The following is a 72,089-nucleotide window of genomic DNA, read 5'->3' as shown; positions in this document are numbered from 1 at the left end:
GATTAGTCAACAACTCCATTATCGTCATATCATGTGACTACCAGGATGGGAGACGGTGAACGAGATGGACTTTGGTCTTTTTATCGTCTAGCGATTCCTATAATTAAATAAAGTTTGGATTTTCCCCAGCTTTGATCTTTTATCAGTTCCAAGGATTTCTTGGATCATTAAGGTTTATTTTCAGTCCAATGCTATCAAACAGGCCCAAAAATGTACCTCAGCTCCAACCACCTGTGACAATAGTAATTGTAAGTAGATTTGGCTTGATGGTTATTCCTTAAAATGTAGTCATAGTACACAAGGTATTTAAGAACCAGCTGCAGTTTGTACCAAACATAACTCAATATAATTGTTGCAAGTTTTGTTTGGTAGTTTGAAGAGGTTGAAGGAGGTGCCAAATACTTCAAAAAACACAAGCTGCACGATTTGTTCAGTTGTATGGATGACAGCCAGTCATTTTCAAATGTGATCAACAGTTATTCAAAATCCAGAAAGTCTCAGTCACTGTCTTTGGGGATATTCACGGTTCTGTAACACTTTGAATCTTGGAGCTCGCAAAAGAAAAGTCTAACCCACTCTCAGCTGCTGCAGTGCTAAGAAATACAGGAAAAGAAAAACTGCACAAATAAAAGTATTCCACAGAAATGTAGCTTAGCATTAGATGGCACTGGCTTTTATTGTTTTCTCGTTGAGGAATCATTTAGAACGATTTCTAGTATGTATAACACACGGTTAAAGGACAGAAAATACATAGTGGTGGTTAATGAATGTTTCTCAGACTGGAGGGATGTTTCTAGCGGGTCGCTGGACTCGGGTATAGGTGCACAATATCAAAATCAGGGAGTGTGGTAAACTGTGAAGAGGACAGTAAGTGACTTCAGGAGGATGGAGACACTTTAGAACATTGGGCAGATCAACGTCAGGCGAAATTTAAGGTGGAGAAATGAGAAGTGATACATTTTGGGAAGAAGAATCAGGAGGAAATATACAGTAAAAGGTAAAACTTTAAGAGGAGCAGAGGCTTAGGGGTTAATTTACATAAATCTTTAAAAGTGGGAGGACAAATTTAAAAGTCTGTAAAAAAAACATACTGGATCCTGGTTTATATAAATGGAGATCGAGTACAAAGACAGAGGGAGTGCTGAACCTGCACAAATCAATAGTTAGGCCACAGTTAGAGTAATCTGTCCTGTTTTGGGTCTGAGTCTGGATAATGAGTGTTTTCAGGCTATTCAGTTGTGGCTGATGCTCCAGCTGAGCACATTCTTTCTTTGCTGGATGTCTAGATATGAACATTCTCCAATGAGACCAATTAGAGCAGTCCTGCCCAGCTCAGATCAGCTAACTCAGTACAGACTGGGAATCAACATCTGGGATCTCTCGGATCAGCAGGGCTCAGTTCCACAAGCGGCACTGCATTTGCCAACTGGACCACTATTTAGGGGTCAATGTTTGGGAACACAGCTAGGACGAAGACATGCGATATAAAAGCAGACGGAAGGATCGGGTCATTTAGGTGCAGCACAGAACGCACTGTGAACGGAGTGGATTGTGAACCGAGTGGGAACTTGAGAGTTTGGTGAGAGGGTGAATTAGGTGTAGAGGGGGAAGGACAGTGAACAGAGAGCAGCTCTGAGAGACCCGGAGTAAAAGGATAGGTTAATCGGAGTAAACAAACAGTAAGTAAAATAATAATAATCAAGTATCTAAAGGGAGTTTAGAAAATAAAGGTATCCAGACTCATTTACTGGAATGATTCCAGGCATGAGGGACTTTAGTTACGTGGATAGACTGGAGAAGCTGGGATTGTTCTCCTTGGAACAGAGACGGTTACGAGGAGATTTGTTAGAGGTGTTCAAAATCATGAAGGGTCTAGACAGAGTAGATAGAGAGAAACTGTTCCCATTGGCGGAAGGGTCAAGAACCAGAGGGCATAGATTTAATGTGATTGGCAAAAGAACCAAAGGCGACATGAGGAAAATCTTTTTTACACAGCGAGTGGTTAGGATCTGGAATGCACTGCCCGAGGGGGTGGTGGAGGCAGATTCAATCATGGCCTTCAAAAGGGAACTGGATAAGTACTTGAAAGGAAAAAAATTGCAGGGCTACGGAGAAAGGGCGGGGGAGTGGGACTAGCTGGATTGCTCTTGCATAGAGCCGGCACAGACTCGATGGGCCAAATGGCCTCCTTCTGTGCTGTAACCTTTCTATGATTCTATGATTCTAAATCTAATGGACGGGCAGCTGAGACCCATTGCCTGCAATTCCTGCACCATGTGGGAACTTCAGGACGCTTCATGTTTCCTGGAGGGCCACGTGTGCAGGAAATGCCTCCAGTTACTCGAGCTCAAGCTGAGGGTTTCTGAGCTTGAGGGGCAGCTGGAGTCACTGCAAAGAATAAGGCTGAAGGTTTCCTGGATCGTCCGTTCCAGGAGGTGGTCACCCCGCAGCCACAGAGAGCTCAGGACAGCAAGAGGGTGGCCGTCCGAAAGGGTAGGAAGAGGCAGGCAGTGCAGGAATCTTCTGGGTGTGTGACACTCTCAAACCAGTATCAGCATTGAATACCAGGGAGGGTGACGACACATCAAAGGAGTGCAGTCCTGAGCATGGCACCATGGTGCAAAGGACTGCACAGGGGAGCAGAGTGAAGTGTAAAAATGCATTATCCATAGGGGATTCGATAGTCGGGGGGCAGACAGGCATTTCTGTCGGCGTGAGTCCCGCACGGTGTGTTACCTCCCTGGTGCCACGGTAAAGGACATCACAGAGAGGGTGCAGAACATTCTGCGGGGGAAAGAGGAACAGCCAGAAGTTGTGGTCCATGAGGGTACCAATGACATAGGAAAGAAAAGGGATGAGGTCCTGTGGTCAGAGTTTCAGGAGCGAGGGAGGAAGTTAAAAAGCAGGACCTCAAAGGTAGTAATCTCTGGATTACTCCCAGTGCTACGTGCTAGTGAGTGCAGAAATAGGAAGATAAGGCAGGTTAATGCGTGGCTGGAGACATGGTGCAAGAGGGAGGGCTTCAGATTCTTGGGGCATTGGGACCAGTTCTGGAGCAACAGAGCTGCAACCGATGTCCTCGCGGGGAGGTTCACCAGTGCTGTGAGGGAGGGTTTAAACTAATTTGGGGGGATGGGCACCTGGATGTAGCATTAGGAAGGAGAAACAAGGAGCACAAAGGATTGGGAGAGACAGATAACACTAGAATAACAAATAGTACAGTATCAGGTGGGATCAGACTAAGAGAGAGTACAAGGTCTAAGATAGGTTTACAGTGCATGTGTGTAAACGCACGAAGTGTGGTGAATAAGGTTGGTGAGCTGCAGGCGCAAATAGCCACATGGGAATATGATGCTGTGACGATAACGGAGACCTGGCTCATAAAAGGGCAGGATTGGGTACTAAATATTCCTGGATATAAGGTATTCAGGAAGGAAAAAAGTAGGGGCGGGGGGAGAGCTGTGGCAGTATTGATTAAGGAGAATATTGCAGTGCTGGAGAGAGAGGATGTCCTGGAGGGGTCAAGGGCAGAATCTATTTGGTTAGAGGTAAGAAACAATAGAGGTGCCATTACACTACTGGGTGTATTCTATAGGTCACCAATTAGTGGGAAGGATATAGAGGAGCAAATTTGCAGGGAAATTACAGAGAGGTGCAAGAACTATAGAGTAGTGATAATGGGGGACTTCAACTATCCTAATATAGACTGGGATAGTAATAGTGTAAAAGAGGAGGAATTTCTGAAATGTGTTCAGGAGAGCTTTCTTGATCAATATTTTTCCGGCCCAACGAGGAAGGAGGCATTGCTGGATCTGGTTCTGGGGAATGAGGTGGGTGAAGTGGAGCAAGTGTCAGTGGGGGAACATTTAGGGAACAGTGATCATAGTATCATAAGGTTTAGATGAGTTACGGAAAAGGACAAGGAGCAATCTAGAGTAAAAATACTTAATTGGAGGAGGGCCAATTTCAGTGGGTTGAGATCGGGTCTGGCCCGGGGAAATTGGAATCAAAGATTGGCCGGCAAAACTGTAATTGAACAATGGACGGCCTTTAAAGAGGAGATGGTTCGGGTACAGTTTGGGTACATTCCCACGAGGGAGAAAGGTAGGGCAACTAAAGCCAGAGCTCCCTGGATGATAAAAGAGATAGAGAGTAAGATGAAGCAGAAAAAGGGGGCATAAGACAGATGTCAGGTTGATAATACAAGTGAGAACCAGGCTGAATATAGAAAATACAGAGGAGAAGTGAAAAAGGAAATAAGAGGGGCAAAGAGAGAGTATGAGAATAGACTGGCGGTTAACATAAAAGGGAATCCAAAAGTCTTCTATTGGTATATAAATAGTAAACTGGTAGTAAGAGGAGGGGTGGGGCCGATTAGAGACCAAAAAGAAGATCTTCTTGTGGAGGCCGAGGACATGGCCGAGGTACTAAATGAGTACTTTGCATCTGTCTTTACCAAGGAAGAAGATGCTGCCAAAGTCATAGTAAAAGAAGATATAGTTGAGATACTGGATGGGTTAAAAATTGATAAAGAGGAGGTACTAGAAAGGCTGGTTGTACTTAATGTAGATAAGTTACCCAGTCCAGATAGGATGCATCCTAGGTTGCTGAGGGAAGTAAGGGTGGAAATTGCAGAGGTACTGGCCATAATCTTTCAAACATCCATAAATACTGGGGTGGTGTCAGAGAACTGGAGAACTGCAAATGTTACACCCTTGTTCCAAAAAGGGTGTAAGGATAAACCCAGCAACTACAGGCCAGTCAGTTTAACCTCGGTGGTGGGGAAGCTTTTAGAAATGATAATCCGGGACAAAATTAATAGTCACTTGGACGAGTGTGGATTAATAAAGGAAAGCCAGCATGGATTTGTTAAAGGCAAATCGTTTTTAACTAACTTGATTGAGTTTTTTGATGAGGTAACAGAGAGGGTTGATGAGGGCAATGTGGTTGATGTTGTGTATATGGACTTTCAAAAGGCGTTTGATAAAGTGCTGCATAATAGGCTGGTCAGAAAAGTTGAAGCCCATGGAATAAAAGGGGCAGTGGCAGCATGGATACGAAATTGGCTAAGTAACAGAAAACAAGAGAGTAGTGGTGTAGTGGTGAATGGTTGTTTTTCGGACTGGAGGGAGGTGTACAGTGGTGTTCCCCAGGGGTCAGTGCTGGGACCACTACTTTTTTTGATATATATTAATGACTTGGACTTGGGTGTACAGGGCATAATTTCAAAATTTGCGAATGACACAAAACTTAGAAATATAGTGAACAGTGAGGAAGATAGTGATAGACTTCAAGAGGACATAGACAGGCTGGTGGAATGGGCGGACACATGATAGATGAAATTTAACGCAGAGAAGTGAGATACATTTTGGTAGGAAGAATGAGGAGAGGCAATATAAACTAAAGGGTACAATTCTCAAGAGGGTTCTGGAACAGAGAGACCTGGGGGTATATGTGCACAAACCTTTGAAGGTGGCAGGACAGGTTGAGAAAGTGGTTAAAAAAAGCATACAGGATCCTGGGCTTTATAAATAGAGGCATAGAGTACAGAAGCAAGGAAGTCATGTTGAACCTTTATAAAACGCTGGTTCGGCCACAACTGGAGTATTGTGTCCAGTTCTGGGCACTGCACTTTAGGAAGGATGTGAAGGCCTTAGAGAGGGTGCAGAAAAGATTTATTAGAATGATTCCATGGATGAGGGACTTCAGTTCCATGGATAGACTGGAGAAGCTGGGGTTGTTCTCCTTTGAGCGGAGAAGGTTGAGAGGAGATTTGATCGAAGTGTTCAAAATCATGAAGGGTTTAGATAAAGCAAATAAAGAGAAACTGTTCCCATTGGCTGAAGGGTCAAGAACCAGAGGACACAGATTTAAGGTGATTGGCAAAAGAACCAAAGGCAACATGAGGAAAAACTTTGTTCCGCAGCGAGTAGTTATGATCTGGAATGCGCTGCCTGAAAGGGCGGTGGAAGCAGATTCAATCATGGCTTTCAAAAAGGAATTGAATAAATACTTGAAGGGAAAAAAATTGCAGGGTTACGGGGAAAGAGCGGGGGAATGGGACTAACTGAATTGCTCTTAGAAAGAGCCGGCACGGGCTTGATGGGCCAAATGGCCTCTTTCTGTGCTGTAACCATTCTATGATTCATTCAGAAGAGCAGCAAGCTATTGTTAGGGCTTAACTGAATGTCATTAATTATTTATAAACATACACTAGTCATTGATGCAGTGTTTGCTTGTTGAGAGTGTCCCACTTGTCACTGGGAATTTCATGTGAATGTTTAGTGTTGATTGCAGTTTACAATTACAAGTTTGGCCTGCACTTTCCTGGATGGCCAGAGGAATTACCAGCAGAAACACTATTTTTGGACTGCCGGTCGCACTACATGTAAAACCTGCAGTGTTTTCACATCTCTCCAGCTGCAGTAATACACTCCGAGTGAAACTCAGGTCGTTTGTTTTCCGAAGTGACACAGAAGGTGGTGACATTTATCTTCTTTCACCTTGGTTCTTAATATGAAACAAAGGATTCAACGTGGCACTCAATGGTTCACTGAATTAAAAAAGAATGATACTGGGTGCCTGACAATTGTGTTACTGCCAAATTGAATCAAGTATCCTATTGATACGCCTGTTTCTGGATTTTTATACTTTTTTTAATTGAAGACTTTATTGTATTATATCAGAAGATTTTACTATCACAGAACTCATCTGTATAATGTATTGTGAAGCAATCACAGGGCATTGGCTATTACAGCACAGAGGGGGGCCGAGTTATTACAGCACAGAGGGGGGCCGAGTTATTACAGCACAGAGGGGGGCCGAGTTATTACAGCACAGAAGGGGAAAGTTATTACAGCACAGAGGGGGCCGAGTTATTACAGCACAGAGGGGGAAAGTTATTACAGCACAGAGGGGGGCCGAGTTATTACAGCACAGAGGGGGGCCGAGTTATTACAGCACAGAAGGGGAAAGTTATTACAGCACAGAGGGGGCCGAGTTATTACAGCACTGAGGGGGGCTGAGTTATTACAGCACAGAGGGGGGCTGAGTTATTACAGCACAGAGGGGGGCCGAGTTATGACAGCACTGAGGGGGGGCGAGTTATTACAGCACAGAGGGGGCCGCGTTATTACAGCACAGAGGGGGCCGCGTTATTACAGCACTAAGGGGGGCCGAGTTATTACAGCACAGAGGGGGAAAGTTATTACAGCACAGAGGGGGGCCGAGTATATTACAGCACTGAGGGGGGCCAAGTTATTACAGCATAGAGGGGGAAAGTTATTGCAGCACAGAGGGGGGCCGAGTTATTACAGCACTGAGGGGGGCCCAGTTATTACAGCACAGAGGGGGAAAGTTATTACAGCACAGAGGGGGGCTGAGTTATTACAGCACAGAGGGGGTCCGAGTTATTACAGCACTGAGGGGGGCCCAGTTATTACAGCACAGAGGGGGAAAGTTATTACAGCACATAGGGGGGCTGAGTTATTACAGCACAGAGGGGGTCCGAGTTATTACAGCACAGAGGGGGAAAGTTATTACAGCACAGAAGGGGGCCGAGTATATTACAGCACTGAGGGGGGCCAAGTTATTACAGCACAGAGGGGGCCAAGTTATTACAGCACTGAGGGGGGCCCAGTTATTACAGCACTGAGGGGGAAAGTTATTACAGCACAGAGGGGGGCCGAGTTATTACAGCACTGAGGGGGAAAGTTATTACAGCACAGAGGGGGCCGAGTTATTACAGCACTGGGGGGGCCGAGTTATTACAGCACAGAGGGGGAAAGTTATTACAGCACAGAGGGGGAAAGTTGTTATAGCACAGAGGGGGGCCGAGTTATTACAGCACAGAGCGGGGCCGAGTTATTACAGCACAGAGGGGGGCCAAGTTATTACAGCACAGAGGGGGCCGAGTTATTACAGCACAGAGGGGGGTCAAGTTATTACAGCACTGAGGGGGGGACGAGTTATTACAGCACAGAGGGGGGGTCGAGTTATTACAGCACTGGGGGGGCGAGTTATTACAGCACAGAGGGGGGGCCGAGTTATTACAGCACTGAGGGGGGCCGAGTTATGACAGCACAGTGGGGGCCGAGTTATTACAGCACTGAGGGGGGCCGAGTTATTACAGCACTGAGGGGGGCCGAGTTATGACAGAATAGGAGAGGGAACGTTATTGCAGCACAAAGGGGGCCAAGGTATTATAGCACGAGGGGGGGCGAGGTTTTATAGCACGGGGGGGGGGGCGCGTTGTAACGTAGCACGGGGCGGGGGCGAGGTATTATAGCACAAGGGGGGTGAGGTATTATAGCACGGGGGGGGGGCGAGGTGTTGTAGCACAGAGTGGGGCCAAGGTATCATTGTGCCATGATTTCCGTATTGCAGCTATTGCAAAAGTTAGCATTGGCTGCGTAAAGAGCATAAAAATGCATGGGACAAAAAGAGCCCTTTGTACCACGAACCAGAAGTATACGGATGGATGAATCTTCTGATGTTTTGCTTTGCCTTTATAGTTATGGAGTTCCTATGTAGTGCTTTCTCTTGGGAGATTAAATAAATGGGTGCGGTTCATGCCTTGGCTCAGTTGGTAGCACTCTGAGTCAGAAGGTTGTCGGTTCAAGACCCACTCCAGAGATTTGAGCACAAAATCAAGGCTGACCCTCCAATGCAGTACTGAGGGAGTGCTATGCTGTTGGTGCTGTCTTTCGGATGAGACAATAAACTAAGTCATAGCTGCCCTTTCAGGTGAATGCAAAAGATCACCCGGCAATATATGAAGAAGAGCAGGGGAGTTGTCCTGGCCAACACTTATCCCTCAACCAACACCACTACGTTTAATTGATTGTTTATTGTTTATCTCATCGCTGTTTGTGGAATCTTGCTGTACGTAAATTGGCTGCCTCGTTTCCCTACGTCACAACAGTGACTTCACTTCAAAAGTACTTCACTGGCTATAAAGCGCTTTGGGGTGTCCTCAGGTTGTGAAAGGCGCCACAGAAATGCAAGTTCTTTCTTTCTTTCTCATGCTGGGGTTGAAGGCTGGACCAAATAGCCTTTCTTTGTTCCATTCTTTCTTACGTTTTCACAAGCTGTTGTTGATGTATATAAACAATTCGCCAGCTGTTGACACTGAGGGGTTGAAATTGGTCTTTGATGGTTGCACAAAACAGGAGATAGCGACTGGGCTGTGCATAGTACACCCGCCCGATTTAAAACCCGCCTGATTTACAGCTCACCCCAACCCCCCCACCCCGATTTACATCCCCCACTATCAACATCCTGGGGGTCACCATTGACCAGAAACTTAACTGGACCAGCCATATAAATACTGTGGCTACAAGAGCAGGTCAGAGGCTGGGTATTCTGTGGCGAGTGACTCACCTCCTGACTCCCCAAAGCCTTTCCACCATCTACAAGGCACAAGTCAGGAGTGTGATGGAATACTCTCCACTTGCCTGGATGAGTGCAGCTCCAACAACACTCAAGAAGCTCAACACCATCCAAGATAAAGCAGCCCGCTTGATTGGCACCCCATCCAGCACCCTAAACATTCACTCCCTTCACCACCGGCGCACTGTGGCTGCAGTGTGTACCATCCACAGGATGCACTGCAGCAACTCGCCAAGGCTTCTTCGACAGCACCTCCCAAACCCGCGACCTCTACCACCTAGAAGGACAAGAGCAGCAGGCACATGGGAACAACACCACCTGCACGTTCCCCTCCAAGTCACACACCATCCCGACTTGGAAATATATCGCCGTTCCTTCATCGTCGCTGGGTCAAAATCCTGGAACTCCCTTCCTAACAGCACTGTGGGAGAACCTTCACCACACGGACTGCAGCGGTTCAAGAAGGCGGCTCACCACCACCTTCTCAAGGGGCAACTAGGGATGGGCAATAAATGCTGGCCTCGCCAGCGACGCCCACATCCTGTGAACGAATATAAAAAAAACCCCCGCCCGATTTACACCCCGCCCGAATGACACCCTGCCCGATTTACAGGCCCCCCCAAATTACAGGCCCCCCCCGATTTACACCTCGCCCGATTTACACCCCGCCGGATTTACACCATGCCTGATTTACTCCCCGCCCTATTTACTCCCCGCCCTATTTACACCACGCCCGATTTACAGGCCCCCCCCCGATTTACAGCCCGCCAGATTTACAGCCCGCCAGATTTACAGCCCGCCAGATTTGCAGCCCGCCAGATTTGCAGCCCTCTCGATATATAGCCTCCCACGCGCCCCCCCCCCAATTTACAGCCCTTCCGATATACAGCCCCCCACCCCCCCCATGATTTACAGCCCTCCCAATATACAGCCCCTTCCCCCCACCCCCCACCCCATCCCGATTTACAGCCCTCCCCATTTTCTTTTCCATTGAAGTTAACTGAGAGGAAAACCGGCGGGGTATAAAACGGGCGGCCAGTTCACTATCGCCCATTTTGTGTCACCATCAAAGACCAATTTGATCCCAGGGATGTATGTTTGGAGACCTTCGCCATGCATTGTGTGAGTTAGTTTGATTTGATACACATTTATCCAGGCTCCCTGATCTGATTGGGTTTGAGTAGTGGAAGGATTCACAGGCTGATTAACAGTCTGACCGGCCATGACGTGAACACTCCTTCCATGACCGTAAACATCTTTATACCGGCCGACAGGGCTTTACGGTAGGAGGGTTTTATGGGCTCACATAATCCATAGGATAAAGCAAGGTCAGCCAGACCCACTGGACATGAGTATCCCGCTGGATGTCAATCCAGAAATCTGAGCTGGAGCTCCGGTGTCCACTCCCCGGGATTGTCTGGAGCTCCGGTCTCCACTCCCCAGGACTACCTGGAGGGGGGCCTGAACCTTGCACTTTCTGACACCTTCTCTGCGTCAGTATTTACAGTAGAAAAAGAGGATAGCATGCCGGAAATCCCAAGAAAACTAATATTGAATTGGGGACAGGGACTCAATAAAATTAACATAAGTAAAACAAATGTAATGAAGAAAATAATAGAACTAAAGAGTGACAAATCCCCAGGACCAGATGGTTTCCATCCCAGGGTTTTAAAGGAAGTAGGTGAGCACATTGCAGTTGCCCTAACTATAATCTTTCAAAGTTCTCTAGATTCAGGAACTGTCCCCGTAGATTGGAAAATTGCACGTTACTCCGCTTTTTAAGAAAGGAGAGGGAAACCAGGGAATTATAGACCAGTTAGCCTAACATCTGTTGTGGGGAAAATGCTGGAGTCTATAATTAAGGATAGGGTGACTGAACACCTCAAGAATTTTCAGTTAATCAGAGAGAGCCAGCATGGATTTGTGAAAGGTAGGTCGTGCCTGACAAACCTGAATGAATTTTTTGAAGAGGTGACTAAAGTAGTGGACAGGGGAATGTCAATGGATGTTATTTATATGGACTTCCAGAAGGCATTTGATAAAGTCCCACATAAGAGACTGTTAGCTAAGAGAGAACCCCGTGGAGTCGAGGGAAAAGTACGGACCTGGTTAGGAAGTTGGCTGAGCGGAAGGCGACAGAGAGTAGGGATAATGGGTAGGTACTCACATTGGCAGGATATAACTAGTGGAGTCCCGCAGGGATCTGCCTTGGGGCCTCAATTATTCACAATATCTATTAACGACTTAGATGAAGGCATATAAAGTCTCATATCTAAGTTTGCCGATGACACAAAGATTGGTGGCATTGTAAGCAGTGTAGATGAAAACATAAAATTACAAAGCGATATTGATAGATTAAGTGAATGGGCAAAACTGTGGCAAATGGAATTCAATGTAGGCAAATGTGAGGTCATCCACTTTGGATCAAAAAAGGATAGAACAGGGTACTTTCTAAATGATAAAAAGTTAAAAACAGTGGATGTCCAAAGGGACTTAGGGGTTCAGGTACATAGATCATTGAAGTGTCATGAACAGGTGCAGAAAATAATCAATAAGGCAAATGGAATGCTGGCCTTTATATCTAGAGGACTGGAGTACAAGGGGGCAGAAGTTATGCTGCAGTTATACAAAACCCGGGTTAGACCTCACCTGGAGTACTGTGAGCAGTTCTGGGCACCGCACCTTCGGAAGGACATACTGGCCTTGGAGGGAGTGCAGCGTAGGTTTACTAGAATGATACCCGCTCTTCAAGGGTTAAGTTACGAGGAAAGATTACACAAATTGGGGTTGTATTCTCTCGAGTTTCGAAGGTTAAGGGGTGATCTGATCGAAGTTTATAAGATATTAAGGCAAACGGATAGGGTGGATAGAGAGAAACTATTTCCGCTGGTTGGGGATTCTAGGAGTAGGGGGCACAGTCTAAAAATTAGAGCCAGGCCTTTCAGGAGTGAGATTAGAAAACATTTCTACACACAAAGGGTGGTAGAAGTTTGGAACTCTCTTCCGCAAACAGCAATTGATACTAGTTCAATTGCTAAATTTAAATCTGAGATAGATAGCTTTTTGCCAACCAAAGGTATTAAGGGATATGGGCTAAAGGCAGGTATATGGAGTTAGATCACAGATCAGTCATGATCTTATCAAATGGCGGAGCAGGCACGAGGGGCTGAATGGCCTACTCCTGTTCCTATATTCCTATGGTCCTATGTTCTGAGGGGATGATACTGCTTAACCAAATGCTTGCTCCAGTGTAATGATAATGTTGGTGTGATGGTGTGGTGATGTCAGTGTGATAATGACAGTGTATGTTGGTGTAATGATGTGCCTTTGTGTTAGTGATGTTTATGTGATCACTAACCTTCCATAAATGAATATTCCTTCACTGCTGATGCCATGCAATGTCACCTGTAGAAGGGCTAAATAATGGAGGCTTAAGGAAAGATAGATAATGTGGAGCTATCAGTTATTATCTTTGAGGATCAGGGTGAAATTTGTTCCTCTAAAGGTTGAATGAATGGGGTAGGGCCCACTATAGGTTGGATTGCACCTTGTCTATGGAAGGAAGATACTTTCTTCACTAAATAGCATTTTTTCAATCTCTGCTTTATCATTGCTGGGTCAAAATCCTGTAATTCCCGAACTAACAGCTCTGTGGGAGCACTTTCACCACACGCACTGCAGCGGTTCAAGAAGAAAGCCCACCACCACCTTCTCCAGGGCAACTCGGGGTGAGCAATAAATGCCGGTCTTGCCAGCCTGTGGTTCCTCTTGTTGGAAGACCTTTTGATTCTGCTCATATTTATTTTCAATCTCCAGGAGTGTAGTTACGTTCACTTTCAAAGTCTATCAAGAGATTTTCAATTTGAACATTGAGTGCTAAAACGAATATCCATTTTAGTTTCTGCTTTGCACCAACTGAACATCTGCTGCTTTCTGTGGTGTTTCTGTTTGTTTGTTCTGTTCTATTTAAAGGAAATTTGAGTCTTGTATAGAAGATGATAATAAGCTGTTGTGATGGGATGTTGCTCGGGTGCTGGGTAGCCCAAGAGCGCATTGTTTGTTATTGGGTGAGGGAGGGGAGTTTAAAAGGGCACCGTCTTCATATAAAAGTATTTGGAAAAGTTTGCTTCATTTATTTGTAATGGCATTATTCCTGCTGAAACTGTATTATTTCACATGTGCGTGACATCCTCCTAATGAAAGTGATAAGTTGATCTCTCTTGTCAAAAAATTCCTTGCACCATGAAGGCAATGCCATTTTATGCCTCAACTACCACTGGGTGCAGACCTGTATACATCACGCAAAGTGTTGGCAATCCGAGAACTTCAGAAACAAGGAACTACAAGTAAACCAGCAATATGGAACAAACACAAAAGGTAGGAAGGTGGATAACTTTGTAGAGAGAAGTACTTTCAAAGCAAATAACTTACTTTCATTAACTTTCTGGTGTATAACTCCTATTGTTCAGGGACTGCTTTGGTTTGAGCTAAGCACCATTCCCCAATGAAGATCCAACATTTGCTACTGGCCGGAAACACTAATTCCTGTTTCACTGACATCTCCAAATGACTGATCTGAAAGAATTAAGGTTGGTTTATTTCCAGGATGTTGATGAAGCCGAGAAAGCAAATTTATACCATAATAACCAGATGGTCCTACATTTATTTCAGATTCTGGGAGCGCAGGTCCAGGAGCCAGTTTCTGGTGCTTAAGCTGTTAAACCCGTTTTCCTTAGCCTGGTGGAAGATTCATAAACTTTGTTAGGTTTATGAGTCTGTCACAGAGTCTGGGTTACAGAAAATGGAATTAACAGCATAAACTCCAGGAGCAGGAGTCTGAATTAAAAGAATAAATTAAAGCTAGCTCTCTTTTGAAAGGCGTCAGTTGACCCCAAATTAACTTCCTTCCCTGGGAGTCTGTTCCATGTCTCCACTCTCCCTTGGGGGGGGGGAAACATTTTTTCTAATCTCTGACTTTTCCCTCTAGTTGTGTGTTCACTGTCCAAGTTAAATAACTTGCTTACTTCAATGATATCTTACCTGCCAACCTAAATTTTGAGAAAAAACAGAAGAAAGTAGCAATAGTTATTTTTTGTCTTATGTCCAAGATGATTTTATGTTGGTCAATGGCCATCCAGACATTTATAAACCCCAAACAGAGTAGTGGAAATCTGGAACTCTCTCCCCCAAAAAGCTGTAGAGGCTGGGGGTCAATTGAAAATTTCAAAACTGAGGTTGATAAATTTTTGTCAGAACCAAGGTGGGTAAATGGAGTTGAGATACAGATCAGCCATGATCTAATTGAATGGTGGAACAGGCTCGAGGGGCAGAATGGTCTACTCCTGTTCCTATGTTCCTACAATCGGGGATGGTGCTTTTCAGCTTGAAAAGCCACATTATCAAAATCATCTATGTGTTAGTATCATTATAATTGGGATTACAAATAAATATACGGGGAAGAAATGGTAATTTACCAGAGCAAGAGATACAGAACTACATGAAACAAAATTCTGGCATTGATTTTGAAGTGTAGGCCAGAGAAGACATTTTAAAGCAATATCTCAGAGGAGAGGAATTGGGAGAGATTTGGAAACATTTTCTTTCAACCTCTGCTTGCAGCAGAATAGACGAGAGTCAGTTCAAGATAAGGCAAGATGCTTCAGATCCCTCCCAGGCTCCACAACTTCCACCCATCGGGTGGCGGGACACACCTTCAATCTCCCAATCCCTTGAGTTCCCAATCTCATTTACGTTGCTGTGGGGAGACGTGGAAGAGTCAAAAACGGGAAGGAAAGTTGTCCCCAGGGACTTGTGTCAACATCCACTTCAGACTGGCATTCGTGGAACACTGGAAGCAGTTTCTTCAGTTGACCGCAACTGGTGCATGACAAAGGAAGATCAACTATCATATGTTACAATGCACTCATGTTGTTATTGTAGTTTCAGGGTTAGAAATCTCTCTTAATGCCAATTAGGCTGAGATATTTAGGATGAATATTCAAATGTTATCAAACCTTGGGCTATGTTATCCAGTGCCTGATTTTTCTAATCATTAAAAAAACAAACACTCTTTCGGTCTGTAATTAATTGAGTAACATGATTAACTAATTCCCCCATTATACATAGAGATTAATATGGATCTCTACCGCAATAAAAATTTCCATTTATATAGCACCTTTAATATAGCATGGTGTCTCAAGGAATTGCTCAGAGAAATGGATGCCAAGCAGCAGTGGGAGAGTTAGGAGAGGTGAATGAAAACATAGTCGAAAAGATAGGTTTAAGGAGACTTTTGAGAACATAGAAAGTAGCAGCAAAGGGGAAGGATTTAGTGGGGGAGTTCCAGAGTGAAGGGCTGAAGGTGACTGAGGGCTCTGCTACCAATTGAGCAAAGAAGTGTGGGAAGTCAGAGTTGGTTGGATCGACATAGGGCTAGAGGAAGTTGCAGAGATCAGGAAATGAGAAACCTTGAAGGGATTTGTAAATGAGGACAAGGATTTTTTAATGTAGTGTGTTGGGGGACAGAGAGTCAGCATAGACGAGGCATGGAGGAGTGGGACTTACATCAAGTTGCATCAAGTCTACAGCATAGGAACAGGCCAGTCTATGCCGGCGTTTATGCTCCACAAGAGCTTCCTCCCTCCCTACTTCATCGAACCCTATCAGCATAGTCTTGTAACCATTCTTTGATTCTATGATTCTATGGGCCTGATTTTAGCAGGCCTGCGGGTTTCCGGCGGGTTGGGTTTCGGGTGCGTGGCCTCCGCGCCCGGTGAAATTAGTGGGTTGCCCACGCGATCGTAGCAGGCAATCCACTAATTGGAATCATTTACCTGCTCCTCCGGGGTCCGCGCTGCTGGTCTGCGCGTCGGGCGGGCTGCGCATGCGCAGTACGATCTGTCAGCTGGAGGCTCTCTAGTTAAAGGGGCAGTCCTCCACTGACAGATGCTGCAACCAATGGAACAAATTACAGCATGGAGCAGCCCAGGGGGAAGGCTGCTCCCAGTTTAATGATGCCTCACCCCAGGTATCATCAGATGGGGTGAGGAGGAGGGGGAGGACAGAGATCTTCCACCCGGCCGGCGGGAGGAAGCGGCCTGCCTCTGCCACCAAGAAGGCCTGGCTCGAGGTGGCAGAGGGGGTCACCTGCACCACCAACATATCGCCCACCTGCATACAGTGCAGGAGGCGCTCCAATGACCGCAGTAGGTCAGCCACAGTGAGAACACTTACACTTTCCCCTACACTGCGTCTGCCACAACACTGCCCCCACCCCACATCTCCTTCGGCACCGCCAACACTACTCTGTCACATCACCCCTCATACCCACTCAAACCCCATCCTCGTCTTACCTGCACCTACTCACCTCGCCAGTACTCATCCTGCCACTAACACGCGACCCAATCCTCATACAATCTCATGGCTCTATCCCATACTCACCCTCCCGTGCATCTCCCTCACGGCCAGCCTCACTCAACCTGCCACCACCTGTGCTGCAGCCACAGGGCATGCATCGCATATGTGCAGTAGGCAGCGTACGGCAAACGTTTCATGAGCATGAAGGGGATGCACAAGGGTGTCTGAGGGTTTGCCATGGGTGTTACCTATATTGAATTTCAGAGCAACAAACATCACACATTATATTGACACCACCACTGCGATGTCTCCGCGAATCCTGTCCGTTGTGTCCAATAACGCCCGCTCCTGGGTATCACTATGAGGACCCACCACTGATGCCACCCATTGTGTTACTGCAGAGTAGGTGCAGGTGTATTTGCAGGGCTCTTCCGCGCAGACGACTGAGAGACATCGGCGGTGTACCCGGCTGCACCCTGGAAGGATGCGGTGGAGATGTTGTGGAGGGCAGTGGTGACTTTGGCAGCGACAGGTAAGCAGATGGTGCTGGGGCCAGCCAGGAGCAGCTCGGCATGAAAGAGCCTGCAGATCTCCACGACTACATGTCGAGTGAATCTGCGCCTCCGTGTGCACTGCTGCTCAGAGAGGTCCGGGGAGCTGCGCCTCGGTCTGTGGACCCTGTGGCGAGGGTAGTGCCCTCTGCGACGCGTCTCTCTCTGCGGTAGCCCTCCCTCCTGCTGTACAGGTGGATGTGTCACAGCACTCTGTTGTGGAGCTCCACGTGTCAGAGGTGGACGGCGTGGATGGCGAGGCTGGTGATGTTGTTCGCCCTCCGAGGGGGTCATGACTGCAGCTACGGCGGCCCCCATCCGCAATATGTACATCTGAGGGGGTCCGCAACGTAGGCACATGTCTCCGGACCCCGGGGTGAGTGTGCAGGTTGGTCACTTTGACCGTCCGGAGGGGGTGGTGGAGGCCACACTTTGTCCCAAGTGACAGAGCGGCCTCCTGCAATGGGTGAGGGTCTCCCCCCCTACCTGTCAAATGGACCTTTGCAGCTGCCACAGGCTGACGGCTGCAACACGTCCAGTTCAACTAGGACTGTTTCCCCCAGTGTGTGAAACAGTCCCATGTTTCCCCAAAATCACACAAAGTCCCTTAATCAGGTCAGTTAATGACCTGAACAAGCAAAATAAATAACCTCAAGTGGCATCCCGCTGGCTTTAATTGCCTGCGGGATTCCCACCAGCGGGGGCCACGCACGCACCCTCGCACGTCATCGGGGAACCCGGAAGTGGGCGGGATCGTGGCGCGATCCGGTCACGTGACTGGATATCGGGATTTTCGGGGCCCCCCCGCTGGAAACCCAAAAGAAACCCGACGGTAAAATTGAGCCCTATGTGTTTATCCAGCTTCCCCTTAAGTGCATCCATGCTATTTGCCTCAACTAGTCCTTGTGTACCACATTCTTACCACTCTTTGGGTAAAGAAGTTTCTCCTGAATTCCCTATTGGATTTATTAGTGATTATCTTATATTTATGACCTTTAGTTTTGGTCTCCCCACAAGTGGAAACATCTTCTCCACGTCTACCCTATCAAACCCCTTCATTATCTTAAAGACCTCTATCAGGTCACCCCTCAGTCTTCTCTTTTCTAGAGAAAAGAGCCCCAGCCTGTTCAGTTTCATCTGATCAGTCGATCCTCTCAGTTCTGGTATTATCCTTGTAAATCTTTTTTGCACCTTCTCCAGTGTCTCTATATCCTTTTAATAATATGGAGACCAGAACTGTGCACAGTACTCCAAGTGTGGTATAACCAAGATTCTATACAAGTTTAATCTAACAATTCAATTCTATTCCTCTAAAATGAACCCAGTGCTTGGTTTGCTTTTTTTTATTGCCTTATTAACCTGCGTAGCTACTTTTAGTGATTTGTGTATCTGTACCCCGAGATCCCTCTGCTCCTCTACTCCACTTAGACTCTTATTATCCAAGTTGTGGCCTCCTTACTCTTCCTACCAAAATGCACCACCTCATACTTATCTATATTGAAATTCATTTGCCAATTACACACCTGTTCTGCAAGTTTATTAATGTCCTCTTGCATTTTGATGCATTCTTCTTTTGTATTAACTACATCCCTTAATTTTGTGTTGTCCACAAATTTTGAAATTGCACTTCCAATTCCCGAGTCGAAATCATTGATTTTTTAAAATTCCTTCATGGGATGTGGGCGTCGCTGGCGAGGCCGGCATTTATTGCCCATCCCTAATTGCCCTTGAGAAGGTGGTGGTGAGCCGCTTTCTTGAACCGCTGCAGTCCGTGTGGTGAAGGTTCTCCCACAGTGCTGTTAGGAAGGGAGTTCCAGGATGGAAGTTGTGAACAACAGGGGGTCCCAGCACCAATCTCTGTGGAACACCACTTCCCACCTTTTGCCAGTCTGAGTAGCTACCCTTAACTCTTAGTCTCTGTTTTTTGTTTTGTAGCCAGCTTACTATCCATTCTGCTACCTGTCCCCTGACTCCACATGCTCTGACTTTAGTCATGAGTCTACCTTATCAAAGGCCTTTTGAAAATCCAAATATATTACATCTACTGCATTACCCTTGTCTACTCTTTCTGTTACTTCTTCAAAGAATTCAAGCATGACTTTCCCTTTTGAAATCCTTGCTGACTGCTCTTTATTGTATGTGGCGCAGGAAAGGATGCAGGTGGCAGATTTTTGGACCAGTTGGACTTTGTGTCAAGTAGAGCTTGAGTGGCCAGTGAGGAGACATTGGAGAAATATCAATACTGCTTTTACATTTAGGCTGATGTGGGACTGAGGTTAAAAATCAAAAACTGTACTTTGCAGATTACCCATTAACACCACCACTGGAGATTTACTAGTATATATATATTTATATAGATGACTTGTGTCCAGCACACATGTATCAAACCTCAAAGTATCAGACTGGAAAGTATCCTGCCTGCATAGCGATGGACTCAAATATCACAGCAACAAATCACGACTCAACAATCTCCTTACAGCTCCACAAAAAAACAATGTTGAAATTTTTTCTGGCCGCCCAGCAATAGGCTCCTGTGAAAGTTACAGTGGGCTGATCATCTGGGGTAATGGGGATATGGCTAACAACCCCATTTTTAGGCCTTTCCCAAGTGAAAATCGGCCTCCGGGGATTTACAAGCCATTTCCAATTTACAGTTACTACCTTCAACAACAGCGATTAGCTCCCCAAAAAAAGTAGTTCAGCAGTGACCTTAAAGAGACGGTCTAGTTTAAACACAGCTCTGCCCTATCAGCTAAACATTACAACCATTCTCCAGACCCCAGGTAATCTATGAATTAGTATATAGCGAAAAAAAATACCAAAGTAACAATTCACTTTCCATGTAATTAATGGAATCTTACTTACAATGAATTTACTACCAAGCCATAATGAAAATCTGAGCATTAATCTTCAATTGTTTAGACCATAAGGAGCAATAGATTGCACCTCACAGATCAATGGGAACTGTTCCTGCGGTCGTAAAACGTTTATTCTCTGTATGCATACTGATTGATTCTCTCAATTATACTTTCTGGTGTATTCTCTCCAGTTCCTCTACAGGAAATGTTAAGTATGCAGTTAATCAGTTTCAGGTCAAATGTACTATCTGAAGAAGCAATGCATATTCTCCAGATTTTCTCTGACTTTATCACCACTGAGGCAAGAAGGACCATATGGCACCTTCACATTAATCTTGACAGGCCAACACTACTTCAGTTCCTCCCGATCAACCGTCACCCTTTTATTCATTGTGTTCTCTGATAGTACTTTCCATTTTTTGGTGGTCAGTGAAGTGCTTGCGTTGGCAGTATGCTAGTTATCCTTTGGTACAAGTATTTAGAAGCCCTGAAGACTTTTTAAGTAAACATTTAATACGTGTTTTTATCAAGGCAAAAACTGATCCTCAATATTGATTTAATTCCCAGAATCCTTGAAACAAAGGAAAATTGTAGAAGGATTAATAATAAGTAAACTGAAGATCATGGAGCATTAACATCCAGATTCCCATGCAGTGAGTCCCCGAACTCACTGAAATCTATCTCGGGGAGCCACTGACCAGACGGAAGTAAGAAGGTTGGACAACTGGAGAAAGAGTCAACACAATCTTTCTGCCGTTTATTAGTTGTTTACAGAGTAGAACTGTCAGTGGTTTGAGAATAGATCACTTGCCTATTCTCTGAATGTGGCACTTTCTGTTCACGTTGTCCAGTTTCCTCACTACTGGTGGACTCATTTAATTGATCATGAGGACATTTTGTAGGCAGTTGTGGATGGAGCCTTCTATTCGTACCATGATGTTAATTACACTGCAATACTTCAAATCTTTGATGTAACCGCTATGTTGGAATTACAGGAAATCTTTAACTTTCTAAAACTAGCTGTTTTTTTGGCCTGGCAAATAAGGAATTATTGCAACAAAAAACACCATCTCTTGCACCAAGCCCAGCCCTTCCAGCAGATTAGAAACAATATGTGAGGTCACGGATTGTGCCCAATTAGATTGGTATCCTGCAGGAAGTGAAGAACCACAAATTAAAACTTTCGATAGGAGAAAAAATCTGAGTTTTTCTCCTGATCCCAAAGGTATACAGTTTTGGTCTCCATACTTAAGAAAAGACATACTTGCTCTCGAGGCAGTACAAAGAAGGGTCACTCGGTTAATCCTGGGGATGAGGGGGTGGACATATGAGGAGAGGTTGAGTAGATTGGGACTCTACTCATTGGAGTTCAGAAGAATGAGAGGCGATCTTATTGAAACATATAAGATTGTGAAGGGGCTTGATCGGGTGGATGCGGTGAGGATGTTCCCAAGGTTGGGTGAAACTAGAACTAGGGGGCATAATCTTAGAATAAGGGGCTGCTCCTTCAAAACTGAGATGAGGGGAAACTTCTTCACTCAGAGGGTGGTAGGTCTGTGGAATTTGCTGCCCCAGGAAGCTGTGGAAGCTACATCATTGAATAAATTCAAAGCAGAAATAGACAGTTTCCTAGAAGTGAAGGGAATTAGGGGTTACGGGGAGCGGGCAGGAAATTGGACATGAATTTAGATTTGAGGTTAGGATCAGATCAGCCATGATCTTATTAAATGGCGGAGCAGGCTCGAGGGGCCAATTGGCCTACTCCTGCTCCTATTTCTTATGTTCTTATGTATTCAATCTTAAACTCAGGATATCAATCTATTACAACCTACATTATCCAAACCTGATCACTTGTATTCTACAGATGATGTTTAATGGTCCTAAAAGGACAGGCATCAGTGTTCCATACAATATTTTATCATCTATGTCTATGTTATTCTCATAGTCTTCAATAATATTCTTAACCAAATAGTCATTCAGCTACTTTTCCAAGGAGTAAATTGATGTTAGATTAATGTTATTCCACATGTTCTACCTTACTGGGCACTGCAGCTTCGACAGTGGTCTCAACAGGAATCTTACATCATGATGAAGCGAATCTATACAATGGTCTGCAGTGGTGTTACAGGTGAGCTGGAATGTTTGTCAGTTGATTAGCCACTCTAGTCTTGCTTGAAATATGGGGGCCAAAAATCTGCGATCCCACATCGCTGCTGTAACTACGGCAGAGCGGGAATCACATCCCGCTGGGACAAGGACCCTGCCCATTTGTATAAAATAGGTAGGCACCCACATCAGTATTGGCGCATCTGGGTGTCCATGGGGAGTGGGCACCAAAATATAGCAGTGCCAGCCACTTGAGGGTGATGCTGGTAACTTTGGAGCAACTTGGAAATTAATATTATAAGAGGGCCAGTTTCTTAGATGCCAAAATTTCTGCCTTTGAGTTTTACAGACTGTGATCCCAGCCTGGAACACTCTTGTGGCCCCCATTCCCACTGCCCCACTGTACTGAACACTGGTATCTTGTTGGCATCCAGTACGTTTTGGGCAGAAGAGGTGGGAGCAGCAAAAACTCTGGTGAATTACTCCATCCCACGAGCCTCACCTCTTCCATAACGACAGGCTTCCATGGGGTGGGTGAGAATTGCCTGCCCTTACCCCCAGGGGAAATGTAGGTAGTTATCTTAAGGGCAGAGACCCAGCATTACCAGGTTCCACCCCATTTTCAGTCCATGCTTGTCCTTGCTCACCAGTACCCAGGTCCTGAGGAAATCCAGGGCCATGTCAATTATTCGCTTCTGTTCTCTGGTCCTGTGATCACGAGTTAATTTTAAATAACATTCACATCTACATTTATCACTGGATAAATCTATCCAAAAGACAAGGATCAAGTCCTCCCTCAACCTTCTTTTCAATATTGAGAACAAGTTTGGTTGAGCCGTGTTTGCCTCATCATTTATTTTTCAGCTTTGGTGTCATTATTCTCACTCCCCACTCCAGTGTATCTCTGTGCTTTTAAAGGTAGGGTGCCCATGTATCTTGTTACATTTTTGAGTTTCTTACTCCATTTTTACTCGATATTTTTGGCTTACATGTTTCAGACTGCTCTCATAGGTGATCCCTAGATCCTCATGTCCCAGAGGGTGTTTTTACTTCCCCAGATATCTAGGTGAATTTGTAGAATGCCCAGGGAATGAAGAAAGAAGCCTTTTCAGCCACTGATTTCATCTTGTGTCCTCACATGGTCCACTTGGTCTTTGCAAGGCAGCAGAATAAGACAGCACTAGACTTTGACTTAAGCTTTAACTGTCAAATAAATTTATTAAACATCAAAAGAACAACAAATAGTAAGAGTAACATTATATATTTTTACAGTAGCTATTATCCTTAGCTAGATCCTCAAGTAATATAAAACAATAAATATTTTGTATCTCCTGTGCTAAACTATAAGTAATATTCTTTTATAGTGGTGCCTTCCATTTGCTCGCTGCCTACCGTAGCTATCTTGTCTGACTATCTCTCTTTGAAGGCTTCAGACTACTCGCTGAGTTGAACAAGACAGGTTGATAAATACCTTCAAAAAAGTGACTGGGACCAAGCAGATTTAAACAACTCTGCTAAATTTCAAAAAGCTGCTGATCAAACACCTACTTAAACAGATCCCACAAGATATTTGGATTTGAATTGAATGATTTGACCCGGCCCCTCCCTCAGGCACCAGATATACACAATCTGCACAATTGTAAAAAGATAAGCTGAGATGTGAATCCTGTGATGGAGGCTGGTTTTAACCTCTTGTGACAGAATTAAATAAGTAAATGCAGTGCTAAATCTTAGACAAAATGCTTCACTTCTTTTATAATCAAATGGCCTGAAATTGATGGGGTACTTTGAGTGGCAGTGGTCAATAATCATATCCAAATCTTTGTACTTTTGTCGCGGATTGGGCATACATTTTAAGTTTCTATTCTGATATGTATCTACACTAAATTCCACCTGCCATTCCTTAATTTTACCCAAATTCCTTTGAATCCTATCAGTACCTGGCCACATAATTGGTGCATTATCAAATTTGATAATGTTACTATTGATTAATATATATCTTGTTTATTAATAATGTAAATACACTCCATATTAAGCTTTGTTCATTAATCATCATCATCTTTGTTCTATTATCAAGTAGGTTTTCAAACCATCTACCTAATTTCATGCACTTTTGTCCCCTTTTAAAAGCTTCAGGTGTGGAACTTTATCAAATGCCTACTTAAAATCCAAGGAAATTATACCCACTGGATGGCCTTTGTCCATTAATTTAGTTCGCTCTTCAAGGAGTGCCAGTAAATTTGTGAAGCACAATCCATTGGTTCTAAATCCAAGCAGCTTGTTTCTCATGGCCTCTGCACTCTTAAGATGAACACTGATAACATTCTGTAAAATGTTTTCAAACACATTCCCCCATATGGATGTTAGAGCAGTGCTGCCTAATAGAAACCGCTGACTAGCCACTAGTGCGGTTATAGTGACTCGCCTTACCTACACTCACAACACAGGTAAATATACTTCACGTGTGTATATTTGCTTAATAAACATCTACTGCCATTCAGTAACCATGGAAGTAAAGCACTCACAATGACCAAATAACACACTCACTCTGCTCTTCGTCTTACCATTTTACCAACAAACGCACAAAAAGGTTAAAGTTCACATGCACACACCCTGCGAATATGATATTGAGGTCACATGCCCAACGACTGTGTCTATTACTCATTTTTTATTTACTAATCAGAAATTCAATTAGCCACATCTGTATTCCCAATTAGTCATGTGTGGCTCGCAGCTATTATATTGGAGAACAATGAATTACAGTAATTGGTGTATAATTTTAGGGGTCACCGCACTCCTTTTTTGAATATCAGGATAACATTCTGTACCATCTAGTCCTGCGATAGAGTCCCTCTATTTAGTGAGTTCTTAAAATATTAACCAGAGACTCACGTATTTCTGCATTCATTTTCATTAGGATTCTCAGGTATATACTATCTAGTCTAGGTGTGCCATGGATATTTAATGTTTAGAGTTCCTTCATAACACATGTTATAGACTTCTGAGTCAAAATGAGTGGTTCTGGAATTTGTCCATTGAAGAATTTGTACATCTGCCATTTCCTGATCCCTCTGTGACATACACAAAAGGACCTATCCGGCTTTAAGATTCATACTTTGTATGAAGCTGAAAAAATGCTTTTGAGCTCTGTTGCTCTTACCGAGATTCTGACTTTCCCTTGTCCCCTCAGTCCCTCTAATACTCATTTCAGTTATCCTCAACTCTCTTACATTTCCCAGTTCTCTCTGGATCTGACGAATGTGTCCAGTCTTGGTCACAGTCAAGTTCTGGAGGTGGTACAGAAAAGAGCCAAGAGGTTGATGCCTAGTGGCAGGAGAATGGGTTATGAGGAATCGCTGGAAAAACCAGTGCTCTTCAGCATTGAAAAAAGGCAACTGAGAGGGATCTTGCAGAGTTATATAAGATACTAAATGGGACAAAAGAGCTAAATCCAAATCACTACTGCATGTTATGCCATGAAATTAGAACAAAGACAGCACCTGTTCAAACTGGTGAAAGGCAAATTTAGAACTGATACCAGGAAGGGATTAACACCTGAAGTAGACTTCTGGATAGGATGGCAAATATAAAAACTTTAAAGTCATTTAAGAGACAGGAAATAGTGTGATCAGAGACTGTAGTTTTCATTTTAGATGGAGGAGCTAAGATGTTAAGTGTTTGTCCTCATCTTTATTTACCGTGCGATATTGCGAATGGGGACTCCAGTGATGTGTACTCCCGACTAATCACAAGGTGGTGTTGAGAAAGCCCATGGAAAAGCCTGCATTCCAGGTTATCCCACCCTCTGGATGGAAAGGATTATTGCATGGCTACTGAGCAGCATAGTATGAGGCAAAAAGAGGGGAATATATATCAATAAATTACATAGAATTATATAGAATGTACAGCACCGAAACAGGCCATTCAGCCCAACAGATCCATGCCGTTATTTTTGCTCCACACGCGCTTCCTCCCTCTCTAATTCATCTAACCCTCTCAGCATATCCTTCTATTTCTTTCTCCCTCTTGTGTTTATCTAGCTTCCTCTTAAATGCATGTTTCTCCTGAATTCCCTATTGGATTTATTAGTGACTATCTTATATTTATGGCCCCTGGTTTTGGTCTCCTCCGCAAGTAGAAACATCTTCTCTACGTCAATCCTACCAAACCCTTTCATAATCTTAAAGACCTCTTAAATAAGGAAAAACTAAACCACACTGGAGAACTGTTTGGTGGTGGCGATTGGATATTTTGAGTGGGATAAGGTTATGTAAGTGTGACTGAAATATAATTATTTTACTGCAAGAAACTATAGTTCTAATGTCTCTTGTTTTGATTTCATCTGGGAATAACAAGACACCTAACTTGTCTTTACAGTGATAAGTGAATAGGCTCCCAGCGCTCCACCTGCATGCTGACCAGGCTTTCAAAAGAGCTTTCAATGAGCAAAAGAGCTGGTTTTCTGATCTGATGAATGGGTTTCATTTGGCCTTTTGTAACTGAGAAACCACTCCATTACATCAAAGGACTGAATCCCTTCGGGGAACTGAGGCATATCAACCAGCAGCCAAATTTTTAAAAAAAGTTTGTCAATTCTGCTTGAGTAAGCAACCGTGTTGCTCATTGAAATGAGATGCACGAGGCAAAAAAAACAAAAAGAGAAAGTTTGTCAGAGAACAGCCATGACAGCAAAGACTAGGTGGACAATGGTGAACTATTGATGTAATTCCCATCAATTACAGCCTCTAACAAGTGACAGTTGGAAGTTTATTCAAACGTTAGTTGATATAAAGGAAAAGAACATTGGGGGAGGGGAAATAGAATAAATTATGTAGATTAACCCTTTGGGAACTCTTCTACTTTGACACCATTTATGCACCAATCTTTTTTAAAGTAAGTTAATAACTTTTCAGACAACACTTCAAGGGGAAGAGGAGAATCATAATCCCTAATGACACTGCTTGCCCAAAGTGATAACACTCTCTTTTGGAGGGGGTGGGGGGAAGACATGAGGGGAATTTATGTGCTCATCACTGGGGAATGGAACAATTTGCATTTCAGGCACCAAATGGATAGAAGGCATCCTCTGAACTTGCGAAGGAGAGTCCAGGAGGATACTCGGTGCCAGGGTCAGGGATAATTCAAAGCGGCTGGAAAGGAACTTAGAAGGGGAGAGGGATGAACCAGTTGTCGTGGTCCATGTCAGGACCAACGACATAGGAAGGAACAGGGGAATGGTCCTGCTAAGAGAGGATAGGAGCTAAACTAAAAAGCAGGATCTCTAGGGTGGTAATCTCCGTATTATTATCCAAGACATGTGCTAATTGGCACAGGGATAAACAGATCAGGAAAGCAAATGCGTGGCTGTAAGAGTGGGGGTGATTTTAGGAGGCAAATGCAGGTGCGTGGGGTTCCGAAAATCGCGCAAATCCCGTTCAGGTTCGGAAGCTGGCTCCAACCCGCCGGCTTCCGAGTTTCGCTGGGACCCACCTGTGTGCACGTGGGAGACCCGAAATCGGAAGTCCCACCAGCAATTAAAGCCAGCGGGATGACAGCTAAAGAGCCAAATGTAGCTGATTGAGGTACTCAAGGCACTTTACCTGTGACAGAGTAAGTGATTAGAAAGATTTTTAACTTACCTGGGTGGCTTGCCCACCGCTTCAGATTCACGTCTGGTGAAACCAGGCATGAAGGGCCAGATCAGGGAGAAAGAAACGAAACAAATTAAATAAAAAAACATGCAATGAAGTGAAAACACTAAACGCACCTACCTTTGAAACCTGCTCTGACGTCCGAAGTCTCCCGCTCCGATGTCCCCCCGATCTCACCCCACCGGTGTCCCCCCGATCTCCCCCCACCCCGATTTTCCCCTCTCCTTCCCCTGTCTTCCCCTCTCCTCCCCCCCACCCCCAGTCTTCCAGTCCAGCGCCGGGTGATTTCTGGCTCTCTCTCTCTTTCCTGCGCCCCCCGCCCCCCTTCACATTGCAGCTCCTTATGGCGGTCAGCCTGTCAATCAGGCTAGCTGCTGGGACGTTAATCACTATCAATCAACGTGCGATCGTGTCGGAAACGATAAGTTTGGTTCATGCGGGTTTGCCATGTGCCCAATCGACCCCCCGCCCCCACTGCCAACCCGCCTCCCCTCTAATATCAGGGCCTGTGTGTGGGAAGGAGGGGTTCCATTTCATGGGATATTGGCACCAGTACTGGAATAGGAAAGAGCTGTACCGCTGGGATAGACTGCAGCTGAACTGGGCTGGAACCAAGGCCCCAGCAAATGGGATGACTACAACTACAGAAAGGACTTGAAACTAGTAAAGGGGGAGAGGATTCAGATGGAAATAATACTCACCTAAAGATAAGAAATAAAAGGGATGAAAGCAAAGGCCCATGTACAAAATGAGATAAAGATAATATAAATACTCACGGTACAAAAATGGTTATAGCAAGTGATAGTATAACACCTGTTCAAAATAAAACAGGAGTAATGAAAAATAAAAGCATATTAAATTCCATGTGCAGCAATGTACAGAGCATCAGCAACAAAACTGGGGAATTGGATGCAATAATTAGACATGAGGAAAGAGATAATAGGGATAATGGAAACATGGCTGCAGCAGAACAGGATTGGTAGTTAAATATTGCAAGCTATAATGTATTTAGAAAAGATAAGGAAGGAAGGAGAGGTGGTGGGGTGACTGTATTAATCAGAAATAACATAATGGCAGTAGCAAGAAAGGACATAACTAACAAAGAGATAGAAACAATTCATATGGATTGAGATAAAGGATAGGAACAGATTGGTCACACTATTAGGGGTATACTACAGACCACCAAATAGTGGAAAGGAAGTGGGGGAAGAAATATGTAGGCAAATCTAGCAAATAGTAAAAACACAGAATCATGATTATGGTGAATTTCAACAACCCCCAAATAAACTGGCACGGAGAGAGACCAAAAGGGGAGAAAGAGATGGAGTGTTTCACAGCATAGACAAGACTCCTTTCTGGCCCAATATATAAAAAGGCCAACAAGGGAGGAAGCTCTGCTAGACCCAGTAATGGGAAATGAACTGGAGCAGATAAGACATAAGTGTGGATGAATATCTAGGGAGTAGTGATCACAATATAATAAGGTTTAGGACAATGATTGAGAGAGATGGATAGTATAAAGACCAAAGCCATAGACTGATAAAAAGCCAATTAAGGGCTGAGCAAGATGAACTCAAAGGAGATGATACTGAAATGGCAGGTATACCAAATAGCTATTCTGAGATACCTCCATTGCCACTGAAGAGGCTAATAAAGAAATAACAATAGTAGAAGTCAAGATATTACAACAGTTAGGATAGAAAGAAAAGAGATACTAGACAAATGAACCAAACTTAAGGAGGACAAAATCCTGGATCCAGATGGATTGCACCCACAGATATTAGGGAAGAGATAACAGAGGCACGAGTATCCACATATAACAATTCAATAGGAAAAGGAATAGTGCCAGAGGACTGGCGGACAGCAAACGTGATTCCTATCTTCAAAAAGGAAGATAGAACTAATCCACGGAATTACAGACCAGTTAACTTAACGTCAGTGGTAGGAAAAACACAAGGATATTTGTTAAAAGATGAGCTAAGAAAACATCTAGACAGAGAATATAATAAAAAATAGTCAGCTGGGATTTCTAAAAGGAAGGACAGATTTAACCAACCTTATTGGATTCTTTGAAGAAATGACAGCAACAATAGACAAGGGCAATGCAGTGGATGTGATATACATGGACTTTCAGAATGCCTTCGATAAAGTATCACACAGCAGACTCATGACAAGAGCATGGCATCAGGAATCAGATAGCAGGATGGATTGAAAGACAGCTACAAAATAGAAAACAGAAGGTAGGAGTTAAGGGATGTTTCTCAGACTGGCAGAAAGTGGGAAATGGTGTCCCACAAGGATCCGTGCTGGGACCATTGTTGTTTACCATATGCATAAATGATTTGGACTCAGGAATTGAAGGTATGGTGGTAAATTTGCAGATGATACTAATATACAGTGTATACTATAGAAGGAGATAGAGGAGAAAATTTGCAGGCAAATTACAGAACTGTGTGGTGATTATGGGGGCCTTCAATTATCCTAATATAGACTGGGATAGTAACAGTGCAAAGGGCAAGGAGGGGGAGGGATTCCTGAAATGTGTTCAACAGAACTTTCTGGATCAGTGGGCTCGAATTTAGCAGGCCTGCGGGTTCCCAGCGGGTGGTCCTCCGGGAGCATGGTCAACACGCTCGGCGAAATTAGTGGGTTGCCCGCGCGATCGTAGCAGGCAACCCACTAATAGGAATCAATTACCTGCTCCTCCGGGGTCCACGGCGCTGGCCTGCGCGTCGGTCGGGCTGCGCATGCGCAGTACGATCTGTCAGCTGGAGGCTCTCTAGTTAAAGGGGCAGTCCTCCACTGACAGATGCTGCAACCAATGGAACAAATTGCAGCATGGAGCAGCCCAGGGGGAAGGCTGCTCCCAGTTTAATGATGCCTCACCCCAGGTATCATCAGATGGGGTGAGGAGGAGGGGGAGGACACAGATCTTCCACCCGGCGGGCGGGAGGAAGCGGCCTGCCTCTGCCACCAAGAAGGCCTGGCTCGAGGTGGCAGAGGGGGTCACCTGCGCCACCAACATATGGCCCACCTGCTTACAGTGCAGGAGGCGCTGCAATGACCGCAGTAGGTCAGCCGCAGTGAGAACACAAAGTCTTTCCCCTACACTCCGTCTGCCACAACACTGCCCCCACCCCACATCTCCTTCGGCATCGCCAACACTATTCTGTAATATCACCCTTCATACCCACTCAAACCCCATCCTCATCTTACCTCCACCTACTCACCTCGCCAGTACTCATCCTGCCACTAACACGCAACCCAATCCTCATACAATCTCATTGCTCCATCCCATACTCACCCTCTCGTGCATCTCCCTCACGGCCAGCCTCACTCAACCTGCCACCACCTGTGCTGCAGCCACAGGGCATGCATCACATATGTGCAGTAGGCAGCATAAGGCAAATGTGTCGTCAGCATGAAGGGAATGCACAAGGGTGTCTGAGGGTTTGTCATGGGTGTTACCTATATTGAATTTCAGAGCAACAAACAGCACACATTATATTGACACCACCACTGCCATGTCTCCGCGAATCCTGTCCGTTGTGTCCAATAATGGCCGCTCCTGGGTATCACTATGAGGACCCACCACTGATGCCACCCATCGTGTTACTGCAGAATAGGTGCAGGTGTATTTGCAGGGCTCGTCCACGCAGACGACTGAGAGACATCGGCGGTGTAGCCGGCTGCACCCTGGAAGGATGCGGAGGAGAAGGTGTGGAGGGCAGTGGTGACTTTGACAGCGACAGGTAAGCAGTTGGTGCTGGGGCCAGCCAGGAGCAGCTCGGCATGAAAGAGCCTGCAGATCTCCACGACTACATGTCGAGTGAATCTGCGCCTCCCTGTGCACTGCTGCTCGGAGAGGTCCGGGGAGCTGCGCCTCGGTCTGTGGACCCTATGGCGAGGGTAGTGCCCTCTGCGATGCGTCTCTCTCTGCGGTAGCCCTCCCTCCTGCTGTGCAGGTGGGCGTGCAACAACACCGTGTTGGGGGGATCCACGTCTCTGCGGCGGACGGCGTGCACTGCGAGGCTGCTGGGGCTGGTCATGCTCTTCGTCCTCCGAGGGTGTCCACACACCACCCATCTGGCAGGTGTTGGTCTGAGGGGTTGTGCAGGGTAGGTGGGTGGTTCCTCGGACTGGGGCTGCGGTTTCGTGTCGGTCTGTCCTCTGGCTTGGCGGGGGGTGGTGGGGGGCAGGGGTTGCCCTATGTGACGCGGTGGCCTCCTGCGTGGGTGAGGGCGCTCCCCCGTGGGGTGCACCTTGGCACCTGCCACAGGCTGCTGGCTGCAACACGCCTGGTTGGAGAGAGACTGTTTCCCCCAGTGTGTGAAGCTCACTGCCTTGAACCTAAAATCCCACACTTCCTCTTTTGACAGCTGATTCAGCTCATTAACTGACCTCAACAAGCAAGGTAAGTACTCTCAAGTGGAACCCCGCTGGCTTTAATTGCCTGCGGGATTCCCACCAGCGGGGCTTGCGCGCGCAGCCCCGCACGTCAGCGCGGTACCCGGAAGTGGCCGGGATTTCGTCGCGATCCGGTCACGTGACCGGATATCGGGATTTTCCGGGCCCCCCCGCTGGGAACCCGCCGGAAACACGATCCCAAAATCGAGCCCAGTGTGTTTCCAGCCCAACCAGGAAGGAAACAGTGCCGGATCTAGTTCTGGAGAATGAAGTGGGGCAGGTGGAGCATGTTACATTGGGGGAGTATTACGGGAACAGTGATCATAATATCATTAGGTTTAGAATAGTTATGGAAAAGGACAAGGAACAATCAAATGTGAAACTGCTCAACTGGAGGAGGGCAAATTTCAGTGAGTTAAAAAGGGATCTTGTTCAGGTCAATTGGAATCAAAAATTGGTAGACAAAACAGTAAATGAATAATGGGAGGCCTTCAAGGAACATTTGGTTCGGGTACAGAGTGGGCACATCCCTACGAGGGGGAAAGGAAGGGCATCCAAAGCTAGAGCTCCGTGGACAACTAAAGATATAGAGATTAAAATGAAACAGAAAAAGGCGGCTTATGACTAATGTAAGGTTCACAATACAGTAGAGAACCAGGCTGAATACAGAAAGTATAGAAGAGATCTAAAAAAGGGAATAACAGTGGCAAAGGAGAGTATGAGAATAGATTGGTGGCTAACATAAAAGGGAACCCAAAAGTCTTTTATAAACATATCAAATAGTAAAACGGTAGTTAAAGGAAGGGTGGGACCTATTAGGAACAAAAAAGATCTTCTTGTAGAGGCAGAGGGCATGGTTGATGTACTAAATGAATACTTTGCATCGGTCTTCACTGGAGAAGAGGATGCTGCCATTGTAGCAGTAAAGGAGGAGGTAGTAGCAATATTGGATAGGATAAAAATAAAGAGGTACTTAAAAGATTGGCAGTAGAAAAGTCACCCGGTCCAGACGGGATGCATCCTAGGTTACTGAGGAAAGTAAGGGTGGAAATTGCAGAGGCTCTGCCACAATCTTCCAATCCTCTTTAGATATGGGGATAGTGCCCGAAGACTGGAGGGTTGTAAATATTACACCCCGTCAAAAACGGGGAGAGGGAAAAACCCGGCAATTACAGGCCAGTGAGCCTAACGTCGGTGGTGGGGAAACTTTTAGAGTCAATAATCCAGGACAAAATTAATCGTCACTTGGAAAAGTATGGGCTAACAAATGAAAGGCGGCACGGATTTGTTAAAGGAAAATTGTGTTTGACTAATTTGGTTGATTTCTTTGATGAAGTAACGGAGAGGGTTGATGAGAGCAGTGCAGTTGATGTTGTGTATATGGACTTTCAAAAGGCATTTGATAAAGTGCCACATAATGGACTTGTTAGCAAAATTAAAGCCCTTGGAATTAAAGGGACAGTGGCAGCGTGGATACAAAATTAGCTAAGAGACAGAAAGCAGAGAGTAGTGGTGAAAGGTTGTTTTTCAGACTGGAGGGAAGTATACAGTAGTGTTCCCCAGGGGTCAGTATTAGGGCCACTGCTCTTTTTGAAATATATTAATGACCTGGACATGTGTATAGAGGGTATAATTTCAAAGTTTGCAGATGAAACAAAACTCGGAAATGTAGTAAACAATGTGGAGGATAATAACAGGCTTCAGGAGAACAGGGGCAGAGTGGTGAAATGGGCAGACACATGGCAGATGAAATTTAACACAGAGATGTGTGAAGTGATGCACTTTGGTAGGAAGAATGAGGAGAGGCAATATAAACTAAATGGTACAATTTTAAAGGGGTGCAGTAACAGAGAGACCTGGGGGTTCACATACACAAATCTTTGAAGGTGGCAGGACAAGTTGAGAAGGCTGTTAAAAAACCATATGAGATCCTTGGCTTTATTAATAGAGGCATAGAGTACAAAAGCAAGGAAGTTATGTTAAACCTTTATAATTCACTGGTTAGGCCTCAGCTGGAGTAAAGTGTTCAATTCTGGGCATCACACTTTAGGAAGGATGTCTGGGCCTTGGAGAGGGTGCAGAAGGGACTTCAGTTATGTGGAGAGACTGGAGAAGTTGGGATTGTTCTCCTTGTAACAGAGAAGGTTAAGGGGAGATTTGATAGGTGTTCAAAATCATGAACGGTTTTAATAGAGTAAATAAGGAGAAAGTGTTTCCAGTGACAGAAGGGTCAGTAACCAGAGGACACAGATTTAAGGTGATCGACAAAAGAGCCAGAGGCGACATGAGGAAACATTTTTTTACGCAGCAAGTTGTAATGATCTGGAATGCACTGCCTGAAAGGGTGGTGGAAGTAGATTCAATAGTAACTTTCAAAAGAGAATTGGATAAATACTTGAAGGGAAAAAATTTACAGCTCGATGAGAAAACTGCAGAGTAAATGAGACTAAATGGATAGCTCTTTCAAAGAGCCGGCACAGGCACAATGAGCCGAATGGCCTCCCCCTGTGCTGTGCCTAATATGATTTTTTTTTTTTTTATTCGTTCACGGGATGTGGGCTTCGCTGGCAAGGCCGGCATTTATTGCCCATCCCTAATTGCCCTCGAGAAGGTGGTGGTCAGCCGCCTTCTTGAACCGCTGCAGTCCGTGTGGTGACGGTTCTCCCACAGTGCTGTTAGGAAGGGAGTTCCAGGATTTTGACCCAGCGACAATGAAGGAACGGCGATATATTTCCAAGTCGGGATGGTGTGTGACTTGGAGGGGAACGTGCAGGTGGTGTTGTTCCCATGCGCCTGCTGCCCTTGTCCTTCTAGGTGGTAGAGGTCGCGGGTTTGGGAGGTGCTGTCGAAGAAGCCTTGGCGAGTTGCTGCAGTGCATCCTGTGGATGGTGCACACTGCAGCCACAGTGCGCCGGTGGTGGAGGGAGTGAATGTTTAGGGTGGTGGATGGGGTGCCAATCAAGCGGGCTGCTTTATCTTGGATGGTGTCGAGCTTCTTGAGTGTTGTTGGAGCTGCACTCATCCAGGCAAGTGGAGAGTATTCCATCACACTCCTGACTTGTGCCTTGTAGATGGTGGAAAGGCTTTGGGGAGTCAGGAGGTGAGTCACTCGCCGCAGAATACCCAGCCTCTGACCTGCTCTCGTAGCCACAGTATTTATATGGCTGGTCCAGTTAAGTTTCTGGTCAATGGTGACCCCCAGGATGTTGATGGTGGGGGATTCGGCGATGGTAATGCCGTTGAATGTCAAGGGGAGGTGGTTAGACTCTCTCTTGTTGGAGATGGTCATTGCCTGGCACTTATCTGGCGCGAATGTTACTTGCCACTTATCAGCCCAAGCCTGGATGTTGTCCAGGTCTTGCTGCATGCAGGCTCGGACTGCTTCATTATCTGAGGGGTTGCGAATGGAACTGAACACTGTGCAGTCATCAGCGAACATCCCCATTTCTGACCTTATGATGGAGGGAAGGTCATTGATGAAGCAGCTGAAGATGGTTGGGCCTAGGACACTGCCCTGAGGAACTCCTGCAGCAATGCCCTGGGGCTGAGATGATTGGCCTCCAACAACCACTACCATCTTCCTTTGTGCTAGGTATGACTCCAGCCACTGGAGAGTTTTCCCCCTGATTCCCATTGACTTCAATTTTACTAGGGCTCCTTGGTGCCACACTCGGTCAAATGCTGCCTTGATGTCAAGGGCAGTCACTCTCACCTCACCTCTGGAATTCAGCTCTTTTGTCCATGTTTGGACCAAGGCTGTAATGAGGTCTGGAGCCGAGTGGTCCTGGCGGAACCCAAACTGAGCATCGGTGAGCAGGTTATTGGTGAGTAAGTGCCGCTTGATAGCACTGTCGACGACACCTTCCATCACTTTGCTGATGATTGAGAGTAGACTGATGGGGCGGTAATTGGCCAGATTGGATTTGTCCTGCTTTTTGTGGACAGGACATACCTGGGCAATTTTCCACATTGTCGGGTGGATGCCAGTGTTGTAGCTGTACTGGAACAGCTTGGCTAGAGGCGCAGCTAGTTCTGGAGCACAAGTCTTCAGCACTACAGCTGGGATGTTGTCGGGGCCCATCGCCTTTGCTGTATCCAGTGCACTCAGCCGTTTCTTGATATCACGTGGAGTGAATCGAATTGGCCGAAGACTGGCTTCCGTGATGGTGGGGATATCGGGAGGAGGCTGAGATGGATTATCCACTCGGCACTTCTGGCTGAAGATGGTTGCAAACGCTTCAGCCTTGTCTTTTGCACTCACGTGCTGGACTCCGCCATCATTGAGAATGGGGATGTTTGCAGAGCCTCCTCCTCCCGTTAGTTGTTTAATTGTCCACCACCATTCACGACTGGATGTGGCAGGACTGCAGAGCTTTGATCTGATCCGTTGGTTGTGGAATCGCTTAGCTCTGTCTATAGCATGTTGCTTCCGCTGTTTAGCATGCGTGTAGTCCTGAGTTGTAGCTTCACCAGGTTGGCACCTCATTTTTAGGTACGCCTGGTGCTGCTCCTGACATGCTCTTCTACACTCCTCATTGATACTATCATACTATGAAATTGGGGGCTGTAGACATAGAATCATAGAATGGTTACAGCACAGAAGGAGGTCATTCGGCCCATTGACCCTGTGCTGGCTCTTTGTAAGAGAAATCCAGTTAGTCCCATTCCCCCACTCTCTCCCCATAGCCCTGCAAATTTTTTCCCTTCAAGTATTTATTCAATTCCTTTTTGAAAGTTACTATTGAATCTGCTTCCACCGCCCTTTCAGACAGAGCATTCCAGATCAGAACTACTTGCTGCGTAAAATTTTTTTTCCTCATGTTGCCTTTGGTTCTTTTGCCAATCACCTTAAATCTGTGTCCTCTGGTTCTTGACCCTTCTGCCAATCGGAATAGTTTCTCTTTATTTACTTTATCTAAACCCTTCATGATTTTGAACACTTTTATCAAATCTCCTCTCAACCTTCTCTGCTCCAAGAAGAACAACCCCAGCTTCTCCAGTATATCCATGGAACTGAAGTCCCTCATCCCTGGAATCATTCTAGTACATCTTTTCTGCACCCTCTCTAAGGCCTTCACTTTTTTCCTAAAGTGCGGTGCTCAGAACTGGACACAATACTCCAGTTGTGGCTGAACCAGTATTTTATAAAGGTTCAACATTACTTCCTTGCTTTTGTACTCTATGCCTCTATTTATAAAGCCCAGGATCCCTAATGCTTTTTTAACCGCTTTCTCAACCTGTCTTGCCACCTTCAAAGACTTGTTCACATATACCCCCAGGTCTCTCTGTTCCTGCACCCATTTGGAATTGTACCCTTTAGCTTATATTGCCTCTCCTCATTCTTGCTGCCAAAATGTATCACTTCGCACTTCTCTGCATTAATGTTTCATTGACCACGTGTCCGCCCATTCCACCAGCCTGTCTATGTCCCCTTGAAGTCTATCACTACCCCCCTCACTGTTGACTACACTTCCAAGTTTTGTGACATCTGTAAATTTTGAAATTGTGCCCGAAACACCCAAGTCCAAGTCATTAATGTATATCAAATAAAGTCCTAGTACAGGCCCCTGGGGAACACCACCCTAACTTCTTCCAGTCCGAAAATCAATCGTTCACCACTACTCTCTGTTTCCTGTCAGGTCAAAACACAGAGCGAATCCACCTTCTTTCCTCCAAGCACCAATATGACAAAATTCTAACATGACTGTGCTTCTGGTCAGACCCCTCAGAGGCACAAAATAAATGAAAACTCTAAATCAACCCAGAATGAAAAAGGTGAATTTTAATGTATTGAAAAATATGTTCCACTTCACATCTACACACCATATTGCTACTTTTTCTTCAGTCTTGCAAAATGATGTCTTACCAGTAATTTGTCTCTATGATGTGTGAGCTTTACGTGTCAGCAGCAGGAAGGAAATGACAGGTGTGCAATACTTTATTTTTGTGTTGCTGCGTGCATCTGACTTGCAAAGCTTCGATGCTGGTTGAGTACATGTGAATTTGAGGCAAACATTTCATTGGTGGTTAAGGTGAAGGGACCAAATCTCATCCATCAAATTTCTGTAGTTATCTGTTGTTGTTGATTGCAATCCATCTGGTCTCTTTGACTGTCTGGAGAAGGGTACCTTGCCTCAAATCCATCCGGCTTCCAGGAGAGCCTATGCTCCTAAGTACCCATTTCCCTAGCAACTTACAGAGATCTTTTGTCGTTCACAACAGCTTCCCTCATATGCCAAAATATTCCACCATTTTGTTTACAGCTTCAGAATCTGATATGAAGTGTCTTCACCATCGAATAGCGATTCGTGGATTTGTGTTCCCACATGTTGACCTCCTGATCCAGCCTAACTGCTACACGGATATGTGAGGAAAGATCAGGCACTTTCCAACACGTAGAAGAGAAAATCAGTCTGTTCTCCTGCACTTCCTTAGTGACTGCCTTCAGAGGATCTGGTAACTTGTAGCTTGGCCTCTTGGCTAGAGAGATATGTGACCAGAAACAGGAAAAAGTCAAGGGGTAGATTAATGCACAGGCCCCAGCCAAATATAAGGTCCCTGGTGAAACTCACCATAACGCAGAAAAACTGCATTGAACCACTGGATCAGTTTAATTTGAGTAGTATATTGTGATATGATTTGCTTTATTATTAATACAGTGTGTAAACATTCTTCAAGCCTATTTCTTCATCCCTTGTTACCACACATTTGTGTTTTAATGGATTGACACTAATAAGAATATTGACACTAATAAGAATATAAGAGGGTAGTGTAGTGCATGTTGTCTCCATGGATTTTAGTAAGGCATTTGACAAGGTCCCACATGGCAGACTGGTCAGAAAGGTAAAAACCCATGGGATACAGGAAAATGTGGCAAATTAGATTCAAAATTGGCTCAGTAACAGGAAACAAAGATAAAAGTCGATGGATGTCTTTGCGAATGGAAATCCGTTTCCAGTGGTGTGCCACAGGGCTCAGTGTGGGGTCCCTTGCTGTTTGTGGCATATATTAATGATTTGGACTTGAATGTAGGGGACATGATTGGCAAATTTGCAGATGACACAAAAATTGGCTGTGTAATTGATAGTGAAGAGGATAGCTGTAGACTTCAAGAAGATATCAATGGGTTGGTGGAGTGGGCGGAAAAGTGGCAAATGGAGTTCAACCCGGAGAAGTGTGAGGTAATGCACTTAGGGAGGGCAAACAGTAAAAGGGAATAGGCAGTAAAGGGAATATATTGAGGGGGAGAGGAAGTGAGAGACCTTGGAGTGCATGTGCACAGGTCCCTGAAGGTGGCAGTACAGGTAGGTAAGGTTGTGAAGAAGGCATACGGAGTGCTCTCCGTTATTAGCCGAGGTACAGAATACAAGAGCAGGGATGTAATGATGGAACTGTATCAAACGCTGTTAAGACCACATAGAATCATAGAAGTTTACAACATGGAAACAGGCCCTTCGACCCAACATGTCCATGTCGCCCAGTTTATACCACTAAGCTAGTCCCAATTGCCTGCATTTGGCCCATATCCCTCTATACCCATCTTACCCATGTAACTGTCCAAATGCTTTTTAAAAGACAAAATTGTACCCGCCTCTACTACTGCCTCTGGCAGCTCGTTCCAGACTCTCACCACCCTTTGAGTGAAAAAATTGCCCCTCTGGACCCTTTTGTATCTCTCCCCTCTCACCTTAAATCTATGCCCCCTTATTATAGACTCCCCTACCTTTGGGAAAAGATTTTGACTATCTACCTTATCTATGCCCCTCATTATTTTATAGACTTCTATAAGTTCACCCCTTAACCTCCTACTCTCCAGGGAAAAAAGTCTCAGTCTATCCAACCTCTCCCTATAAGTCAAACCATCAAGTCCCGGTAGCATCCTAGTAAATCTTTTCTGCACTCTTTCTAGTTTAATAATATCCTTTCTATAATAGGGTGACCAGAACTGTACACAGTATTCCAAGTGTGGCCTTAATAATGTCTTGTACAACTTCAACAAGACATGGAGTTTTGTGCGCAGTTCTGGTCACCACATTACAGGAAGGACGTAATTGCTCTGGAGAGAGTGCAGAGAAGATTTGCAAGAATGTTGCCAGGGCTTGAAAATTTTTTTTTATTCGTTCATGGGATGTGGACGTCACTGTCAAGGCCGGTATTTATTGCCCATCCCTAATTGCCCTTGAGAAGGTGATGGTGAGCCGTCTTCTTGAACTGCTGCAGTCCGTGTGGTGAAGGTTCTCCCACAGTGCTGTTAGGAAGGGAGTTCCAGGATTTTGACCCAGCGACGATGAAGGAACAGCGATATATTTCCATGTCAGGATGGTGTGTGACTCGGAGGGGAACGTGCAGGTGGTGTTGTTCCCATGTGCCTGCTGCTCTTGTCTTTCTAGGTGGTAGAGGTCGCGGGTTTGGGAGGTGCTGTCGAAGAAGCCTTGGCGAGTTGCTGCAGTGCATCCTGTGGATGGTCCACACTGCAGCCACAGTGCGCCGGTGGTGAAGGGAGTGAATGTTTAGGGTGGTAGATGGGGTGCCAATCAAGCGGGCTGCCTTGTAGATGGTGGAAAGGCTTTGGGGAGTCAGGAGGTGAGTCACTCGCCGCAGAATACTCAGCCTCTGACCTGCTCTTGTAGCCACAGTACTTATATGGCTGGTCCAGTTAAGTTTCTGGTCAATGGTGACACCCAGGATGTTGATGGTGGGGGATTCGGCAATGGTAATGCCGTTGAATGTCAAGGGGAGGTGGTTAGACTCTCTCTTGTTGGAGATGGTCATTATCTGGCGCGAATGTTACTTGCCACTTATCAGCCCAAGCCTAGATGTTGTCCAGGTCTTGCTGCATGTGGGCTCGGACTGCTTCATTATTTGAGGGGTTGTGAATGGAACTGAACAATGTGCAATCATCAGCGAACATCCCCATTTCTGACCTTATGATGGAGGGAAGGTCGTTGATGAAGCAGCCGAAGATGGGTGGGCCTAGGAAGTCCTGCAGCAATGTCCTGGGGCTGAGATGATTGACCTCCAACAACCACTACCGTCTTCCTTTGTGCTAGGTATGATTCCAGCCACTGGAGAGCTTTTCCCGATTCCCATTGACTTCAATTTTACTAGGACTCCTTGGTGCCACACTCGGTCAAATGCTGCCTTGATGTCAAGGGCAGTCACTCTCACCTCACCTCTGGAATTCAGCTCTTTTGTCCATGTTTGGACCAACGCTGTAATGAGGTCTGGAGCTGAGTGGTCCTGGCGGAACCCAAACTGAGCATCGGTGAGTAGGTTATTGGTGAGTAAGTGCCACCTGATAGCACTGTCGATGACACCTTCCATCACTTTGCTGATGATTGAGAGTAGACTGATGGGGCGGTAATTGGCCAGATTGGATTTGTCCTGCTTTTTGTGGACAGGACATACCTGGGCAATTTTCCACATTGTCGGGTAGATGCCAGTGTTGTCGCTGTACTGGAACAGCTTGGCTAGAGGCGCAGCTAGTTCTGGAGCACAAGTCTTCAGCTCTACAGCTGGGATGTTGTCGGGGCCCATAGCCTTTGCTGTATCCAGTGCACTCAGCCGTTTCTTGATATCACGTGGAGTGAATCAAATTGGCTGAAGACTGGCTTCTGTGATGGTGGGGATATCGGGAGGAGGCCGAGATGGATCATCCACTCGGCACTTCTGGCTGAAGATGGTTGCAAATGCTTCAGCCTTGTCTTTTGCACTCATGTACTGGACTCCGCCATCATTGAAGATGGGCTGCGAGGAGAGATTGGATAGGCTGGGGTTGTTTTCCTTGGAGCAGAGGAGGCTGAGGGGTGACTTGATTGAGGTGTACAAAATTATGAGGGGCCCAGATGGAGTAGACAGGAAGTACCTGTTTCTCCTAGCGGAGAGTTCAAGAACTAGAGGACATAGATTTAAGCTGATTGGCAGAAGGATTAGAGGGGACATGAGGAAAAACTTTTTTACCCAGAGGGTGGTGGGTGTATGGAATTCGCTGCCCGAATTGGTGGTAGAGGCAGGGACCCTCAACTCTTTTAAAAAGTACCTGTACCTGCACCTAAAGTGCTGTAAGCTGCAGGGCTACGGACCGGGTGCTGGAAGGTGGGATTAGAATGGGCACCTGGTTGTTCTTCGAGCAGGTGCAGACACGATGGGCCGAATGGCCCCCTTCTGTGCTGTATCATTTCTACGGTTCTATGGTTCTATCAATGTTACATCAATTATCTGACAGTGTGATCTATTTGGGTCCATTTTACATCAAATAAGCCAACACTAATAAATGAGTTTTGGATAACTAGATATTATGATCAATGTGTGTCCAGTTTGCACCAATTACCCGCACTGTCGGTAATCAACGTGTTTCTACACTATATAGTGGTAGGAGGGAGTAGTGCAGGGGGGATTGGGGAGACCCAGAATGTTCTCGGTGCTCAGTGCCCAAAGAATTGTTAATCGAGCTCTGACAAAAGCGGCCACCCTCAAAAAATTGAAGATTTGAAAGGATCAGCAAACTCCCGAATGATCTGTGTGAGCTGGCTCTGACATTGTAGCACCCTGTACTATTAGGTGAAGCCCTTTAAATGTACCTGTAAATGGGGAACGTATCTGATACAGCAATTATACTGCGATAAAACTTTCAACTCCACGCTCTCTTTCTTTTTCTTTAATGACTTTCACAGAAAATTTCTAAGCCGTTAAACGATTGTCACATCCATGATTACACTGTTGAAGCGTTTATCTGTGAACTTAGGAGCAAACTACAGCAAAATGATTTAACTGTTGAGTGAGCCAAGATTTGGGAAGCATACTGACAGAAACAAAAAAAACATATTACATTCTATTACATTCTTTTTTTTTATTAGATGAGAATAACTTCAGCGACATTAGCATGCTGCCTGAGCTGTTTACATGTTGAAGAAAAGACATGAATAGTTGGAAAACTGTGAAGACCATTGGCTTATGTCCTTCAAATGGTTAATTTGACAGAAGCTGCAGGCAAAATTACCTTGTCGAAAAACTGTGAAGCAGTTCACACATTCTTCACACTGGATGCTGGCCAAGAGAAAAAACACGGCCTTCACAGCAGATAAAGATCATCTTTGTTTCATAAAACTTGCTGTTGCTTATTAGGAAGGGATGCATGCTTCTATTCAGCTGCGATAACATATAGTGTAGAAACACATTGATTACAGACAGTGCGGGTAATTGGTGTAAATTGGACACACATTTATTATAGTGTTGGATCACTGGTGTAAACTGGACACACATTGATCATAATATCTAGTTATCCAAAACTCATTTATTAGTGTTGGCTTATTTGATGTAAAATGGATCCAAATAGATCACACTGTTAGATAATTGGTGTAACATTGATGATATTCTTATTAGTGTCAATTGCATGTGCATTTATCGTAGTGCTGAGTTATTATGGCAAACTTGGGACACTGCCATATATATTGAGTAATTTATGGCAAATGGGCACCTAGTTTTACTGAGACAGTAAGGTAAAATAGACACACATTGATCATAGTGTCAGAAAACTCAAACTCAAAATGAATGTAATGTTGAATTATTGGTTCATAATGATTTAGGTCATTTCTCCAAGAAAGTGTTCCATTTATTGGTGTCAGCCCATTAGTTCTTCATGTCACAGATATTGATACCAATAAATGGAACATTTTGCACCATATGGATGGGAAATTTATGGTCTGTGAGCCTGAGATTTCCCATCCTGCTCTTCCTGTGAGCGTCATTGCTCACTGAGGGCATCCAATCATGGAATCAGACTAAATATTTCAAATGTTATTCATGTGACTATTTTAAAGCATGTTTAACATGAAGGAACTAAAAATATTATATTGAGGCTTTCTTCACTGGAGAATGAAAATCTGTGACAGGTGTTTAAAAACAGTTGCTGATTAATGAAGAATGATCCATTTATGAGCATGTTAAATTGGAAACTATTTTAGACAAAAATTCTCATGAATACATGAAACAGTAATCGTCAAGCATGGGTGCTCAATCATGAGGTCTGAATGTCAAACTCTAGCCCTTCCAGCCTTCTCCAGATTCGCAACAGTTATTTTTTTATTGCGACACCTAAGTGATGGTCCATATTGTTGGCATCACCAAAAGAATTGAAGACAAGGTAGACTAAGAAGCAGGGATTATGTGATGCTGAGGTTGTATTTCAAAATCACATAGAAGCAAGAACATTGTTGTTACTATTCAGTTGACATTAAAAAGGTTAAATGAGAAAATTTAATTCAACTCATAAAGCTCATCTCATTGTGTAGGACCCACACAGATCATTTAAGCTCTGGTTCAAAACCTGTATCCCTTTACCTGTTGAATTGAGAATCCTTCTATTTCCTTTTGGAATGCTCCAGTGAGTTAGTTAACAGTTTGTTCTCTAGGTTAACAACTCTTAAATGTAAAGAAGTAATTCCTTACATTGTTTAGCTTCTGAAGTTTTAATTCTATATTTCATAACATGTTTACCAAACATTTATACAGATGCCGCTTGCCACTTTAATTCTCCATCCCACTCCCACTCTGACCTCTCTGTCTTTGGCCTCCTACACTGTTCCAATAAAGCTCAACGCAAGCTCGAGAAACAGCACCTCATCATATTAGACATTTTACAGCCTCACCATTGAGTTTAACAACTTTGTTCTTAACCACACTTCAATTTTCTCAGACAGCAGGTGCTGGTGGTAATGGAAGGTGGCTGCACCAGAGCCACTAGGAGTGGAGGAGGTGTGGGCTGGTGCTTGGGGTGGGGATCCCTTTTGATACATGGCCGGTGGTGGGGTGGTCCACACCGCTGGGGTCCACCTACCTTTCTCTGCCATATTCCCAGCCTTTTCCTCTTTGCTGGATTTTCCATGCTTCCCTCTCCCTCTGCTATTCTGCTGTAACCATTTACACCTCTTCTGGACCCATTTGTTTCTTTTGTTTCTTTACATGTCCCATTATCACCCCCTTTTGCCTTGTACCAGCACCCCTTTTGTCAATTAATCACTCCTGCCCTCCACCCTATTATAGACCTTCCCCTTTTTTCTTCCTACCTCCCCCTTTTCCCAGGCTCAGTACTTGCTTAAAAGTTGCTCATCGCTAACATCTTCCAGTTCTGCTGAAAGGTCATTGACCTGAAACGTTTCTCTCTCCACAGATGCTGCCTGACCTGCTGAGTGTTTCCAGCATTTTCTGTTTTCCTTCACACAGATGTTCTCCTCTGGAATGCCTATGCTTAAATCCATTGCGATGTCACAACATAATTATTGTTTTAAAAGGGAAGTATATTCTACTCAATTGTCCCAGGATTATAAAATTAATAAATAAAGATATCCGAACACTTAAAATAGTCTCTCAGTCACCTCTTGTCCTGTTTTATGCTTTATAACCCTAGCTGGAGCACCCGGGTGGAGCCAGCGTCTTATATAGAACCTGTGACATCGTGAATAGGAAAATCTACCAATAATTCATTGCCCCATTTATAGGAACATAGGAACAGGAGTAGGCCATTCAGCCCCTCGTGCCTGCTCATTCATGTCCCACGGGGGAATTCAACACAGATTGGCTGTTCCCAGACTGCATTTAACCAGCAGTTCTAAAGCACAAAATAGGGCAAGAGGTGACTGAGAGATACAAACAAGGCTACAGAAACTTCCTTTTATTACATTTATAATTCTGTGGCAATTTAAGTAAACTTCCTTTTTCTTTAAGATTACCTCAAATGAAAATTAAGGGCAATTTGAAGTGGTTTGGTTATGGTTGGGCAATCAGAGCAAGAAAATATCTCTGCAGTTAATCCAAAACACGTTGAAAAATACGAGTCTTAAAAACAGAAAGCTTGTACCTCTTGGAGCTGTTTCTAAATATGTCTCTGTTTTGGGTAATATATATTTCAGGAAAGAGAACAAACAGAGGTGATCCTTCAGTTTGACTTCATCATTAAGTGATGTGACTGGAAGAATCACAAACAATATTAGCATTCACTTTAGTGAGTAAATAAAATCAATTGTCCTGATTAAATTATTGCTGAGAAATTACATTTCTCTGCACTCATTTTGCACTGATGACACCAGTGAGGTCAGGTTATGGCATGGGTCAAATGTACCACATCTATCCACCTACATAATCATTAAATGATGCCTCAACTTCAACCTCCATTACAAACTGTCATTTCCACTGGTAATATTTGTACAAGATTGCTGAATGCGTGCCAAATTCAGGCAGCTCTTGCGTTGTGTTCCAAACTCATTTTACATCAAGGAAACTACGTGGAACAATCTTAAATTACAAAATAAAGACTTAACTGCTCACAAATAATCCTGTTGTCTGTAAACAGCCATTCTGTATAAGCTGTGGTATCTATGTCTTTTGAAAACTTATCTGCAATTCACAAAAGAGATTTTTCAGAAGAACACCAATTTTTTAAAATCCTCTTTCAGGACTATTAAAAACCCACTCTATAGATTTCTGTGCTTTTATTATTAAATATAACTGCTTTTAACATTTGGAAGACCTCATCCTCTTTTGAGCTTTTTTTTTATTATGCTTCATTGTCTACATTAAGTCAAACTATTCCATAAGACCTGACACTGCTGTTTCACTCTATTTATATAACTGTCAACTTCTTTTGAAGAAGTGGCATGGCCTCATTATCTCAGCCAGTACTGTAATATTTCACAGTATTTGCTGGTCCAGATGAAGTAAATCGCTGTGCCCGTAGGTTTTCGAATAGTCTAACACATCACTGCAATGTGCAGCTATCAAGCGGCATTGCCCATTGTTCTTTTATCACCAGTCTATGTTATTGTGCCTGGAGTTTTTCTTGAAGACCCTTCAGTCATCAAAGAAAAGGAACCGTTATCTTCTTGGGACTGGATTTGATCCCAGGACTCAGAGGTGAGCTGACAGTGTTGTAACCCACAGCACTGACCTCAGTCCCCAATTGGTGTGAGGAGACTTTCATCCCAGTTTGCACTGGATTGGAATCCGGGCCAGTATCCAGTAGGGAATGGTGAAAAGGAACAAATGAGCCTTGGTTCATTTGGACATTTCATGTTGATCTAAAGTGACCCAAACCCATTGATCTCAGAGTCAGCACCATGATATCAGTGGCTGGTTATGAAAGTTAGGGTGGGCTTGGATTGTCCAATATTGGCACAAAATAGACCTGAATGATTTTGGGCAGTTTTTAGATAGACTCAAATGGAAGTGTGTGCTTGCAACCAACTTTCTCAGAGTAACTGATCTCTATAACTTCAGGTTCAGATTTGTACAGATGCAGGGAGCACACTGAGGGGCCGATTTTCATCTCCACCATTGAGTGGGAACAGGACAGTAGCACGATCAAAATAGCAGCTCATGACTTAACAAACCCACTGCACATGCTCTGTCCAATGGTACTTGGCATTGGATGGTCTAACTAGTGGTCTTTAAAGGGACTGCTGCAAGCCACTCAAAAAAAGTATTAAAAATTGCCCCCCCCCCCCAATGTTGCCCATCTCTCTGCAGTCTTCCCCTGGAATTGCCTCCCCTCCTTTAACTGGCAAACTTCACCATCCTTTAAAAATTGAGCAATTACAAAGAATTACGATTAACATGAATTCTTTTCTGTTTATTTCCATTGATGGTCGCTGACTTTTTTTCATTAAGTAGTGAATGTCGATGACATCATCAGGGGAATTGACCAGGAGTAGTTTCTGAGATCAAAAATGTGAGGAATTAACATACGCAGCTGAAATGGCTCATTTGCTGAGGTATTCTGCCTAATAATTGTATCCCCACTGTTGTTAATTAGCACCCTCATACTGTGGCGCTTAATAACTCATCCCAGCCATTTCTACCAACCACATCACCAGCACTTCCTCTTTAAGCAGAGTAACTCAAAACAAAAACTAGGACCAGAAATAAAAATAAAGGATGTTAATTTAAAATAACTCTTTGTTACTATGATCTTTAAAAAATGATAGTTCATGGTGGGATTCTTTCAATAATGTGGAATCTACATTACAGTGGGAACATTGCAATATAAATGAAATAGTGTGAGAGACTGCAGCTCATGGAAAGCAACCTCCAGAGACAGTTTCGCTCTACGTGTCTGGAGGTAAAGGAAGAATTGACCAAAGTTTCCAATTCTAAAGGGTATTAATAAATGGAACCACAAACACTGTAGCAAGGATCATGGACTCATGCTCAGAAAAGGGAGGTCAAATGGGCACTTTAGATTTGACTACTTTATACGTACATTCCCCTCCAAGTCACACACCATCCCGACTTGGAAATATATCGCCGTTCCTTCATCGTCGCTGGGTCAAAATCCTGGAACTCCCTTCCTAACAGCACTGTGGGAGAACCTTCACCACACGGACTGCAGCGGTTCAAGAAGGCGGCTCACCACCACCTTCTCAAGGACAATTAGGGATGGGCAATAAATGCCGGCCTCGCCAGTGACGCCCACATCCCATAAACGAATAAAAAAAATACGGAAGTTGATAAATGTGCAAATACAAATTACCAATAAAGAAGAAGAAAGAACTTTCATTTGTCTTTCACATCCTCTGGACGTCCCAAGGCGCATCACAGTCAATGAAGTACTTTGGAAGTATAGTCATTGTTATTTGTAGAGAAACATGGCAGCCAAGGTCCCACAAACAGCAATGAGATAAATTGACGAGATGGTCTGTTTTGGTGATGTTGGTTGGGGGAGGGGGGGTTGAGCTGTCAGCCCCCCCTGAACAGGCCAGCAATGTGGTGTGTAAACTAGTGAACAGTACAGCCCTCAGATATAAACTGCTACTGCCAGCCAGCATTCCAGCCCTCAATCCCTGACCTTAGTGGTGCTCCCAGAGCATCGTGCATGAAGTGGCAGAAAAGCCATTGAAATACTATAATGAGCTATTATAATGAGTGTTATTGGGCAGAATTTGGGCGTAGGCACACACAGCACCTCAGGAACAGTTGTTCTGGGGGCGCTGAACCTGGATGATATTATCCACCCTGTCTTCAACTGGGGTGCGGAGGAAGCCACTTCACCATGGTAACACTCTCCCTTCCTTCAAAAACCTTGTAGCAACCAGTCTCTTCATCCCTTCTTTAATCTTTCCCGCTCATGTTCCACGTATACGTCAGTGCCACCAGAAACAAAACCGGGCTCCTTTAGAAATTAAAACATTTTGTTGTTTATGTGTGTTTGAAGAGTAAGCAGCCAATAATAACCACAGCACTTTACAGCAATTGATGGCAGAGTGGTTTATGTACTTACACTATGTTAACATGTTGTTTGGACTACAGCTGCCGATGAAATGACTCGCTAATGGTAATATTAATAATTAATTTCTCTGCCTCTCTGCTACTCTGTCACAGTTTAGCAATTCCAAGCTTCTCTCTCGAGAAGGATTTATTTTATTTTATCTGACTCTCTGAAGCAAAAGTCTGCACAGTGTCTGAAGCCAAATATTTTCCTGTTTCGTTAGATAGCAGCACTGACTTTCAAACAGAGTACAGGAGATTTTAACCCTACCTGCCCAGCGTAAACTGGGTGAGCAGGCGATTAAAATCGGACAGGAGAATTACCCAACAAAGTCCCGCACCGCTCCGGCTGTCTACCTGCCCTTAACCTGCCCTTCTACGCAGGCGGTAAGACCGCCCGCCTGAAACTGCTGGGATTTTTTTTGAAGTTGCAGATTGGGGTTGGATGAAGATATCGTGCCCCGACTGCAATTTTAATGAGTGACCTGAGCGGGGAACCATTGTGGCTTTCCTGCCAGGTGAAGATAGCAGGAATGCTCCTCCACAAGGACCCCACAAGGAAAGTTTAAGCCCCGGGCTCCCACCTTTCCTGATAGCGAGGCTCTCCCCACGTCTTACCTGAGTGCCGGGATCATCCTTTCGGTCCTGGCCGGTAACCTCCTGACATTCTGCTCCCGCCCATCTGCCCGCTGCCACTTCCCGCCCGTATTGGGCAGGTAACTAACCGGAGTTGGGGGGGGGGGATGGGGGGGAATGCAGATGAGGCTCGGCAGTTGAAATCGCTCAAGCCTCAATCTGCCGAGGTCAGTGCGGTTTTGAAGCTTGCCTCGTCCCTCGCCTGCACGATTCCTGCTCTGGGTTAAAATCACGCTTAGTGTGTTGCCTCCTTTCCATTAGATTCTCTTTGCAGCTTATTTTATCAGTCTGATTTTCTCAGTGGGAAGCTTACTGAACTCCCTCAATGGGTCATGTGATAAGTGTGCGCTCCAGTATGGAATCGAGCCATACTGACCAGAAAGGTCAGAGATCTGCGCTGAGTTAGTAAATCTCATTCAGTGTGACAGTAAGAGCACTTTAATTAAATACAGCACCCCTGAGCTGTACAGGAGGGGATCAATCAGGCAGGGCTCAGACTCCTGGAAGCTGCATGAATGTGGACATTCAGTGGAGACAGAATTGGGTTTAGCTGTGCTGCCTACTGTGGTTGAGTAGCCCAACAACATTCACTGCTTACGTTCACGGATGAAAAATAATTGCTTTGAGAGGGTGTTGCTCCATTCTTGATGATAGAATCAGAATTAAATGCTTGGAACTGATCAATTGCAGAAGACTCAGTTCATACGATGGGTATTTTGCTTATTCAACAGAAGAAAACATCCATCAGATGGTGAGTTCCCGTTCTTGGTTGTACTATTGAGAGGATGGTGTTCCCTGGAAGAAGGGTATAATGGGCTCAATTTTGGGGGAAATTGCGGGTGCGTTCGGGGCTCCGAAGATCGTTGAAATCCCGTCCGGGTTTGGAAGCCAGCTCCAACCCACCGAATTCCGAGTTTCCCAAGGACGCACCTGTGTGTGTGCAGGCGACCCGGAATTGGAAGTCCCGCTGGCAATCAAAGCCGGCGGATGACAGTTTAAGAGCCAAATGTACCTCTTAAGGCACTTTACTTGTGACAGATTAAGTGATTGTAATGATTTTTAACTTGCCTGGGCGGCTTGCCCACCGCTTCTGATTCACACCTGGTGAAACCAGGCATGAAGGGCCGGATCAGGGAAAAAGAAACAAAATAAATTACATCAAAAACCATTGAAGGAAGTTAAAACACAAAATCAACCTACCTTTTCTACCCTGCTCCAATGTCCAATATCTCCCTCTCCGATCTCCCCCTTTTCACCCCTCTGATCACCCCCTCTCCACCCCACCGATGTCCCCCTCTTCACCCCCCCGCCCATGTCCTCCCGATCTTCCACTCCCCCCCAATCTTCCCCTCACCTCCCGATCTTCCCCTCTCCCCTCCGATCTTACCCCCCCCCCCCCCGATCTTCTCCTCTCCCCTCCAATCTTCCCCTCTCCCCCCCAATCTCCTCCTCTCCCCTCCGATCTTCCCTTTTCCCCCCCACCCCGAACTTCTCCTCTCCCCCCCGATTTTCCCCTCTCTCCCCCCGATTTTCCACTCTCCCCCACCCCGATCTTCCATTCTTCCCCCCAATCTTCCACTCTTCCCCCCCCCAACCACCCCCAATCTTCCGTTCCCGTGCCGGATGATGTCTCACTCTCTCTTTCTTGCACCCACCCCCCCTCAAGTTGCAGCTCCTGACGGCAGCCAGCCTGTCAATCAGACTGGTTGCAGGGCGTGAAACCCGGAGAGCACGTTAATCATTAGCAATCATGATGTGATCGCGTTGGAAACGGTAAGTTTTGTTTATTCGGGTTTGCCACGCGCACCTTCACCCCACCGCTGCCAACCCGCCACCGTTTCAAAATCAACCCCGATGGTTCTAAACAGGAGTGAGCACTCATCCCCGCTTGATATCAGGTGCCTCCCACAAGGCTCAACCCAGAAATGAAGGGCTGAAGAGCAGGTTGTCGAAAGGGAAAAACTGTGCACGCACAAGGGAAAAGAGCGTGTCGAGAGACATGGCACCAGGCTTGAAGGCAGCCATCGAGTCAAAAAAAAATTGAAGAACATAAGTAGAAAAAAATCAAATAAATGAAGGTTGAGCATTGCAGAAGTAAAAATAAAGATAACTGCGTTCAATCAATAAATCTTCCACTGAAATATCTACAAATTAAATGGATTTAACATATCTGTTCTTTTTAAACTTTTTGTATATCGCTAGAGCCCTTGATGTGAATGAGGGGGGAATATCTGTTTCTATCAGACATTTATGGACAACGTTAGGAAAGCACTATTAGCTTCAAGCCCTGTATGCACAAGTGAAGATCACACAGCATCATGCTCTGCATGATGTAAAGCAGCATTATCATCTCAGCAGGCAGCGGAAAGTCCAGATGGGGAGCTGTGCGGAAAAATGAGAGCTACCTCCATGCCTAACATTCCAGGAAATTAATTCTTATTAAATAACCACCTTGTTAAACCACCAATGGTAACGGCTCCACAGATTCTGCTCGATCACTGAGAGAGAACTGCATACTTGCATCCTGCTAGACCAGTCTTGTCCAATACATTAGCCACTAGCCACATGTGGCTAATTAGGAACCCAGATGTGGCTAATTATATTTCTGATTAGTAAATAATAAGTGAGTAACAGACACCGTCGTTGGGCATGTGATCTCAATACTCACATTCACACTGTGTGTGCATGTGAACTTTAACCTTTTTGTGCGTTTGTTGCTAAAATGGTGAGATGAAAAGCTAAGAGTGAGTGTTTTTTGATCATTGTGTGTGCTTTACTTCCTTGCTTACTGTTTATTGGTTATCTGCTGAAATGGTGGGTAACACGGGTAAAAACACCGGACTTCAGTACCTTGGAAAGACCAGCAACATTGTGTAGAGAGAGGAGCGTCACACGGTCAGCTCGACCAATTGGAATAACCACTCCAGGCCAGCCGAAGAAAGTCCAACCAATCACGAGCAGCTCTGACAGGGCAGGTCATGGTAAAGAGCGCGGAGCATCCAATCACGCTTTGGATGGAGGGTGGGGGGTGGGTTGGGGGGGCGGGGGGGCGTGGAAGGAGAGCTGGGGGAGTGTGTCAGGATGGAGCGAGGGGGAGTTTGGGTCTGGACGGAGAGTTGTGGGGGGTGGGTCTGGATGGAGAACAGTGGGGGTGGGTCTGGATACAGTGTCGGGGTTGGGTCTGGATGGAGAGTCGGCAGGGGTGGGTCTGGATGGAAAGCGGGGGGTTCAGGCCTGAATAGAGAACGGGGGGGGGGGTGGGTCTGGACAGAGAGTGGGGAGGGGGGTGGGTCTGGATGGAGAGCGGGGGTTGGGTCTGGATGGAGAGTGGGGGTTGGGTCTGGATGGAGAGTGGGGGGGTGAGTCTGGATGGAGAGCGAGGGGCGGGTCTGGATGGAGAGCGGGGGTTGGGTCTGGATGGAGAGTGGGGGTTGGGTCTGGATGGAGAGCGGGGGTTGGGTCTGGATGGAGAGTGGGGGGTGGGTCTGGATGGAGAGTGGGGGTTGGGTCTGGATGGAGAGTGGGGGTTGGGTCTGGATGGAGAGCGGGGGTTGAGTCTGGATGGAGAGTGGGGGGTGGGTCTGGATGGAGAGTGGGGGTTGGGTCTGGATGGAGAGTGTGGGTTGAGTCTGGATGATGAAGAGTGGGGGCTGGGTCTGGATGGAGAGCGGGGTTGGGTCTGGATGGAGAGTGGGGGTTGGGTCTGGATGGAGAGTGGGGGGTTGGGTCTGGATGGAGAGTGGGGGTTGGGTCTGGATGGAGAGTGGGGGTTGGGTCTGGATGGAGAGTGGGGGTTGGGTCTGGATGGAGAGTGGGGGTTGAGTCTGGATGATGAAGAGTGGGGGCTGGGTCTGGATGGAGAGTGGGGGTTGAGTCTGGATGGAGAGCGGGGCGTGGGTCTGGATGGAGAGCAGGGTCTGGGTCTGGATGGAAAGCGGGAGTGGGTCTGGATGGAGAGTGGGGTGTGGGTCTGGACGGAGAGTGGGAGTTGGGCCTGGATGGAGAGCGGGGTGATTGGGCCTGAATGGAGTGCAGGGGGGAGGGGGGTGAGTTTGGATCGACAGCAGGTATGCTGCTTCTCATTGTGCGAGTCAACATTCTCAGCAATCACTCTGATGAGGCCAAAGTACTGCCTGCAACTGCGGTACAAAAACCTAAAAGCGGCTCTAAGAAGTGAAACTGGTCAACGCCAGTAGCGCAAAACAGGCTCATTGCAAATCGCTATGAATTGACTTCATTGGAAAAGAAAATCAGGCGCAATGTAAAACAGGCTGCCGATTCACTACGAGCCCATTTCGAGCAACTAGCGTAGGCCAAAATCACCACCCACCATACCCACCCCCAACCTCCCCCGTGTCTGATAAATGCATGTCAGAATTCCAAACTTTGGAGAAAGAGAAAGACTGAAAAGTTTGCTACTGAATGGTGGGAGATGTTTATTGAGTAAATATACACATGAAGTACATTTACCTGGATTGTGTGCAAGGCATTTTCGACTAAAATTAGTGCATGAGGCTAAAACAGTGTCACCATAGCTACACCTTTGGCTAGTCAACAATTTCTATTGGACAGTAGAGTGCTAGACTGCCAATGAGATTGGAAGCACAAATGTGCCATGCTATACCAGTAGGATAGGGACATGGGTATGGAAGTGGGACACAAGCAAGACTGATGCTAACATATGCCACACTGGACTGCCAGCAGGATTGGACTTACATGTCCCACTTGACCATAGAGAGAGAGGCAATGTCCACTGCTTCTGATTCACCACATACATTTTATCTTCTTTATTTGGTCAAATAATTCCATTCAGCTGATTCTGGCAATCGCTGTGCATGGTTTACATCCCCAGTAAGTGGTAACTAATTGTATAGTCAATGAAGTAGGAAAAAGACAATCACATAATGCTGAGGTAGGAAACAAGACAATAAATTACTCAGTCAATAACCTAACTGCATGTTATTTAGGTTATGCAATTTGTGTACAATGCATGTCTTCTTCAGATTACCAATCATTCAGACTCCTTTCACGACTTCAGACTTCCCTACACATCAGCGTTACTACTGGTACCTGGATACTGTTGTTATGGCAACAACGTAGGCCATTCCAGACTGTTACAAGGTGGATACATCCACCTCAAGTGAGTCACCAATGTGCTTTTTTCCTAAAGGTGAGTGTATCTTGCACTATTCCCTGACTAAGAGACTGAGACTTTTTGCCAGGACATTGCCAATAATGTTTTTGAGCCAACAACTAGGAGACTGTCTTACATCCCGATTTTCCTCCTTCCCTCTGGGGATGGCCTTCACTTCCGCTTGATGCCTCGACCACTCAGCCAAAGATCAGAAACAATGTGAGTAATCAGGAGCCCGATTTAATACTGATGACACACTAAAGCCATCCTTATTTGAAGAATATCATTCACTGGTATCCTCTTTTTGCTGCTCTGAAGCCAGGTGCTAGAGTTTCTCTCCATCCCTGAGCATGGGAGCCTAGTCTCTTGTCACTACCTCCCTGTACAGTAGGACTGCAATATGTGGAGCATTGAACCTGGGACCTTTCTGGTCCACTGGGCTCAGTTCCACTAGGCCGTGCATTTACCATCTAAGGAGCTGCAATTTTAACTTTCAAAGAACAGGTTACATAAAGGAAGAAAGACTTGCATTTATATAAAGCCTTTCACAACCTCAGGACGACCCAAAACACATTACAGCCAATGAAGTACATTTTTAAAATGTAGTCATTGTTGTAATGTAGGAAACGCGGCAGTCAGTTTACGCACAGCAAGATCCCTCAAACAGTAATGAAATAAATGGCTAGATCATCTACTTTAGGTGTTAGCTGACGGATAAATATTGGCCAGGACATTGGGAGAACTCCCCAGCTCTTCTTTGAATAGTGCCATGGAATCATTTACATCCACCTAAGCCTACCAAAACCCTGGTTGGACCGCACCTGGAGTGCTGTGGGCAGTTCTGGGCGCCACGCCTTCGGAGGGACGTGTTGGCCTTGGAGGGAGTGCAGCGTACGTTTACTGGAATGATACCAGGACTTCAAGGGTTAAGTCTTTTAAAAAGCATTTGGACAGTTACATGGGTAAGATGGGTATAGAGGGATATGGGCCAAGTGCAGGCAATTGGGACTAGGTTACTGGTATAAACTGGGCGACATGGACATGTTGGGCCGAAGGGCCTGTTTCCATGTTGTAAACTCCTATGATTCTAATGCAGCCGTGGCCTTGGTTTAACGTCTCCTCCAAAAGACTGCACCTTCGACAGTGCAGCACTCCATCAGTACTGCACTGAAGCATCAGTCTAGATTATGGTCTTTGGGGCTTTCTGAGGCGAGAGTGCTACCACTGAGCCATGGCTCACACTTAAATTTAGAGGATACTCCTGATACAATTTACCATCATAACAGGGGACCATCTGATTATTGCACAAGGGACAAGATCACAAGTGTGTGACGACCCCTCAGTTACTTTCAAACAAAACCTTATTATGTGGCTACTGGGTACTTGTTTCTGCAGATCAGTGCTATGCCTGAAACAGAAGAACACTATGCCCCACAAGGACAGTTTCCTGGTGGATTGCTAATTTACAATTTGTCCTGTTTGTAGTGTCCAAATCATCTTTTAGGCCCAATACTGTGCCACAAAAACCAGAGGAAATAACTTCTAACCAGCAGCACTGATTTCCCATTGAGGGCAATCTAACCAAGGTTTTTAAAATGATAAGGGGATTCAAAAGGGTAGACACAGAGAAACTATTTCCTCTGGCGGGGGAATCCAGAATCAGCAGGGGCATAATCTTAAAATTAGAGCTAGGCCATTGAGGAGTGAAATCAGGAAGTACTTTTTCACACAAACTGGACTGGAAATCTGGAACTCTCTCCCCAAAAGGCTGTGGATCAATTGAAATCTTCAAGACTGAGATCAGTAGATTTTTGTTGGGTAAGGGTATCAAGGGATAAGGAGCTAAGGTTGGAAAATGGACGAGCTACAGATCAGCCATCATCTAATAGAATGTGGAACAGGCTCAAGGGGCTGAATGGCCCACTACTGTTCCTATGAGTTGTGGGGAGCAATACGCCTCATGTGGCAAGGTTCTTGTTCATGGTCGTGGAGTTTCATCACAACCAGGTGCTTCCCCACAGAGGGGTAGTACTCAGCCATTAAGATCAGGAAGGTCCCAGGCTCAATCCCTGGCCTGTGTTGAGTTAATTGACCTCAGTCGGGGCAACAATAACGGCATTAAACTTTACAAAGGTATCCCAGCGATGGGGAGGTCAGTCAAAAACTTTCCTTAGTGGGGCCAAGAGGAGCAGGAATCCTCCTGTGAGCGTCATAAGGAAAATAGTGGCCTCTGCTGACTCGGGTTCCCCAACATCCCACCCGCAAAATGACTCCAATCCTTGGTGCTGACAGGCAGCCTCCGAGCCACGCGATTTTTACCTGCCCAAAGCCGGCCAGCTGCCTCTTTCTGCCCGTTTTGGGAGGGCAGCTGGCTGGCAGAGTGCAAATGAGGCCCAGGAGTGGAAATAGCCAGGCCTCAGACAGATGATGTTGGGTGGGTTTGACGCTTGTCCCGCCCGCCCGAAAGACGATTCCAGTTAAAAGTCTCCTTCCCCCGCAGCATTCAAGACAGCACTGGGCTATTGGTCTTTGGTCATTTCTTGAAGCTTGTAGTCTTCGTGTCAAAGCATCTCTGTGAAGATAAACTTGATAACATTTGCAAACACTGAAGAGGCTGCGAGTACAGCCTCCAGCCATGTTAGATACCGGCAAGCGTACGGTTGTTTCACAACAGGAATTTCTGGCTTGCAAAGGTACAAATTGCTGACAATGGCGGCCCTGTAATGAACACATCTGTGCGCTGGAAATGCTAATCTTAGTTTCTCTCTTATCTGAAGCATGTCCAGGTGCTGGTTAATTCAGCCAGAGAAAACATTAACGTTGCTATGGTTTCCAGTCAAGCATTTTCTTGTTACCAATAAAATGGGTTTCCATGGAGCTGGCTTGTCCAGGTTGGAAATGAGGCTGAACTCTGCTGTTACTATGAGCAGAATTTATGTGCACAGAGAATTCCTTGAGGGGAACAGCTGCTGTTGCCACACTGTAAAACAACATCTCAAACATGGGACTGATGTTAGTTCAAGACAGAAAAACAATATGGGTAAATGTCAAAGAGGTTCCTTTTTGAATTGCATTCACAGTTCTGCTCTTATTTGATCCTGGAAGCAACAAACAGTAAAACTCGAAAGTGTCTAGTTTTCTTCTCCCTTTGTTCCTTTGCACAATGTTTTGGGTGGTAATTTGCCACCATCTTCAGACAGAAAGGAATCAAAATCAGGCATTGGAAACAAAGATAGATGGATCCTCCTTTCATTGCAAAGTTTATACTGCAGCTCCGTGCTCTGTTGTGGCTAGGGCTTTATCTTCATTTTTCAAACCCTTACCTTTGGTTATTTTGCTATCTCCATACCATGCACTGTCGCTGCCAACGCTGCTGTGAAAATGGTCTTTAGGAACTGCACAATCTGGGATGATATCCTCCCCCCCAAAAAAAATTTCCTCCTTTCTTTTGGGGAAGCGTTCTTAAAATTGGGAAGTCAACACTTGGAAGATCAAGGATGCGTTCCTGTGTCCTGCTGTTCCATTTTCAGATGTGCTGAACTCCAGTGCAGGACAACGCTACTGTCTGCCAAACCTGTCCCAATTAGACCACCAAGACTAGATTTCTTCTTTCAGTGTTATTACTACCAGAATGGCTATTGAAGAGTTTGGACAGAATCAAATGGAAGCGACTACACCCAATTTTCCTGGATCAACTCGTTAGCGTAACTTCAGGTATATGTTTGGACCGATCGAAAGAATGGACTTGTGCTGGAGGGAAAAACTGCCGTTAAGTCAAAATTGAAGGGATGGGAAGAATTAAAGGGGAGAGTCACAGGAGGACAAAAATTCTGAGAGCCTTTAGAAAGCTTCAAAAAGCATCTCAACCTATCAGCAGCATTTACCAGCGCTGAAAGATCAAGAACTAAGAAGAGAAAGACGAACATTTATGGGCCATGGTGGCTGTTACTTACTTCATATACGTGCGCACTATAGACTGCCTGATATAACAGATATGTCCTGGGTGGCTTAGTAGAATGAAAGCTGCATGATGGGGTCACCCTGGGGATAATTTTGACTTAGTGCGAAAGTGTAAAATGGGTGATAGCGAATGGACAGCCCGTTTTACATCTCTCCTGATTTTTATTTCCATTGCCTTTAATTTTACCCCAAATTACTGACCACCCCCCCACCCCAGCTCAAATTGGCAAAAGTAGTTTGGACGGATGAGTTCATGGAATGCATTCAAGACAGTTTCCTAGAACAATACGTTGTGGAACCAACCAGGGAGCAAGCTATTTTAGATCTTATCTTGTGTAATGAGACAGGGTTAATTAGTAATCTCATAGTAAGGGATCCTCTGGGGAAGAGTGATCATAACGTGAAAGAATTTCACAATGAGTTCGAGAGTGACGTACTTAACTCTGAAACTAGAGTCTTAAACTTAAATAAAGCCAATTACATTGGTATGAGCAGTGAGTTGGCTAAGGTAGATTGGGAAATTAGATTTAAAAATATGATGGTAGATAAGCAATGGCGAACATTTAAAGAAATATTTCATAATTCTCAACGAATATACACTCCATTGGGAAATAAAAACTCCACAGGAAAACTGATCTGTCTGTGGCTAACTAAAGAAGTTCAGGATAGTATTAGATTAAAAGAAGAGGCTTATAATGTTGCCATGAAGAGTAGTAAGCCTGAGGATTGGGAGAGTTTCAGAAACCAGCAAAAGATGACCAAAAAATTGATAGAGAGAAAATAGAACGAGAGTAAACGAGCAAGAAATACAAAAACAGATTGTAAGAGCTTCTGCAATTATGTAAAAAGGAAGAGAGTAGCAAAAGTAAACGTGGGTTCCTTAGAGGCTGAGACAGGAGAAATTATAATGGGGAATAAGGAAATGGCAGAGATGTTAAACAAATATTTTATATCTGTCTTCACAGTAGAAGATACAAAAAACATACCTGTAATAGTGGGGAACCAAGGATCTAATGAGAGGGAAGAACTTAAAGTAATTAATATTAGTAAAGAAAAAGTACTGGAGAAATTAATGGGACTAAAAGCCGATAAATCCCCTAGATCTGATGGCCTACATTCTAGGGTTTTAAAAGAGGTGGCTGCAGAGATAGTGGATGCATTGGTTGTGATCTTCCAAAATTCCCTGGATTCTAGAATAATCCCAGTGGATTGGAAGGTAGCAAATGTAATCCCGCTATTCATGGAGGGAGAGAGAAAACAGGGAACTACAGGCCAGTTAGCCTGACATCAGTCATCGGGAAAATGCTGGAATCCATTATTAAGGAAGCGGTAACAGGGCACTTAGAAAATCATAATATGATTATTGTAAACAATTTTACAACACCAAGTTATAGTCCAGCAATTTTATTTTAAATTCACAAGCTTTCGGAGGCTTCCTCCTTCGTCAGGTGAACGATGTGAAAATGAAAACCTCGAAATGAAATCGCATTTATAATTCACAGAACAATGCTTGGTGAGTACAGACAGTTTTTTCAACTGCCCGTTGCCAAGGCAATCAGTGTGCAGACAGACAGGTGTTACCTGCCGGGTCTCAGAATATACAAATCACCAAAAAAAAAACAACAAACAAAAAAAAACAGAGATAGAGAGGTAGAAACATAGAAAAGACAGCAACTGACCCGTTATATTAAAAACAGATAACATTTGTTCGCTGGTGGGGTAACGTGTAGCGTGACATGAACCCAAGATCCCGGTTGAGGCCGTCCTCATGGGTGCGGAACTTGGCTATCAATTTCTGCTCGACGATTTTGCGTTGTCGTGTGTCTCGAAGGCCGCCTTGGAGTACGCTTACCCGAAGGTCGGTGGATGAATGTCCATGACTGCTGAAGCGTTCCCCGACTGGGAGGGAACCCTCCTGTTTGGCGATTGTTGCGCGGTGTCCGTTCATCCGTTGTCGCAGCGTCTGCATGGTCTCGCCAATGTACCATGCTCTGGGGCATCCTTTCCTGCAACGTATGAGGTAGACAACGTTGGCCGAGTCACAGGAGTATGAACCATGCACCTGGTGGGTGGTGTCCTCTCGTGTGATGGTGGTATCTGTGTCGATGATCTGGCATGTCTTGCAGAGGTTACCGTGGCAGGGTTGTGTGGTGTCGTGGACGCTGTTCTCTTGAAAGCTAGGTAATTTGCTGCGAACGATGGTCTGTTTGAGGTTGGGTGGCTGTTTAAAGGCGAGTAGTGGAGGTGTGGGGATGGCCATAGCGAGGTGTTTGTCCTCATTGATGACATGTTGAAGGCTGCGGAGAACATGGCGTAGTTTCTCCGCTCCGGGGAAGTACTGGACGACAAAGGGTACTCTGTTGGTTGCGTCCCGTGTTAGTCTCCTGAGGAGGTCTATGCGATTTTTTGCTGTGGCCCGTCGGAACTGTCGATCGATGAGTCGAGCGTCATATCCCGTTCTTACTAGGGCGTCTTTCAGCGTCTGTAGGTGTCCATCGCGTTCCTCCTCGTCTGAGCAGACCCTGTGTATTCGCAGGGCCTGTCCATAGGGGATGGCCTCTTTGACGTGGTTAGGGTGGAAGCTGGAAAAGTGGAGCATCGTGAGGTTGTCCGTGGGCTTGCGGTAGAGTGAGGTGCTGAGGTGCCCATCTTTGATGGAGATTCGTGTGTCCAAGAAAGAAACTGATTCTGAGGAGTAGTCCATGGTGAGCTTGATGGTGGGATGGAACTTGTTGATGTTATCGTGTAGTCTCTTTAGTGATTCCTTGCCGTGGGTCCATAGAAAGAAAATGTCGTCGATGTATCTGGTGTATAGTGTTGGTTGGAGGTCTTGTGCAGTGAAGAAGTCCTGCTCGAACTTGTGCATGAAAATGTTGGCGTATTGGGGTGCGAATTTGGTCCCCATGGCTGTTCCGTGTGTTTGGGTAAACATAAGAACATAAGAACATAAGAAATTGGAGCAGGAGTAGGCCAATCGGCCCCTCGAGCCTGCTCCGTCATTCAATAAGATCATGGCTGATCTGATCCCAACCACAAATCTAAAGAACACAAGAAGTCGGAGCAGGACCCGGCCACATAGCCCCTGGGCCCTCCCCGCCACCCACAGGGCATTGACCGATCCGAACTCAGCTTCATGTCCAATTTCCTGCCCGCTCCCCATAACCCCTAATTCCCTTTACTTCTAGGAAACTGTCTATTTCTGTTTTAAATTTATCTAATGATGTAGCTTCCACAGCTTCCTGGGGCAGCAAATTCCACAGGCCGACCACCCTCTGAGTGAAGAAGTTTCTCCTCATCTCAGTTTTGAAAGAGCAGCCCCTTATTCTAAGATTATGCCCCCTAGTTCTAGTTTCACCCATCTTTGGGAACATCCTTACTGCATCCACCCGATCAAGACCCTTCACAATCTTATATGTTTCAATAAGATCGCCTCTCATTCTTCTGAACTCCAATGAGTAGAGTCCCAATCTACTCAACCTCTCCTCATATGTCCGCCCCCTCATCCCCGGGATTAACCGAGTGAACCTTCTTTGTACTGCCTCGAGAGCAAGTATGTCTTTTCTTAAGTATGGAGACCAAAACTGTATGCAGTATTCCAGGTGCGGTCTCACCAATACCTTATATAACTGCAGCAATACCTCTTTGTTTTTATATTCTATCCCCCTAGCAATAAAAGCCAACATTCCGTTGGCTTTCTTGATCACCTGCTGCACCTGCATACCAACTTTTTGATTTTCTTGCACTAGGACCCCCAGATCCCTTTGTACTGCAGTACTTTCCAGTCTCTCGCCATTAAGAAAATAACTTGCTCTCTGATTTTTCCTGCCAAAGTGCATAACCTCACATTTTCCAATATTATATTGCATCTGCCAAATCTCCGCCCACTCACCCAGCCTGTCTATATCCCCTTGCAGGTTTTTTATGTCCTCCTCACTCTCTACTTTCCCTCCCATCTTTGTATCTGGTTATCGAAGGTGAAGACATTGTGATCCAGGATGAAGCGGATGAGTTGTAGGATGGCGTCCGGAGATTGGCTGTTGTTGGTGTTGAGTATTGATGCTGTCGCAGCAATGCCGTCATCGTGGGGGATACTGGTGTATAGTGCCGAGACGTCCATCGTGGTGAGAAGTGTTCCTGGTTCAACTGGTCCGTGGGTACTGAGTTTTTGTAGGAAGTCTGTAGTGTCGCGACAGAAGCTGGGGGTTCCCTGTACGATGGGTTTCAGGATGCCCTCGGTGTATCCAGAGAGGTTCTCACACAGGGTTCCGTTGCCTGATACGATAGGACGTCCGGGTGTGTTGGCTTTGTGTATCTTTGGGAGGCAGTAGAAGTCTCCCACGCGGGGAGTACGTGGGATGAGAGTGCGTAGGATGCTTTGAAGGTCTGGATCGAAGGTCTTGATCAGTTTGTTGAGCTGGTGGGTGTGTTCTTTGGTCGGATCTGCGGGTAACCGTCTGTAGTGTTCCTGGTTGTCCAGTTGTCGGTATGCTTCTTTGCAATAGTCCGTTCTGTTCTGTATGACTATGGCTCCTCCTTTGTCCGCTGGTTTGATGACGATGTTGCGGTTGGTCTTGAGAGCGTTGATGGCGTTGCGTTGTGCTCGGGTGACATTCTGGACTGTCTTCTGAGTGCGGCTGATGAATCTGGCATTGATGCATTGACGCAGGTAACACCTGTCTGTCTGCACACTGATTGCCTTGGCAACGGGCAGTTGAAAAAACTGTCTGTAATCACCAAGCATTGTTCTGTGAATTATAAATGCGATTTCATTTCGAGGTTTTCATTTTCACATCGTTCACCTGACGAAGGAGGAAGCCTCCGAAAGCTTGTGAATTTAAAATAAAATTGCTGGACTATAACTTGGTGTTGTAAAATTGTTTACAATTGTCAACCCCAGTCCATCACCGGCATCTCCACATCATAATATGATTAGGCAGAGTCAACGTGGTTTTATGCAAGGGAAATCGTGTTTGACAAATCTATTAGAGCTTTTCGAGGCTGTAACTAGCAGGGTAGATAAAGGGGAACCAGTGGATGTAGAATATTTGAATTTTCAAAAGGCATTTGATAAGTTGCCACTCGAAAGGTTGTTACACAAGGTAAGGGCTCATGGGATTGGGAGTAATATAGTAGGATGGATAGAGGATTGATTAAAGGACAGAAAACAAGGTCATTCTCAGGTTGACAGGCTGTAACTAGTGGGGTGCCGCAAGGATCAGTGCTTGGGCCTCAGCTATTTACAATCTATATTAATGACTTAGATGAAGGGACCGAGTGTAAAGTATCCAAGTTTGCTGATGATACAAAGCTAGGTGGGAAAGTAAGCTGTGAGGAGGACACAAAGAGTCTACTAAGGGATACAGACAGGTTAGGTGAGTGGGCAAGAAGGTGGCAGATGGAGTATAATGTGGGGAAATGTGAGGTCATTCACTTTGGTAGAAGAATAGAAAAACAGAATATTTTTTAAATGGTGAGGAACTATTAAATGTTGGTGTTCAGAGAGATTTTTGTGTCCTTGTACATGAAACACAAAAAGTTAACATGCAGGTATAGCAAGCAATAAGGAAGGCAAATGGTATGTTGGCCTTTATTGCAAGGGGGTTGGAGTACAAGGGTAACAAAGTCTTGCTGTAATTGTACAGGGCTTTGGTGAGACCACACTTGGAGTACTGTGTACAGTTTTGGTCTCCTCACCTAAGGAAGGATATACTTGCCTTAGAGGCGGTGCAACAAAGGTTCACTGGATTGATTCCTGAGATGAGAGGGTTGTCCTATGAGGAGAGATTGAGTAGAATGGGCCTATCCTTTCTGGAGTTTAGAAGAATGAGAGGTGATCTCACTGTAACATATAAGATTCTAAGAGGGCTGACAGTGTCGATGCTGAGAGAATGTTTCCCCTGGCTGGAGAGTCTAGAACTAGGGGGCATAGTCTCAGGATAAGGGGTCGGCCATTCAAGACTGAGATGAGGAGAAATTTCTACATTCAGAGGGTTGTGAGTCTTTGGAATTCTCCACCCCAGAAGGCTGTGGATGCTCAGTCGTTGAGTATATTCAAGGCTGAGATCAATAGATTTTTGGACTCTAAGGGAATCAAGGGATATGGGGATCAGGCGGGAAAGTGGAGTTGAGGTCGAAGCTCAGCCATGACCTTAGTGAATGGCGGAGCAGGCTCGAAGGGCCGTATGGCCTACTCCTGCTCCTATTTCTTATGTTCTTATGTTGTTATTTACATATTAAATTGAGGCCATGCCTGCTGGTAGAGTGGCCTCCGTTATATTCCCACATTGGCCCTCGGAAAATTGGGCGCCTGTGAATTGGTGACAGGAGGTCGTGTGCCCAATTTTTCAACCTGTGCCCATTACCTTTGAGGTTACCATGCAATCAGCAGGGCCTCACAAAATCAGGACTTTTGTTTCTCTCTATGCTCTTTAGCATTGTGAGGAAACTGGTTTCACCATCACTTCAGGGCCTGTAGACTCGAACAAATGCACGACTTACCCTGAGGCTGCTCATCTCCCCGACCACGTTCACATGGGACTTTTTACTGGACCACCCATTAGATTTCTACTGTTTGGATGAGGACTACCATGACACTACACCCTGATTCCACCTGTGCCTTCAGGAGTCAGATGCCATGAGGCGAATTGCTTTTCCTTTCTCCAATTTCGGCTCTGACTTTCAGTCCTGCGGACACTGACTCGTGCTGGGGTTTTGTTCCACAGGCATTTGCCAGCCGACTGGTCTCTCTCCATGTGCGAGCCTAGACAGCGGGGGCCAGTAAGCTATTTGATCGGGGGGGCATGTCATAACTGAGTAGGATCCAGCTGATAGCCACACACTCACGCTGCACAATGATCTGCAGCAGGAATACTGGCTGAATTTTCTCCTTCTCTTGGGCATACTGAGGCAAGGATTTTATTTTTATGTTATAATTGAATATATCCAGGAGTGGGATAAGCATTGCATTCCTATGGCCAGTGCCCTCAGTAAAAAGATATTTAGATTTAGATTAAATATTAGCAAATTATTAATCTTCCAGCATCTCTTACTGGCCCCACCAGGTACTCCAGTAAAGGGGAGAAGGGAAGATGATATATGGTTTGTGTGCTGGAAAATTACCTCTGCGCACTGACCATGGGATGAATTAATTCAATTTTCAACAGGGCAGTAAAATCTCACCCCTTACTCACACAGTTGAACACTTGAGAATAAGAATGGGCTGAATTCAAATACTATGGGTCTGAACTCCAGTTCTTGGAAAAACTGAAGTTTGGTTTGGGATTTGGCTTTGGCACATCTGATTTGCAATGAAAGCAGAATGTTAGCAGTTCCAATTTGTTTTGTTATCTTGCCTGTTTAATCCCCTCCCCTCCTTGACCTATTGCTGAGATACAGTTCAACAGGCATTGAGGACCCTCTATGCAGTAAGTTACAGGCTGGAACTTCTGCCTTGATATTTATTCCAGTCACGAGTCAGGCTGGTATGACTCACTTAGTGAAAAGTTGAGCAGGTAGCTATGATCGTGGTATGGGCATAACTTCAAAGACTTCATTAGCCTTGAGTATTGTTCATCACCTATATTTAGCAAAATGTTTCCACGCACAGAAACCAAAATGGTTTTAAAGCAGAAGAACGTTTATTTCTGGGCAGCAAGGTAACATCTAAAAGGATTTTTAATAACGAGTTTCTTGTGGATTTCATTATAACAGAAAAATCAGACTTGCTAAATTATTACCCTCTTATATCTTTCCTCCATTTTTCTCCCCTGCCTCGTTTCTCTGGGTCCCAGATTCGCTTAGACTGAGCAAGTGAGGGAACCATGCACTCCCACATCTCGGCTAATGCTACCCTTAAACAAGAGCGACTCACTCCCTGATCCTTCCTCCTTCTCTTGGAGGATGATGCCAGGCCTCTGCTCAGCCCCTCCGCACCGTGGTGCAGTCCAAGTCAGGAACTCAGCAGAGCAGCGGAACATGGGTGTGAACTTGCCTCTTTCCACTCTGCAGCTAATCAGTGCTTTTAAAAATTGAACACAGATAAGCAATTATAAAAGGCAGCCCATAGATAACGTTTACAGCGTAGAAATCCCTTCTTCAGTTATGAGAATTTTAATTCAACTCCATTAACCTCTTGGACATTGAATTCACTGCTAAAATGCAGTTTTCAAAATAAATGTATTCCTCTTATCCTACATTTATCTTACTACACTTGTCATCACATTAGTGATAGCACTGTAAGGTAAGTGAGGTGGTACTGCTGGCTCCAGAGTCTCTGAGACTCACCTAAAGAGGTGGTTTGCATTGGTGCTTGACGTAAATAACAGTGCCGCCGGTAGCAATGGTGACATTTACCACTACAGCCACAAGCACTGAGCAGCTCAGCTCCTCTGGACAGACCAGCAGCACGGGTTTCACATACTGGCCTCTGCATTTCTCAAATTGTTTCTCTCTCAACTGAAACTTTTAGGGGTTATCTCCAGCTGTGTTTAAAATCACATTGCATCCCTAAAAAGATTTTGCTAAAAAAATTTTTTAAAAATCTCTTCCACTGCTCTCCTCCCAATCAGTCTCAGTGATGCAGTGACCATCAAAGGGATCAGTTACAGGAAGTTACCACTGTTTAGAAACTTGTTTGCAAATCGGGTAGAGAGCGTTGTGCCAAACTTCATATACCAGATGTGTGGGGCACACCCCCAGTTAAAGACGTTAATATTGTATTAATTAACACTTAAAAAAAGGTGGATAAATATCAAGTTTGGAATGGGATTGAGGGTTATGAGAGTAAGTACAGACAGAGATGACTGAGTTGAGTGTGGAACCATGGAAATGTCAGGGCAAAGTTCTATCTGTAGCACCTGGGTGTAAAGTATCACTGGGTGGAGCGCAGAAAGGAAAGGAAGGCAGCGAGGGTCCCCTGCCTGTAACAGAGCCCACCCAACCATTCATTTAAAGGGATGGAAAGTTGGGTGACATCCATTACAAACGTGCGATCCAGCCCACCCAACGTTGCCTAAGGCAGCTGATCTAGAACATTTAATGTAGGATGTAAGACCAGAGAGAAATTCAGGAGTTTTACTTGATTTAACTTTGGAAGCATCAGAAACTTTCCAGAATCTTTTCTCATGAGATTGAATGGGTCGAGTAGAGTCTGTCTCCGATACAGGAGATTGTTACATGGTCTGTGGAAAGAATGGGCTTGATGGAAAATATGGCCTTCTCTCATTCCAAGCTATTGCATGTTCTTATCAGTGAACAGTGTGCCTTTAAATTGGAACTGAGGTAGCCAGTCAAAATATAATATGCAACATTTTCTAATATACTCAGTAACAGATTTGATGATATTGTTGCGTGACTTGAGGAGCACAATACATGACAATACCACTCTTCCTCTGAGACCCGAGTTCAAATTAAGCTGTGACAGAGGAAATATTAACATCTTTCTCTGATGGTTATTGAATCTCAAATGCAACCTGTTTTTTCAATGTTAGCCCCAGCTCCCAAGCCACCAGCTCCAGCCCACATCAAAAATTAGCTTTAATTTGACTTTCTTGCTCTGGAAGATATTGGAAGGGACTTGGGTAGTGTAGTGGTTGGACCACGACCTTAGAAATGTAGAGGTTGTGACTTCAAATTCCACCATAGCAAATTGGATTTATTATATCTGGTAACTGTGGGCTTGCACCAGGGAAAGAAAATAATGTTAACCGAAGTGTGACTCTTAATATTCTGAAGTGGCCCAGCAAGCCTACCACCTTCTTAGGGATGGGCAATAAATGTAGCCTTACCCCTATCCTGAGTACAAGTCATTTTCTTTTAAAATGGTAAAAGGAAGATTCAGAACTGATGTCAGGAAGCACTTCTTCACACAAAGAATGAATAATACCCAGGATGGTTTCAAGGTGGGGTAGGGGATAGACGCAAAACCTCTGGAGTCATTCAAGAGGCAGTTAAATGTTGTGATGGGCAATTGTAGGTTTACATAGAATCATAGAATCATAGAAGTTACAACATGGAAACAGGCCCTTCGGCCCAACATGTCCATGTCGCCCAGTTTATACCACTAAGCTAGTCCCAATTGCCTGCACTTGGCCCATATCCCTCGATACCCATCTTCCCCATGTAACTGTCCAAATGCTTTTTAAAAGACAAAATTGTACCCGCCTCTACTACTGCCTCTGGCAGCTCGTTCCAGACACTCACCACCCTTTGAGTGAAAAAATTGCCCCTCTGGATCATAGAAACATAGAAAATAGGAGCAAGAGTAGGCCATTCGGCCCATTCAAAATGATCATGGCTGATCATCTAACTCAGTGCCCTGTTCCTGCTTTTTCCTCATATCCCTTGATCCCTTTAGCATTAAGAAATATATCTATTTCCTTCTTGAAGGCATCTGATGACTTGGCCTCCACTGTCTTCTATGGTAGAGAATGCCACAGGTTCACCACCCTCTGAGTGAAGAAATTTCTCCTCATCTCGGTTCTAAATGGCATACCCCGTCTCCTGAGACTGTGACCCCTGGTTCTGGACTCCCCAGCCATCGGGAACATCCTCCCTGCATCTAGTTTGTCTAGTCCTGTTAGAATTTTATATGTTTCGATGAGATCACCTCTCATTCTTCTAAACTCTAGTGAATACACAGGGTCTGCTCAGACGAGGAGGAACGCGATGGACACCTACAGACGCTGAAAGACGCCCTAGTAAGAACGGGATATGACGCTCGACTCATCGATCGACAGTTCCGACGGGCCACAGCAAAAAATCGCATAGACCTCCTCAGGAGACTAACACGGGACGCAACCAACAGAGTACCCTTTGTCGTCCAGTACTTCCCCGGAGCGGAGAAACTACGCCATGTTCTCCGCAGCCTTCAACATGTCATCAATGAGGACAAACACCTCGCTATGGCCATCCCCACACCTCCACTACTCGCCTTTAAACAGCCACCCAACCTCAAACAGACCATCGTTCGCAGCAAATTACCTAGCTTTCAAGAGAACAGCGTCCACGACACCACACAACCCTGCCACGGTAACCTCTGCAAGACATGCCAGATCATCGACACAGATACCACCATCACACGAGAGGACACCACCCACCAGGTGCATGGTTCATACTCCTGTGACTCGGCCAACGTTGTCTACCTCATACGTTGCAGGAAAGGATGCCCCAGAGCATGGTACATTGGTGAGACCATGCAGACGCTGCGACAACGGATGAACGGACACCGCGCAACAATCGCCAAACAGGAGGGTTCCCTCCCAGTCGGGGAACACTTCAGCAGTCATGGACATTCATCCACCGACCTTCGGGTAAGCGTTCTCCAAGGCGGCCTTCGAGACACACGACAACGCAAAATCGTCGAGCAGAAATTGATAGCCAAGTTCCGCACCCATGAGGACGGCCTCAACCGGGATCTTGGGTTCATGTCACGCTACACGTTACCCCACCAGCGAACAAATGTTATCTGTTTTTAATATAACGGGTCAGTTGCTGTCTTTTCTATGTTTCTACCTCTCTATCTCTGTTTTTTTTTTGTTTGTTTTTTTTTGGTGATTTGTATATTCTGTGAGACCTGGCAGGTAACACCTGTCTGTCTGCACACTGATTGCCTTGGCAACGGGCAGTTGAAAAAACTGTCTGTACTCACCAAGCATTGTTCTGTGAATTATAAATGCGATTTCATTTCGAGGATTTCATTTCACATCGTTCACCTGACGAAGGGGGAAGCCTCCGAAAGCTTGTGAATTTAAAATAAAATTGCTGGACTATAACTTGGTGTTGTAAAATTGTTTACAATTGTCAACCCCAGTCCATCACCGGCATCTCCACACTAGTGAATATAGGCCTAGTCGACCCAATCTCTCCTCATACGTCAGTCCTGCCATCCCAGGAATCACTATTAAACTTTTGTTGCACTCCCTCCATGGCAAGGACATCCGTCCTCAGATAAGGAAACCAAAACTGCAAACAATATTCCAGATGTGGTCTCACCAAGGCCCTGTATAACTGCAGTAAGACATCCCTGCTTCTGTACTCAAATCCTCTTGCAATGAAGGCCAACATACCATTCACCTTCCCAACTGTTTGCTCACCTGAATGCTTGCTTTCAGCGACTGGTGTACAAGGACACCCAGGTCTCGTTGCACCTCCCCTTTTCCCAATCTATCACCATTCAGATAATAATCTGCCTATCTGTTTTTACAACCAAAGTAGATAACCTCACATTTATCCACTTTATACTGCATCTGCCACGTTCTTGCCCACTCACCCAACTTGTCTAAATCACATTGGAGCCTCTTTGCATCCTCCTCACAGCTCACATTCCACCCCAGCTTTGTGTCGTCTGCAAACTTGGAAATGTTACATTTAGCTCCCTCATCCAAATCATTGATATATATTGTGAATAGCTGGAGCCCAAGCACTGATCCCTGCGGTACCCCACTAGTCACTGCCTGCCACCCGGAAAAAGACCCGTTTATTCCTACTCTCTGTTTCCTGTCTGTCAACCAATTCTCAATCCATGCCAGTATATTCCCCCCAATCCCATGTGCTTTAATTTTGCACATTAACCTCTTGTGTGGGATCTTATCAAAAGCCTTCTGAAAATCCAAATACACCACATCCACTGGTTCTCCCCTATCTATTCTACTAGTTACATCCTCAAAAAACTCCAGTAGATTTGTTAAGAATGATTTCCCTTTCATAAACCCATGCTGACTTTGTCCAATCCCGTTAATGCCCTCCAAGTGTTCTGTTATCACATCTTTTATAATAGACTCTAGCA

This window comes from Heptranchias perlo, chromosome 19 (genome assembly GCF_035084215.1).
Source record: "Heptranchias perlo isolate sHepPer1 chromosome 19, sHepPer1.hap1, whole genome shotgun sequence".
Classification (NCBI taxonomy): Eukaryota; Metazoa; Chordata; class Chondrichthyes; order Hexanchiformes; family Hexanchidae; genus Heptranchias; species Heptranchias perlo.
This window is presented reverse-complemented; position numbering follows the sequence as displayed.